The 72,089-nt window shown below is 39.9% G+C and overlaps 2 protein-coding genes and 1 pseudogene across 2 annotated transcripts; all 3 read right to left on the reverse strand.

Annotated features, from left to right (window-relative positions):
- Nucleotides 1-10,460: 10,460 nt before the first annotated feature.
- On the reverse strand, nt 10,461-47,986 carry LOC149821707 (phosphatidate cytidylyltransferase 5, chloroplastic-like). The gene is made up of 8 exons (XM_089981412.1): nt 47,905-47,986; nt 33,857-34,353; nt 33,040-33,368; nt 30,608-30,798; nt 19,028-19,152; nt 17,935-18,068; nt 13,947-14,062; nt 10,461-10,687 (listed from the first exon to the last, which is right to left on the reverse strand). Exons 1-8 carry the CDS (start codon nt 47,984-47,986, stop codon nt 10,596-10,598), a joined length of 1,566 nt encoding a protein of 521 aa, XP_089837538.1. The 3' UTR covers nt 10,461-10,595.
- Nucleotides 47,987-58,654: 10,668 nt separating this feature from the next.
- On the reverse strand, nt 58,655-59,886 carry LOC149821708 (uncharacterized; annotated as a pseudogene).
- A 2,412-nt stretch (nt 59,887-62,298) lies between these two features.
- LOC149821709 (14 kDa proline-rich protein DC2.15-like) lies at nt 62,299-63,042 on the reverse strand. The gene has a single exon (XM_089980494.1). The coding sequence runs from the start codon at nt 62,995-62,997 to the stop codon at nt 62,584-62,586; it is 414 nt and encodes a 137-aa protein (XP_089836620.1). The 5' UTR covers nt 62,998-63,042; the 3' UTR covers nt 62,299-62,583.
- Between the last annotated feature and the right edge of the window lie 9,047 nt (nt 63,043-72,089).

Below are 72,089 nucleotides of genomic sequence, written 5' to 3' on the forward strand. Positions count from 1 at the left end.
TGGATAATATCCGTCGCTAATCCGTCGTTAAATTTAAAAATAAAAAATAAAAAAAATTGCTTGCTGCCGGTGCGTTTTCCGACAGGAAGCAAAATTTTTTGTACAGAACCGGTGTCGGGACGCTCTTCTGCAGCGAGCCAGTCACGGCTGGAGACGGGATCCGACGAGGGAGACGGGATCCGGCGAGGGAGACGGGATCCGGCGAGGGTCGTAGTGGAGACGGGATCCGGCGAGCGGAGAGGCGGAACAGGCGGTGGAGACTGCCGAGGGGCACCGCCGGGAGGAGCGGTCAAGGCAGGCGGCGTAGCTAGGGTTCACGGGGGAGAACTTGCAGGAGGCATCGGGCTGGACGACGACGCGGAGGATGGAGGTGCCATTGGTGCCCGAGTAGTCTCCACCGAGAAGTGCCTGAGAATGGAGGTGCCGTCGGGCTGGACGACGAGACGGAGACAAAGGGATCGCTGCAGAGCGGCTGTAGAAGTTGTGCGTGGTGCGAGAGGTGCCGTCGGGCTGGACGATGAGACTGGGACGGAGGGATCGCTGCAGAAGCTGCGCGTGGTGTGAGAGGTGCCTGAGAAGGTCGACCTCCGTGGTGTGAGAGGTTGTTGCGCATCGTCAGAGGAAGGTGGGGATGGTTTAAATCGAACGAGAGGAGGGAAAAACAGAGGGAAGAAAATTTTCGAACGGGGGGAGGGAAAATTTTGCGCCTCAGGCGAGACGGGTTCAAATCGAAAATTAGCGACGGAATTAGCGAGGGAATTTTTCCATCGCTAATTAGCGACGGATTAGGGACAGAAAAATTCCCTCGCTAATTCCGTCGCTAATTTTTATTTTTTTATAGTGTTTTGGCGACAAAAAAACGTTGTTGCTAATCCGTCGCTAATTAGCGAAGGATTTAGCGACGGATATATTTCCGTCGTTAATTTTGCAAAAAAATCAAATGTTAGCGACAAATAGTTTCCGCTCGCTGATCCGTCGCAACTTTGCGACGAAAAAAATCCGTCGTAAATTTCCGTCGCTAATTAGCATTTTTCTTGTAGTGGTCAGTTACCTAGTCCGAGGTTTACACATTTGGCAAGATCCTACCTGATGCAAGCTTTTCCTTGAGGGGCGTTTGTTATACTCTCACCTAAGGGAAACCTCTTTCTTTTGAAAGGGTCATTTTAAAGGGAAAGTGTTTCCCCATAAAGGGAGGTATGAACGGATCGAAGCAGATCAGGTCATGCTGAACATGAGCGTTTTTGCTCATGCCGACATCGTCGCCATTCGATTTGCATTTTAAAAAGCGCAAAAGTCAACAAATTAAACCACGTGGCATTCATCCAAAATGCAAACAGACGGCCGGCGATGTTGGCATGAGCAAAAACGGCATGACCTGATCTGCTTCCGGTATGAACCCCTTCTACAGAAAAAGCTGTTTTTTTTTTTTTTTTTTGCATTTGTTATGTGGGTCTTATGACATATTTCTCATGGACATGTTTGTCTCATATCCCTTATTGGAAAGAGGCATATTTTCTATGAAAGCGGGTTTCGCGTAGCAAAGGGCATGAAATAAACAACCTCTTAGGGTTTGATATTTTGAAACCCTTCGAACTTAGATCCTCGGATATGATCTGGCATGCATGCGGCTCACTGATGTGGTATACGACCACTCCAAGATCAAGTGGTTTCAAATAATCCACAGAAAAATCCTCTTATCACCCACTGCATTAGCTGGCCTCTGATTGATAAAACCTTGAGGTCCCCTTTAGCTACATAATGGTGAGTACACCTGCCTTTTGACCCTGCATCATTTGGTTTTGAACTTGTGATGTCCAATCAACTTAGTGACATTGACAAGTTCCCCCACTAGATGAGCTGAGCCTTTGTGGGCAGGGACTTGTAATACCCGACAAAGAGAATGTAGGGTGATTCTCTTAATCATTTGGAAAAATAGATTATGCCTGAAACTGATTTTAAGGGCACGTTTGAAAGTGAGAAAGATGTAGAAAAAGTTATACTAGGTAGAAAAACCATACAATTCTTTTCCATTCTAAACAAGAGAGACTTTTTCTCCAAGAGAGTTTTTTTAAAAAATACATTTTTTTATAAAAAAACATTCCTAAAAAAAAAGGTGAAGGAGGGTGAAAAAATATTGCTTACCAAGAAAAAATGAAGATTTACACTCCTCACTACCACCACCACCACCATCCATCTCACCACTACCACCACCACCACCACCATTATCATCATCTATCTCACCAACACCCACCATCATACACCTCTTGGAAAACGGAGAAGCTCCACCACCATCACCCCCTCCACTCTCATTCTTTTAAGATTTTTTATTTTATTTTGAAAGTTTTTCATTTTAGAAAATTTATCATATCAAAACTTCTCATAGGCAATTTTTTTTTTCTTTAAAAGTTTTTCTTGCTTTCAAACGTGTAAATTTGAGGATTTGAGATCCACTATCCAAGTGAGGGCCTGGTTGAGGTGTGGGCCTCATACTTTGATCGGCATGTTGTCAGATCTCCTCAGAAGCACCATTATTGAATTGGTGTAAGAAAATTGTAAGCTGTATGTACTACGCCACAAACTATCAACACATAATATTTGGATATTGTTTCATACTTGCAAGTCTGACATACCAATTTTCAATTATTTGAAAATTTACAAAGAACACAACTTTTATTCAAGATTATATCACTGTTAATTCGTACAACAGCCTGATATTAATTGTTGTATTTTTGTATTGATTTTTTATTGTGGGAGCCAATGTCTTAATCATATGGCTGTTCATCCAATCCCCAAATCTCTTAAGCATCAATTATTTGCCCTACCTACATACCTTCTATTGCAAGCAAATTATGATGCAGTCTCTATCAATGTAAGCCATTTGGCCCATAATTTACACTAGCATGACAATAACGTGCATTGCATGAATGCTATTACCAAGTATTTGATAGTATATATCCATGAATGAATCTGATTTCTATTATCAATTAATACAGTTAGTCGTTACCTCTTTTTAATAGGGCTATTGTGCTACTGAATTACAGTATCTAGTCAATGGGGGCGCACTCTTGGTTTGCAGACAAACCCTCACATCAGGTTTTGGGGTAAGCCCTCGGAGTTTTATGCCGATATGGACAGAGACCGTAACCAAGTGCGGCAGGCCGAGCCAGCGCGGCCAGGTCTCTGCACCTGGGGCGGTTTCTCCTAGTAAAACTCAAAAAAATAGAAAAGGTTTTGCATGTTTTATTTAGCATATGTTTTGAGCTTTAAAGATTATATCCAACATAATGATTCGAGCTATTCCCAAGCCATGCTTATTTTCAAGATACAGAAGTTGTTGGTTTTTCACTTTCCTTGGAAAATGAAAGCTACCTCTTGCTGAGGAAGACTAAACCTACTAGGATAAGTAAAATTATGCCAAACACATAAAAAGGTTATACCTGGGTTTCATATGTTCCCATGTCCTAGAATGTTTTTACCAAACACATCAAGATGTTAGACCAAGCTTCATATGGTTGAATGATATATATATATATATATGGTCAATATTGGCTACTAACGTAGGTAATTAGTAAAAATCATTTTTTTCTTCAAAAAAATTATATTTTTTTAGATCAAATGTTACCGATGTGATCTACATGATTTGTTTAGTAGGAAGCTTGTTTTGAATCATGTGATTATGACAAAGTAATTGGTTTTTAAAAGGGTCCAAAAATCAATGGCCTGCAATGTACCAAATTTTCAGAACACAAAAAACCATATTTTTACATCAGAAAGGCATGATCCAAGGCTTGAGCCTTAGCAAACAAACCATGCTGAACACATCTATGTGGTTAGATTGAGTCGATACAACTAGAACCTATGATTTTTAGCTCATTAGTTAATTGCCTTCATGAGTAGCAAATATCTTCCCATATATGTGTGTGTTACATCTTTAATTATCAGTAACCTCTATCATGATATTCTACAAGTAAACCAGGAGTTCCATGACTTACTCCTATCGTCTAAAAACCAAATATTAAGAAACTAAAAATCATATTTAACCATCTAATCTCAGATTTTCTTTGGATGAATCCATACAAAGGTTGACTACCATGAAGAAAATTTCCCTTTCATTTATATCATATATAAACAAAGTAATTAGTGGCAATAGTAATTATGACCACAAGATACTGCTTGTCATAGTATCTCTAATTAAGTTTTCCTATTTTCCATTAATGGATCAACGAAATGATCTCTTCACTAACTTCAAATATAATATGATCGTATATGCGTCATAGAAAATGATTGGTAGTTTACATTAATAATTTAGAAAGGGTCATAGTGGTTGTCAAACAAAGGCACTCTGCTCATCCGGTAGAGGCGATTTGTGAACTTGGCCAAGTTGTTGAGACGTCACAAGTCCAAAACCCATGGGAGATCTTTTTTTTTTTAAAGGCAAGACCCCCACCAGTTATTATTCAATACTACCACTGGGGTTTTGAACCTGCAACGTCCCACCACAGGGAAACGTTCACTGACAGCTCCTACCAACCACGCGGTATCAGGTGCAATGTTGCACATTTTTGGTGTGATACTGCACCTGATCGCCTTCCATTTTTCTGATATAGCCTGCAACGTCCCATCACAAGGAGACGACGTGCACTGTCAGCATAAAAAGATCAGGTGCAATATGATTGCATAAATATTTGTGCATTAAGTACTTGATCACCCTTCATCTTGATGACAGGACTGTCAGTTGTGGGGCCCAAGGCCTGATGGAGGGTGATCAGGTGCTTAATGCACAAATTTTGTGCCATGTGATTGCACCCATCCAGACTTCATTGTAGGGCCCAAACAATGATGGAGGGTGATCAGATGCAGCAGCAGACTAAAAGTGTGCAATCCCATTGCACCTGATCCTCCCCTTATTTTGCACGTCCTTAATTTGCACAGATGCACGAAATTTATGTGAAATGATGCGCACTGGTTGTCTTCATTGTTATATTTGTCGATGTGTCAAAATAAATTGCATTTATCATAAATAAATATACATTTCTTTCTTTGAATGCTTTGTTCCAATGACATAACCAGAATCTAGCGACATAGGATTTTCACATTTATTTGTTTTCATTTTGCAAAAAGATTGAAAAAAAAGGAAGAAGAAGAATATAAAAAAGAAGTGGAGAATCCTTTATATTGATAACTTAAAGAAGGGGAAAAATCCAAAGAAATAGGAACTGATCGCCTTCCTCCATAAAAAATATTGAGTAAATTACAAAAAGCTGCCCAGTTTATCAGCTATTTACAAAGGGCTGTCCCACTTCTGGGTTATTGCATTGAAAGCCTTGTATTTTCATCTTTGTTTCAAGGACATGTTGGTACTCTGGCCTAGGGGTGGGCAACCGACTCAGCCCGTCATGAACCGGGTTTGGGCCATTATTTTAGGCCCGAGCCCATTAGGTACTAGGCCAAAATCTGGCCCGTTATATACGTAGGCCGGGCTCAGGCCGGCCCAATGGCCTGAGTTATTTATTAATTTTTTAATAATATAACATTTTTAAAAAATTAACTATTACATAATAACTTGGATAACTATTATTATTTACCTAATTAGTTGCATAGGAACTTGCTATTTGTTAATTATTATTATTTACCTAATTACTTAAATAAAAACTTGTTATTCTCTCATTAACTCATAATTTCAGTCAAGCATTTATGCATTTTAAGATTGGGTCAGGTCGGGCCAGGTTATGGGCTTCTCTTCAAACCTGAGTCTGTTAAGAACCGGGCCAAAACCGAACCCAAGTGTCCTTTGCACAACACAAAAAAGTATACCCTAGGATTATGGGTGTCGAAATTGGGCCAACCCGGGCCGGGTCATGGGCTTCTCTTCAAACCTGATCCCTTTAAGAATGGGACCAAAACCCAACCCAAGTGTCCTTTGTACAACAAAAAAAAATACCCTGGGTTTACCAGGATCTGACTCGTACCAAACCCTATAGGGTTCGGGTATGGTGATAAATAAGAAGGCTCGTTAAGATCTAAGTCCGGATCTGAAGGTCCAATGAATATATGGATCCAGGTATAGTTTGTGAAATTTTATACCAGCCTTAGGCCCTACTTGAGTTCCCATTAAGACCTGTAATCTAAAAATGATAAAAAATATTATTTTACTAGGTATGGGCCGAGACTGATTCATGTATTTTTATTGGGTCCGGGTGTAACTTCTCTTATCATGGATCCGATTAGACCTGAGTCAAGACTCAATACCATACTTGAAAATCAGGGCCAAGTCTGATTCTATCGGAGTCCAAACCCGACCCGACCCGACCCGTTGACACCCCTATTTGGGATCATGGCAAGGGATAGCATCCATCGGTTTTGGTTTTGAACTCGTGACATCACTTCAACATACTGACATTCATAGGTTGGCCATATCAAAAGGAAACCCTCATGGTCAGTCCTAAGATCACTTAAATGACCCTGCTGGCTCATGGGTGTGTCCATAGCTTTTTGAGGTGGGCCACGTAAGGTAGGGTGGTCGTGGGGCCCCACCCGAGGTCATGACAAAAAAAAAAAGATCACTTAAATATCCCTTGTTCGAACGAGTAATTGTATTATTTTACCAATAAAGGAGAGAAAGGTAATTTTATATCATAAACAATTATTTGAATTGCATTAAGGAAAAATTAAAAAACAGGCGATTGAAGGTTAAAAACAATGGGGCTGTTTTTATGAGTAGTTGATAAGTTGACTGGCTTTTGTAGTTTACTCCACATAATTTTACCCTGAAAACAAGAAGGGAAAGAAAAGCCACTCAAAGTTGCCTCCCACATGTGCCACATGCACGAGTCACCAAGTCTATATGATTGACATTTTCTATGGTTGGACAGGCAAATGTTAGGTTGTGAAATCAAGTCAGCTAGCAGAATACCATTAAAGAGTAAGGTTGGTTGATGCATCAAATATCAAGGTACCCTTGGGATCAATCTGTTTCATCTCAAACTTTTAACATAAAAGCAGTAATTTATTGGAAAGCCAACAAAGTATTACAAGATACACTTGAACAACACAACAAAACATGCCCAAGTACATGAATTTTAAATTGTGTGCTAGTAATCGAAACAATAACAATAGCATTCATGAAATTTGTTAAGCTTTCATCAATTCATGTGAATGATAGAGTTTTACCATAAGGTTCCAAAGAAGCCTAATTTGCCACATGATATCTCAGAGGCAAGTAGACAACAGCAAAATAGAGGCATGATGTAATGCTGTTGGACGGGCAGTCCTTTTCTTTCTTTCTTTTTTATTTCTTATGACCAGTTGTCATGTTCGTAGTCTGCTAGCACAGACTTTCTTCCTTTCTGTACTGGGTCCTGACCATAGGTAGAGAGGGCCTTGTAACCATGTACAATTGAAAAGGGAAAAAGGAAATGAAGAAAAGAATTAAAGTGATATGATAGTGATGTCCTTTCAACTACAGAAGTGACGTTTACATAAATGAGAGAGAGAGAGTTCTATAAAACCAAAGAAAATTAAAGGAATAAGACAATAATCTTGTAAATGATGCATCAACAATTCAAAGAGGAAAAGATAGCAGGGACCATACATTTCACATTACAAGGACAGTATGAAAACCATCGCTATAGAAACCTTCATGCTTTAATCCACTTTGTCGTCTTTCATGAGTGGAGAAAATTCATGCCGTTGACGTCAAAAAAAAAAAATGTGCATAGAACGTTGGAATAAGCAACCATGAAAGATCACAAAAGACCATGAAAATTACGGGTTGACTCATAGGTAACAATAATAAGAAAATTGAAAGTTGAGAGAAGAAAAGATTTTCTTACAAGCATAAGCAGGTGCCCTACACCAAGCCATGCAAGAAAAGTTGATGGGACCAAAATTCCGCTTATAGTACAAGCAACAAACCCCCAAGAAAACAAGACGTGGAAATGAGTCCCTTTTGTGGGAAAAAGGGAAAGCCAGGTGATAGACCAGCCTGAGTCATCCAAGCCACTCATGTTGAAGAGATCAGGTGATAGTGTATACAACCGATTCTTTGGTTATATCCAGTCCTCACAGCGAATCTCACTTGATGGAGATGCACGTGAACCTTACTCTCATAGTTCCAACTCCAAGTGAGACGTGCGGTGGAGATTGACTATAACCACTGATCAGTTACATACAATATGACCTTATCTGCTCTCATGACTTACGTTTTATGCAGAATGGCTATCGAAAAAGATCATATCCTATGGCATATAATGCAGTGCATCAGATGTTGATACTAGCCATCCAATCAAATGCAACTGGAAAGCTAAGGACATGTACAAAGGCGTGAGAATGTGGACGACCAAGATGCATTGGATTGGATGGCTAAAATTGACGTATGATTGGCAGCAGCATATGTCATAGAATAGAATCCTTTTTTCGGAAGCCGAAGAGGCAATCAGGGTGGGGCTAGTCACTAGGCCAAAGGTGTGTGGCCCTACCTCATAGTCATAGCTTTTGTTTGTGCTTGCTATGTTTGGTGTCTAATTGGTACCTTGGTTTAGGGACCAGTCAGCCCTGGCTAATCCAGAAAAAGGAGAGAAACTCATGTACTCTTATGAGTTGGCAGGATCATGGCCTTAACATTAGTGGAAGTATAATGTGTGAGAAGTAACACACGCGTTGTTTCCATGACCACATAGGCAATTGAAAAAACATCCAGCAAAGGCAAAAGTTTTAACTTTTCATGTTAAGCTCTCTCTTCATTGGCCACAAATCTCCTCAACATGGTAGTTGATGATGACCCCAAAGACACTATATGAAGTTGGCAATATTCTCTTCTAAGATTTTTTTTTTATTATACTTGAGATATACATGAAACAAAGAAGAATATAAGCATTGGAAAGCAAATTAGTGCCATTATTGAATATTGGCCACAAAGAAAGGAAAGTTGGTGCCAATGTAGCTTGACTAAAAGCGTGTCTTGTAGGTGGTGCAATTGGGCAATTGAGTGTTGGAATCTTAGGCACTCTCAGTCCTAGGGAGCTTAACCGTGACAAAAGCGTCATGGCCTTCATGTATTGCACACTTTTAAGCTATGAATGATAAATGAGTTGGAAGTTTACACTTGCCAAGCTTTCTGGACTCTTTATGGAATCTATTCCATGACGGTTAAAACACACACACTCTCTCTCTCTCATTATGTTTAAATTAAACGAGCACATAATGAGAAGGTGCGGGAAAAATATTCGACAAAGAGAACATTTCTTTTTCCACAGAGAAAGCTGGGGTTAGGCAGACCCCTACCAGTTATACACCATACCATTGGGGGATTCCAACTTGCAACGTCCCAACACAAGACAAAGAACATTTTTTATGCAGCTGTACAGCATGCTTAGCTTGCAGCTCCACTACCGCTGGCCATTCATCTTGGCATTTCTCGAGATGGGCACCGCACCCATCTTGAGAAATGCCAAGGTGGATGGCTGTCAGGCAGGTCACCACATGCCCGCCATACAACGACGCTGCATACAATGTGAAGTCTTTTGATGAAGTGGAGTAAGTACTAATCTTGGTCCTTTAATATAACACGGTCTTAAGCTAGTTAGGCAACATGCAGTCTTGACAACCAAAACTGTTCAGAAAGATTGTGGTAAATAGCTGAAGGTTGTTGAAAATATCACATAACCACCTCCACCATTGGAATGCTATTCAGAGTATTTTTTGCTACTATTACATTTGAATTAAAACGGACCTTGGCACATGTCAAATGGAGGATGAGAGGTTGCAACCTTGTAAGGATCCCAGTAACTAGTGTTTCAGAAGCCATGCAATCTTTTATGTCTGGTCTTACTTTTCATCCAAACCAATTAAATGTTGAATCATACTGGTTCACAGAAGCCAACGTTTTAGATGTTCATAACCAGAATAACCTTATTCTTTTCCTTGCGTAAAGCACATTGAGTTACCTGAAACTTTTAAACCCTCCGAATGCGATCCCTATGTAAAAACGTCAGTTACCAGAAGCTTCTAAAAACCTCAGAACCTTGCTTATCAGGAAGCTCACTTCTTTCATGCTTTTATATCTTTGATAGAAAACTTCCCTTAATATTAAACTAAACTTCCGACGATATTGGAAACGCCCTTTTAATCAGAAGTTTTTTTTATCATTTTGTATTATAAAACCTACGTATGATGATTATTTTCGGGCAAGAGGCTAAAAGATGCACTTAACCAAAAAAAAATTACATCATATTCATTCCATTGTTGCTTCCTCTTAAGCTTCGTAAAACTCTCGGATGTTTCACGCATTAAGGCATTTTTAACAAAACCCACTTCTCACTTCATGCTTCACTCATCACTTCCTGCTTTGGTGACCATGACCCAGACAATGAAACATCAAATAACATGGAAGGTACAGATTCACATGTTCAATTTGATGGGATTGTTGCTTCCATAATGATTGATGAATAATATCTACCTCATTTGACCCACTAAAAATTAAACTGAATATCATAAACCAAGAAAGAATTCAAACAGTGACCACAAATTGAGCAAAAGAAAAGATTCTTACATTTGTACATTTTTGGTACGAACATGTACATAGAAGTACTCTGAAGTCAAACGCCAAACAGAGGCAACCCCATTCTGACAAAGGAGTAGGCAAGTGCGCCAGTGAAAATATAGCTATCCACTCTGTCGAGCAAGCCTCCTGTACATCCATCCACAGATATTTACTAAAATGACTAGATAATTTTGTGCATGAGGTAAATACATGAAAAACAGAAGACAAATCTCTTGCAAGTTCGGAACCATGTTTCCACATATTAATTTTGTTTTCCGTGCACCACAACACGAAAAGGATAAGCATCACTCTATACCAGAGAAATGAGAAGTATCAATGCATATTTTATTGCTTCATGTCCTCATAATTTCGACAAAAAAATTTGTAATATTCTACGATTTGAAGGGAAGGGAAAATAGCTGAAAGTTCTCATTTTTAAAGAACATGAGTTTAATCTCATAAGAGTATGGTTCAGAAATAGGTTTGGATTAATATCATCATTACAAAACTAAAAAAGAACAATGTCCATGCAACACAATCCACTTTGAATGAAATTAATAGATGAGAAAATATGAAAAGAACATTGACGTCCAGTCTCCACCATGTTAATTATGAACTTGTTACAAGGTAAATTGTAAGAAGAATTCTAACTGAATGATTAGGATAATCACAAATGTTAGATATATACCTTGTATATTACCACATTACTTATATAAATAAGAAAAAATACAAATACAAAGTATATAATGTCAAACATAGGGTAAAATGCTGACAATGACGCTGAAAGGTCAAAAAAGTGATTTTTTTTAGGGAATAAGACTTTGAAAAGAAACAAACCTGAGAATTTCAGGAAAATACTATAACAAACTGGTATATTTTCATTGGAAATTAGAAATTTTGGACTTGGTGATTTGAAGGAAGCCTACCTCAAAGTATGAGATACACACCTTAATACATTTCACAAATTCAGGGGCACCCATAAAGGTCAAAAAGCTGATATACATATGTAAAGCATGAATGTGCATATGACATCAATGAGTAGAATCACATCGGCTGACGAAGTATCAAGATGGGGTTCATGGGACTGTATGGTAGAGTTTATCATGGTTCATTTAGTACCAAATATTTCTTACATGTAATGATTTTTTGTCAACATTTTCGCCAACAGTTTCATTTTCGTGAATCTTGATGATCTTTTTTTCTTCTTTTTCCAAAATATTTTAATATTCAAGGAACCAAAACAATTCATCCATACAATCTGATCTACACAGCAAGAGTAGGTAAGATTCTACTCACTGATACCAAATATGTGAAGTGCACATCTGCAACAATGACCACAGTTACTGGAAGCTTCTTAATATCTAGGAAACTAGATTCAGAAGTGTGAAACAGCATGTTTCTTTCACGCCAAAACTTTATAGAAACTCGCTTCAGAAAAATGGAAGTTTGCTTCCCCCAATACAAAAGAACAACTTTGAGATTGTAAATGTCTTTCTCACATTAAAATAACAGTATGTTTCTAATGCTTATATTTCTATTACAAAATATACACAATAAATATTGTTGATGAAAATACTTAAAATTCATTTTTTTGTGAATAAAACAAGTTTTAACTATATTTAAAATTTTAAATGTTATTTTCAGCTTGTTTCTATTGTTGTTTCTTACTCACGCCGTCTTACACTTCATAAATAATTCATGCTTCATGCACCCAAACATTTCTCAAACACTCACTTTGTGTTACATGCATAGATTCTCATGCTCTCTGGTAGCAAAGCCAGAGACCATTATGTGTTTGAGTGTGTGTGTGTGTGTGTGTGTGTGTGCGCGCGCGGGCGCGGGCGCGGGCGGTCATGTATGTGTGCTTCTCTCCATATACAGTCATCTGATTGATAAATCTAGCAACATCACCAAAAGATAAATTATAATATAAACACATAACAATATTGGAAAATGATGCTTCCCTTACTAATTACTAAACCATCGATGGCCCTGAATGCATAATATGTAAATGTTTCGTAAGCATAAAACAGAGTACAAGTAAGGACTGGGGTGCCCTCTGGCAGGTAGCATCCAGACTTGCAAGCTGAGAACTGCAATCCAGTATTAGCACAAACAAGATCCACCAGACCATACTGTTTGAGTATGAAGAGTTCACCAACAAAACTAATCAATAGACCCATCAAATTGACCTCACTCAATTGAAACGGATGATTTTGGCTAAGTTGTTAATTGAATTAATGATAGCATGACTAAAGCATCAAAATATCATGAAAGAATTGTAACCTAAGGTGGCCAAGTGGAGTCAGCGATGAGGTTGGATCAAATTGGGGTGAATAACATCAAAATGATAGAACAGAGTGAAATTGAACAGGCATACATTAACCTTTCATTTAGCCATGAAATAGTAAACAGAAAACATGTTATCCTTCTTTTATCTTGTAGAGTTCATCATTTACTATGCACATTAGACAGAACCAGAGTTACCGAAAGCTTCTTAGGTCGGAAGCAAGCTTTCCAGAAACTCGCTTCGGAAGCATGATACTCCTCACTTCTGAAACTTCATGGGAATCTCGATCCCCTCACGTTTCTCTAAGCTTACCACATGTATTGCCCATGCTTCCCTACATGCTCTACTCATGTTTCTTTTCATGTGTTTCCTCTCACGCTTCCACTCACTTCTGATGTGTTTTCTCTATATTGGTAACCCTCATTGTTAGATTTTAAAAAATAATAAAAAACATGAAATATACAGATAATCAATTTTATTTTAGTTTTTATTTGCTTTTTGTTTGGTTTATATTCAGTTCTCATATTGCTTACTTTTTTATTCTTATTTGGCTTTCAAAATGATACGTCACTTCTCGCTTTCTATAAATTTTAAAATGACTCACTTCTTGCTTCCGCTTCTCGTATCGTTTCCTGCTTCCGCTTCCTAGTCTGGCAACCTTGGACAGAACACATATCTCATCGATGAGAGAAGAATTCCCGAGAAGGAACCAGTGATGAATTTTGAACCAATACATACTCGTTGCCTAAATCTTGGTTCATCATATAGTCAGCCACTCTTTTTCGGTTTTGACTCATCAAAACCACATACTTTTACAATCTAAATCGAATGTGAAGTTGCATTATCTAACTTTGCAGAAATAGATTAAAAAAAGAACCGTAAGAGTAAGTCTGATGGCAGGCCTAGACAGTTAAGCCTTCAAATAAAACTAAAAGGCAATCAAATAAAGCTCTAGTATTGCATGAAGAACTGGAAAGCACTATTCACTTTTAATGCCATTAAGTACCTGGCTAAGTACTTTGCTATAATAAAAACACTACTATATCAATTAAATGTAAACATCTTGCATAGGTATCAGCCCACAAGTAATAAGGTTAATATGGAGAGTTTGAATACCATGCCCAGGAATGAGGGAGCCTGAATCTTTGACACCAGCATCACGTTTGATCATTGACTCAACGAGGTCCCCAAATAGAGATCCCATGAAATTCAAGACTCCATAAGCTAATGCACTGATAAATATGTCACAAAATTAAGAAGTAAATGAAAGTCCCCAAGGAAAACAATGACAATTCATTCAATAAGTGTATATAGAATAAAAATATAAAAGATGGAAGCTGTGTAAGAGCATAGATTACACTAACAAATGCATAAACCATGTGCATGCAAAGCTAACATATAAACATCAATAACCATCTCCCACAACGAAATAACCAAAAAATACCAAACAAGAAGAAATCATCTGATCAGCTCCACAAGAACAGCAATAAGGTGAATACAGACAGAAACTAATGCAAACCATTGAATAAATGTGGGAACACCTATAAAATCAGTTATTTTTGAAGAATAAGAATAGAAAAAGGTCAGGGAAACACATAATTGTCGGTGTGTTTTCATGTATAATCATGAACCAATTTTCCATTCTAAAAAAGAATTAGAGGTCTCTATACAGACATTACGTATTCTTGTAGCATCACATTATAGCATCACATGACAGATTGGTACAGATGAAATATAGATCATGAACTTTTCAAGAGAAATAACTGCATGATTGCTCCCCCATGTTCAAAACCTATGTCACTGGGACACAGCATAAGAGACCACGTACCCGTGTCGACAGGGCCCAACATGTGTATGGTACCAGGCGCGGCACGGGTACGTGGGCCTGTGGGTTGGGTCAGGTCCAACTAAGACCCAAACCCACAGTCTCTCTTTATTTTTCTTTTTTTCTGTCTAAACCCTCGGCCCTTCCCACCCTCGGCAGTAGGAGAAGAAGAAAAAGGAGAGAGAGAGAGAGGTACCTTATTCTCTTACTCGCAGGGAGAGAGAAGGTGGTGGGGTTACAAAGGTGGAGAGAGAGAGGCGGTGTGGGTGGGGGTTACAAAGAGAGAGGGGGGGGGGAGGGGGAGAGAGGCGGTGAGGTGAGGGTTACGAAGAGAGAGAGAGAGAGAGAGAGAGAGAGAGAGGTGGGGGTTATGAAGAGAGGGAGAGGGAGAGGGAGAAGGAGGGGGAGGCAGTGGGGTGGGGTTAATAAGAAAGAGAAAAGGGGAGTTTGGGTCTGGATCTAGACCCAAACTCTCTCTCTCTCTCTCTCTCTCTCTCTCTCTCTCTATATATATATATATATATATATATATATATATATATATATATATATATATATATATATATATATATATATATATGCTGTGTCCCTGTGCCCTTATTTTTTAAAATTGCCATGTCGTACCCTCCATACCTGTACCCGCACCCGTGCCCGTGCTCGTGCCCAGGTGAGAGTTAAAAATGAACCCAACAATGGTACGCTGCCAAGTGCAAAGGTAAGGTATTCCCATGTGCCCCTTGTCTTTTTTGTTCCAAAATATTGCAATTTTTTCACAGACCGCATGAGAGCTTTGGCTTGAATTTTATATTGTATCAGCAGACACCTTATGCATAAAATCTGTCATATGAAATTAAGCATTAAACACCAAACAAATGCACTTTGGATTTTTACATATGCATGAATATTTATGGAAATAGCATATGCATTTTGAACTCTGTCAATCAGATGATTATAATTTCTGAGACAGAGGGTATCATCATTTGAGATAGACAAATTTAATCATGTGTGAAACTACAAGACATACATGGACGCCTTAAAAACAATAGGACTATTGGCAACCAACACCAATGAAAAGGTACGACCCATGATATACCATGAGATTACAGGGTGCAAACCACACCATTCAGGTGGGGTTAACTGGATAAACCCTGGCAGCAAACATATAATGGAGGTCCCCAAAAAAGAAGTAAGACTTATCACTTGAACCCTAAAATCCCATCTGAAAATTGAACTGCACACATCTCAGGTATATCATGCAGATCTTCAGTCTGTAAAATACTAAATTTCAACCCATAGCATCAGTTAGGGGCTAGACAAATGGAGGTAGAAAAGGTAGTTGCCCCATGGTTGCCAAATTTTCTTGGAAGCACATCTAAACCTCCAAGAATAGATTTCCAAATCCTACCTCATCCTCTTCCTTCTCTAAATCCTATTATGTAGATGCACAATTCAAAACATCAAACGAAATCTTGAGGTGCCTTGACGCACACTTTATTAGACCATACGAACCTTGAGGCCCTACCTTCTTAATATGCCTAAAATTTGTAGGCTGTCAAGAGGTCCAAATTTGAGGTGCCGGTACCAGGTCCAGGTCTGGTCCTACTGGACCTGGCTTAGGCAAGACCAGATGTGGGACTGAATTCAAATAGAAAAATCCAGGATATATATATATATAGAGAGAGAGAGAGATGTACGTCACATTAAAAAATAATGCAATTCCAGTTGGATTGATCTTGTTTGAAAATTTATAAGGCAGATCCAGGTCCATATACTAGTCAGACCTGTAGGTCCAACCCAATTAGCTAATCAAACATATTGCATTAAGCCTGAATCAGGTCATGCCCGACATGTTGACAGCCTTAGCTGCACGCTGTATGTGATGAGGTTAGGTTGATAATGATGCAATGAAAACATGGTAGCTCAAGCCTAGGCCTCTTTCTTGCAACTCAAACCCCCATATTCGCCCTGCCTATTTGGATAGCTTGGTACAAGATTTATGAATACTCATCGCTTTTGTTTATCCTGGTTAGAATAACCTTGCAAATTACAAGCAAGGTAGTGGATTATAGCATTGATGGCTGATCCTTGCTTCATGAAGAAACGGGAGATAAGTAACAATATGATGCCTCTCAATGATGATTTTGCAACTATTATCAGAAGAACCAAGACTGGATCTTTCTTTTGGGACTCAGTCTCAAGGTCCACGGACCCCATACAATTTATAATAAAGAATTATAGTGCCATCAAACAAATTGCTTCTTTACGTGTAAGAGTCAATGACCAACCTTCATTTTTTCCCCTTTTAAGGTTTATAGGATATCATACTCCCTTGTGCTTCAAAAGAAAAATAGAAGAGCCCTTTAGAAAAAAACAACAAACAATGACAGAAGATAACACTATAACAGGATTCAGGAAAAGGTTACACTGGACGGGCAACCTTCTTTTGTCCTCTGGATGCATCAAAGACTTGTTTAGTAGTACAACACCACAACAGATACTGGTGTTTTTAACAGCTGATGTTAAAATGACATGCTTGTTACAAAAGTTTCTTGTTTCATATACATGGATTAAGATCATAAGACAATAAAACAAAGGGAAAAAAATAGTGGAGCACATAAAGAAAAGTTCCAACAAGGCAAGATTTTTGAAAGAAAAGAAAAGAAGGATCAAATTAGGCAATATTTTGAAGCAACATGCTTACACAGAATGACACAAAATCAATTTGAGAAGAGTAATGAGAAGGAGAAAGAGGAGAGTCTTGCATTGTGGTAACAAAGACAATCCTCAGACAACTTATGATTTCTTAGCCCCAACATTATTATGATAATACTGTCCAAGTGTCCATCTGTCACTATCATAAAACCATTACACACTTCATGGTACAGTGAGTTACAAAATTGGGCAAAATTATTTTTAACATCTTATACAAGCCTTCTTTATGAAGGAATAGAAATACTGTGATTTAAATAACTTGCAGAATAAAATACTCTCCTTGGATCATTTTGATTGGCAAATAAGATGCTTACAAGTTAAAGATACTCAATAGAAACTATGCTAATTACTCATTCTCATATGAAATAAAAAAATATAAAAAGATAAATGCTTCACCCACTGAAAAGTAATTCAAATGCTCAAATTATCCATAAACACCACAAGACACAAACTTCTGAAGGAGACTTCCAGCGTGATATTTCCATGAAAAAAATGAGTCATTTAGCCCCAAGAACTAGTGATGAATAGTTGCGAATAAAACCTAATCATGGGAAAATGAAAAGTTACCTTGTCAACGAGGTTGGCCACTGAAGGATCTTTGACAGTAAGACCGTTGTCATTACACATCCAGTTAAGCCAGCAAAAGCTCCTTCCAATGTCTTTTTAGGGCTGATGTTTGTAAGTGGTATCCGGCCAATCGCCTGAAAGCAAAAATACAAAAGCTCATAGCTTAATCATTCATTGCCATTTATACAAACAAATCCACAGCACATGGGCATGCATGAATAACCGGTACTATAGCATACCATCCACTAGATTCTTAAGCTATATTTATATATTTGTCCTGTTATCTACATATAGGATTTAATTATTCAAGTGAAAGTATATCACTGCCTTTTTGCCTACAGGAAAAGCCAACATCATCTATCTCAGCTAATGAACAGAGGGTACAGAAAGAGGCTAAAACAACAGAATTTTACATTTTTCATGCAAGAGTAAATATTTTAGTGCATCAGAGATATTTGATACAGAGGAACGTTAAACCATATAAGGGAATCTACAATCAAAATGGCATTCAAGATGATATTCATAATTCAGACCAAGAACACAACAAATTGCATTATCAAAAAAACATACATGAGGAACTGTAATGGAATAGCAAGGAAAATGTGCAGAAGCCTACATATGAATTCAGAATTTTGGGCATGCTTTTTAGAGTTTGTTACTTAGAATCTCCAAAATAAGATCTTTTAGAATCTCCAAACTTAAGATCTTTTGGTGCTTCAAACAACAGCTCCCTTAAATGCCCACCTTCTTGAAAGCATTCACATTTTTGTATGTTCGCAAGATCATCATATTATAAATATAGTGAAATTTCTGCCTCATTTCATCCATGAGAGTATCCGGTACTCTCTAAATGTGGAAGATCATGTTGCCATAAAAGAGAAGGCGGGTATTCGAAAGGAGAGGGTGGTCGCTTTTAGCATACAGGAAGCAATCTTGCTACTAAAAGGAATCAACCCTGACATTTTGAAATGACAGATATGTCATATATTTGAGAAACTAGCCACCACAGATAGAGTTTGATAATCTATATAACATGGCAATATAGATAATACAAAGTATTCATTGACCACAATCCCGATAAGAAAAGTGATACCTTCCCAACTAGAAATGCAGAAGTGTCTGCTGCAATTATACTGCTGATAGAAATTAATGTTGCAACAAGGCCAACAGTCCAGTGGGCTTGACCCCCAAGAATGAATGGCCAACTAGCTCCAATTTCTGCCAATCATAAACTGGTTAAAAACCAAATTTTAGTAGATCACACAATGAGTAAAGAACCAAATTTGGCAGGCAGAATACAAACTATGAAGTGCAATATGGAAAACATATCAACCAATAGACATAATGAAGGGGAGAAAAAAAATGCATGAATGCATCACATACATATGTCCATGCATTAGATTTGTTTTCTATCTCCATTACTTTCACACAAATTTACAAGAAATTCTCAACTCAATGCCCTTAATTGACATTTTAAAACATCTATTTGTTTGCAGCAAACTGTAACATATATGTCAAGCAACTTTACTCATATTACCACCAAAAATATAAGCCCTTGAAAAGAAACAAGCCTGAGAATTTCAGGAAAAATACTATAACAAACTGGTACATTTTCATTGAAAATTAGAAATTTTGGACTTACTGAATTGAAAGAAGCCTACCTCAAAGCACAAGACACACACCGTAAGGCATTTATGGAGGAACAACTTAATCGAGCCTAACACCTCTCACAAATTCAGGGGGCACCTTATAAAGGCATGTGCCTCAACACAAGGCAATACCCATTAACAGGCTTGCTTCCCTTTTTTTATTTTGGGCTTCATTGGTTCCTTTATTTGTCAGATTGTCTCCAAAATCAAAGGTAAGGTTATTAAAGCTTGAGTTTCAGGTTATGTGAACCCCCCCAGTAGATTAAGACAGTATTTCAGGGAGAAAAGCTCCACCTTCCTCAAATTTCGATAGTTTTCATCATCCAGTTGTCTATTAGCTTCATGTATGTGAACAAGTGGCATAAGTGCAACGAGAATTTAAATATTTTATGTACATTCCATACCTCTTTGGAGAATATTATATAATATTAAATCCTTCCTGTTATACACTGTTACATATTCACTTTGATAATGTAAAATGATTTACAATCACAAAGATGGTACTGTTATTGTAGGTACATTCACAAGACCAGTATTGTGATTGTAGGTGCCAATGTTTTTGTTACATGAACACAGTTAAACCGGTTTCCCCAGTGAAAGGATTATTGTTAAGAAACAAAACTGTAACAGGCAGGTCACTTTCTCATATTGAATTGAAGGCAATTCCAGCCTTGGCAATGTGAAGGAATTGATCTGTCTTCCCTTAATTGATGTATTTTGAGCAAAATGAAAATCTAGACTCATATTCAACATTTGTGGTGCATTACAGATGGTGAAAATTGACTGCAGTCAGTTTGAACTGTTAGCCTGGCCGAACAGAGTGATATATATATATATATATATATGAACATTATGGCTCCGAATTGGTTGGAAATGATCCTTTTCTAGTATCTTTCAATTGAATTTTGGCCTGCTGTGGTCTCCAAGCTCATGCTCAAAATGAAGCCGTAAACCATTCACAGTATCGGGCAAAGAACGACTTGATCCAATTTTTGGGGTTTCAACCAGTAGTTAAAGTGAGGAACCAGACTACTTAACGAGAGTCACGTACACCAAGGATAACCCATTGGGAAGCAATGATCTGTCACAGCAAGCATTAGCTGTTTAAGTTGATATCGGTTTAAAAACCTTTCTACTGAGTTTTAGTAGTCTTTCAATTTTCTTTGACAGTGATTTTTGTTACAACGTTTCATCTAACCATAAAACATACCAACTATAACAGAAAATTCTCCTCCTCATTCTCCACTCTGGATCCTCAAGAACAAAAGAGGCATCTCAAGCCGGTTCTCCTTTCCCACTCGAGTGGTAAATCAAGTGTGTCCTCATATGATTCTGCCTCAAGCACCTCTATTAGTCTCAAAGTTGTTAGTCGAGGAAGCATGAGCGGGAAGCAGGAAGAGAGGCACTTCTAAAACTTTAGGAAACCGGAAGCACAAAACGACTTAGAAGCGAACCAGGAATCATCTCGGAAGCAAAAAGAAAAGCGAACCAGAAGCAAACTAGGAATCGAACGGAAAGCGAACCAAGATTCGAAAGAAAAACGAAGAGGAAAGCGACCTAAGATTTCAGTGGGAAGCGAATAGGAATCAAACAAGAAGCAAAAATGTAATTATATTTCAGTGTTCCACTATGAAGCGAAAAAACAAGAAGCCAAAACTAAATTACTATATCACAAAACAAAATTTCGCGCAATTTTATATCTAAAAATGGCAAAATATAAAAAAAGAAAACCTCAAAGTAAATTAAAAAAGGCTAGAACCAAATGCTTAAACTGCAACAGTCTAAAGTCCTGGTGTAAAATGAAGAAACACAATTAAGATTTGCAGTATCTAAAAAAAGCCTAGAACCAAACACTTAATTGCAACAGTCTAAAGTTCATTAAGATGCTGGTGGATGAAACTATATAACATGAACACGACAAGATGGTAAATGCACACAAAGCAAGACAAAATAGTAGCAAAATAGAGAGACAATCAAAGCGAGAGAGAGAGAGAGAGTATATGAGGACACTCATGGTCATGGGAGGTCGTCGAAGAACGAGTGTCGTGTGAAAATCTCTATAAAAAAGGATTTTGTGTATAAACACAATACTAGAAACACAAAGTGTGCACAAAGGCATAAAAGGAGAACTCTCACAAGTGCACAAAGGCACGGATACAAATGCACAAAGGCATAAAAGGAGAACTCTCACAAGTGCACAAAGGCACGGATACAAATGCACAAACGTAAAAAAATATCAACTTCAATATGTTGGGTCCCAAAAGAGGGCTTTACAAAAGTGTAAGTTACAAGGGGGTAACACCCCATATTTATAATACAAGGGAGAGAGGGAATGAGGGAGTGTTGGGCTCCCAACGGCTCTAAATAGAGCTGTTGGGAGTCCAACAGCTCTCTCTACTTTATGCTTTTTGACTTTGGTCAAAAAAGCATAAAGCCAAATAAGTCCAAAAACTAAATTAAAAAAGAAAAAGAAACCTAACCTAGTTAAATAAACTAACCTAATCCTAACTAAACTTAAAAGTAAACTAAAACTATGAGATTACATATTGAATTATGTTACATTATTTAACACACACCCTCAAACTTAGGGTGACATAACCGAAAGTTTGCCAAGAAGGAAGTTAAATCTTGGAGAGCACAACGCTTTGGTGAAGAAGTCTGCTAGTTGGTATTCTGATGTAACATATGGAAGGTCTATAGTTCTTCTTAAGTATTCTTCACGAACATAGTGGCAGTCCATCTCAATGTGCTTCGTGCGCTCATGAAATGTGTGATTTTTGGCAATATAAATTGCACTTTTATTATCACAACATAGTTTTGTGGGCCCTTGAACTTGAATATTCATATCTTCCAGCAAGTTGTGAATCCAAACAATCTCCATGGTAGTAGATGCCATGGCTCTATATTCGGCTTCTGTGGATGAAAGTGAGACCTTATGTTGTTTCTTGCATCTCCAAGAAATTAAAGATTCCCTTAAAAAAATACAAAAACCAGTGGTGGAGTGACGGTTATTTGGGTCACCTCCCCAATCAAAGTCAGTATAAGCAATTAAATTCAATTCAGAAGAAGAAGATAGAAATACCCCATTGTTTACTGTACCCTTTATGTATCTGATGATGCGGAGAATGGCACTCATATGAACTGAAGTAGGTGCATGTTGAAACTGACTAGCAACATGTACAGCATGAGAAATATCAGGCCTCGTAATGCTGAGATACGTTAAAGATCCAAACAGTTGCCGGTAAGGTGTGGGATCTTTTAGGAGAATCCCATCATCAATCTTCATCTTTGAACCTACTATTTCAGGAGTTTCACAGACCTTGTCATTTGTGATTCCTGATCTGTCAAGAATGTCACAAGCAAGTTTAGTTTGAGACAAAAAATAGCCTCTGTGAGAATAGGCAACCTCAATTCCCAAAAAATATGTCAGAAATCCTAAGTCTGACATTTCAAATCTTGAAGTCAGGATAGATTTAATGCTCTTGATTCCTTTGACATCATCACCTGTTATTAACATATCATCAACATATAACAGTAATATAACAATCCCTGCATCAGATTTCTTAACAAACAATGCAGTGTCAGTATAGCATTAAGTAAAACCATTTTCAGTCATTACATTGTTAAACCTATCGTGCCAAGCCTTGGGAGCTTGTTTCAAGCCATAAAGAGCTTTACGAAGACGAAGAACTTTATTTTTAGGAATTTCCATACCAGGTGGAGCATCCATGTAGACTTCTTCATTAAGATCACCATTTAGAAAGGCATTTTTGACATCCATTTGGTAAATATTCCATTTTCTAATAGAAGCAATGGTGACGAGACATCTAACAGTAACCATACGAGCTACTGGAGCAAATGTCTCTTCATAGTCAATCCCGTATTCTTGACTATACCCTTTAGCTACAAGACGAGCTTTATACCTCTCAAGAGATCCATCACTCTTTGTTTTGACTTTGAACACCCATCGGCATCCTATAGTTTTCTTTCCACTGGGAAGCGTTTGAAATTCCCAAGTGTTGGCTTTCCTAAGCGCTTTGAGTTCATTCTCCATGGCTTCTCTCCATTCAATACATCGTTTGGCATCTTCAAAATTTTTTGGTTCAAAATATGAGTGAATGGCACTTAAGCAAGCCCAATATTTAGGAGAGAAAGAATCAAAAGATACGAATCTAGAGGGAGTTCTTCTAGTTCTCTCGGTTCTTCTAGGGTTTGAATCATGTGAGGGGATAGATTCGCTAGGTTCACTATATTGCTCAATAGCACTTCTAAAGGGGAGTCTATCTCTATGAGTATAGGTGATAGGGTCTCTAGTTATATTTTCTTCTTGAGAGGTAGTAGGGTTAGAGTTATTGTTGATTTCAACCACTTCATTGTCACTGTTATATGTTGATTCATCATCACTAGAGATATCATCTTTAGATAAAAGATCAAAGAGAAAGGAATAGTCAGCAATTTCTAAATGAGATTCATTCTTTTCAAAACCACTATCATTTTCTAAAAATGTTACATTCCTTGAGACATATAACTTATCATTTTTAGTATCATAACATCGAAACCCTTTTTGGGTTTCGGAGTAGCCAAGAAAAGCACAAGGAATGGCTTTAGGTGAGAGTTTATCATTCTTATCTGTAAGGACAAAGCACTTACAACCAAAAACTCTCAATCTATTATAATCGGGTTCTTTTTCATATAGAGTTTCGAAAGGAGAGATTTTATCTAAATTTTTGGATGGAAGACGATTAATAAGATAAACTGAAGCAAGAGCCGCTTCGGCCCAAAAATTTTTTGGATACTTTGGGAAATAAGAAGGGTTCTAGTGGTTTCAATGATATGCCTATGCTTCCTTTCGGCTAACCCATTTTGTTGTGGGGTCTTAGGACACGATCTTTGATGGACAATACCATAGTCTTCAAGATATTTCTTAAATTCATTGGAAAGATATTCGCCTCCAAAATCGGTCCTAAAAATCTTTAAATTACTATTAAATTGATTATTAATTATCATATGATATGATTTAAAACATGAAAACACTTCGTGCTTATGTTTAAGGAAATATATCCAACAATATCGAGAAAAATCATCTACAAAAATCACATAATAGGCAAAGCCTCCCTTGGATATGACGGATGCCGGTCCCCAAACATCCGAATGAACAATTTCAAAAGGTTTTGTGGTAAACATAGATCTTTGTTCAAAAGGCATACTTCTCATTTTTCCAAGAATACAATCATTACAAGAGAAAGTATTTTTACAAAGATTTTTAATAAAATGCAAATAGGATAACTTGGTGATGTTGGGATGACCAAGTCTTTTGTGCCAAACATTTATGTCTTTATGTTGGGCCACATTACAAAAAGGGGTTTTAGGGATTTGGAGAGAATCCACATAGTACAAGTCTCCCTTCCTAGAGCCTTCCCCAATCAACTTCCCGGACCGGTGATCCTGTATTAAACACTTATTAGATGAAAATTGAATGTCACATCCAAGGTCCGAGAGTTGAGAGACGAAAAGTAAGTTCAAATTCAATTTAGGTATAAATCTAATTTTGGGAATAAAAAAATTTTGAGTTTCAAAGTTTCCAATCCCCTTAATTTCAAGAGAAGTGCCATCCGCAGTTGAAACAAAAGATGGTGATAAACTTTTAGAATATTCAGAAAGAGAAGAGATGTTTGGAGACATAGGAAAAGATGCACCCGAATCTAAAAGCCAAGAAGTTTTACCTGGAGGAGAAGGAGTGGATACGGCGGCACCGGAAATAGCTCCCTTAAGAAGAGGTTGAAGAGCTTCCATAATTTGATTTAGAGAGAGAGTTCCACTTGTAAATTCCTCTTTTTGTGATTGAGATGTGGTTGCCATTGCAAGTAGTTTCTTCCATTTAGGACAAACCGGTTTGATGTGACCGGGTTCCTTGTAAAAGTGGCACACAATTTTGCTATTGTCCCTTCTTCCGCCTTGACCACCATTGTATCCTTGATTTTGGTTTTTAAAGTGAGGAGGTGTATATGTCCTCAAGTTGTTGCCAGGCCTAGACACGGCATTAGCTCCATCACATTCATCTTGATTTGTGGGCATTGCAAGAACACTTGGATTTTGCTTGCTAATGCCCATACGAGTTTCCTCTCCACTTAACTTGGTAATAACATCTTCAATGGAAGGAGATGTGAAAGAAGATAGAAGAGAGGACCGAATTTATTCAAATTCGGGTCGAAGACCATTTAGGAAGTTAAAGAAGTGATCTTCCTCTAATTGCTTGTATCTAAGTTCAATAGCTTCGCCACTCCACTTGGGCTCAAGCATGGCAATCTCATCCCAAATAGAGGATAATTCAGCAAAGTACTCACGAATAGACATCTCATTTTGTTGTAGGGTCAAGGCCCTCTTTTGAAGATAGTACTTGTGAGATAAGTCTCGTGAAGTATACATCTTTTCAAGATAATGCCAAGCTTCGGAGGCTTTCTTGAATTTGATGATATTGGCATTGATCTTGGTTTCAACGGATGAGAAGATCCAAGATAGGATCTTGAAGTTTCTCATTTCCCAATCCTCATGTTTCTTTGAATATTCTTCAAGAGCTTTTTGTCTTTCTTCTCCTTCAAGAATTTTGATTTCTCCTCTTTCAACCATCGTAATTTTTGGTTCGGGTTCCGTTATGGAACCTTGAACATATCCCCAAAGCCCCTTTCCTTTAATATGAGCTTCCATATTTCCGGCCCATACATGATAATTGGAACCATTGAGCTTAAAGCCAAGAGAGAAATGAGAGTCTTTTTCACCCATTAGAGAGATAAGATGAAGGAGAAAAATACGTACCACAAAGAGATTTTAACTCTTGTTGTAGTAATCTTCCAAAATATTTGATGAAGAGAAGTCTTCATGCCAATCTCGAAAAAATTGAAGGCATGCTTTTCGAGGCACTCAATATTGTGAAGAATCACAAGACTTTCCTTCTCAAGCAACGTTGCTCTGATACCATGTGAAAATCTCTATAAAAAAGGATTTTGTGTATAAACACAATACTAGAAACACAAAGGCATAAAAGGAGAACTCTCACAAGTGCACAAAGGCACGGATACAAATGCACAAAGGCATAAAAGGAGAACTCTCACAAGTGCACAAAGGCACGGATACAAATGCACAAACGTAAAAAAATATCAACTTCAATATGTTGGGTCCCAAAAGAGGGCTTTACAAAAGTGTAAGTTACAAGGGGGTAACACCCCATATTTATAATACAAGGGAGAGAGGGAATGAGGGAGTGTTGGGCTCCCAACGGCTCTAAATAGAGCTGTTGGGAGTCCAACAGCTCTCTCTACTTTATGCTTTTTGACTTTGGTCAAAAAAGCATAAAGCCAAATAAGTCCAAAAACTAAATTAAAAAAGAAAAAGAAACCTAACCTAGTTAAATAAACTAACCTAATCTTAACTAAACTTAAAAGTAAACTAAAACTATGAGATTACATATTGAATTATGTTACATTATTTAACATGTCGGATGATCAATTTAAAAATCCTAAAACTTGTAAAACCCCTCCCCTACCTTTTAAGTTTTAACAATTTTTTTAAAAATGATCGTTTTTCCCTTTTAAAAACACAATGTTTCTTTATGTTTTTTTGGTAAAAAACAATTAAATAGAGGGCAAAACCAGAGTTACCGAAAGCGCCTAGGTAAGTGGGGAAGCGCGCTTCAAAAGTGTGAAACGTCGTGCTTCCGAAACGCACGGGGAAGCGCCACTTTTAAATGGGAAGCGCGCTTCCCATCACGCTTCCCCCTCGCTTCCCCCATTTTTCTCATTTTTTGTATTTTTTATTTTTATTTTTTTCGCTTCCCCCTCGCTTCCTAGGTCGCTTCCGATTCGCTTCCGAGATGATTCCTGATTCGCTCCTAAATGGTCCCACGCTTCCCGCTTCCTAAAATTTTGAAAGTGCCTCGCTTCCCGCTCCTGCTTCCCGTATCGCTTCCCGCTCCCGCTTCCTCAACTGGCAACCATGGGCAAAACTATCCAAGCCCCAAAATACAAGGAAACGTAATTCCCATAATTGGGAATTGTGTTTCCCTTAAAAGAGAAGTGAGCTTCCCTGATAGGGAAGCTCGCTTCCCATTTAAAAATGGTGCTTCCCCTAACGTTTCGGAAGCACCGCATTTCGGGGAAGCGTGCTTCCACATGTCTATGGGTGCTTTTGGTAACCCTGATTAGACTTCCCTTTCATCTGGTTCCTTTAAATTGTGCTGGATTATCATGTGTAGGAATGGCACTTTAAGTCTTCATAGGACATCCAAAGCTGAAACCATCTTAGTCAATATCCTAAAAATCCCAAGAAGATGCCTCCATTTTTCTCTTTACATTGCTCGCCTTGAATTTTCTCTTTATATATATATATATATATATATATATATATATATATATATATATATATATATATATATATATCAAAACATTGCCATTTTATCAAATATTTTCCACTCTCTAAATTCTGGAGATCAAAAACCACCATTATAAGTAATTCTTTCCAGAAAACTTTTGAACTTCAGTATTATGAATTTGCATAAATTCCTTCTTAGTTAGATGAGGCTAAGCCTGAACCTGAAAAGTAAAAATGCCTATATATGGAATCCAAGGGCTTCAGTAGTGGCACTTGGAGTATCATAATGCTAAGTCAATTCTTTAGGTTTCCTTATTATACAATAGGAGTAAGTCTGTTCAAATAGAGGTTCTGTATATATATATATATATATATAGAGAGAGAGAGAGAGAGAAAATATGTGCTAATATGTCTATATTTGTCTTCGCTACAGCTGGTGACATCCTATTCTCCCTTTTCAAGCAACTTGCATTCTAAGAGAGAAAGATTTGGCCATGACTGTGTCAAGACTTGTTGGGCAGTACACAGATAGTGAACATGTCCCCGAAAAACCTCTAAAGGTGTAAATTTTGCTTCTATATTTTCCTTCTCATTAATCAAACTAATGATACAATATTTGCTGTTGGTTATTTTACCACCATTGCATTTTTTCCCATTTCTTGTATTCAAAGGAAGTTCTTAACAAGTCATGACCATTTGGGGAAACCATTCAACAACTCAGGTAGATGAATTCAGTTGTTATAGTTACTATACACTATTGAAGATAGAATTAGGTTGCAGCAGGAAATAAAGTGGGTCGCCGTCATAGCACGCCTTATATCTTGGCTCACAGTGGAATTCATGTGCTGGATTTTTGTTCTTTTGCTTAAACATGTTCTTTTTTTGTCCAAACCTCACCAAAATTAGCAGAAACTATGTAATGTGTTGGGCTTTTGTGCTCTTTTGCTTAAACATTTTTTTTCTTGTACAATCTTCACCAAATTTAGCAGAAACTATGTAAGGTGCAGGGTTTTTGTGCTCTATTACAAATTCATTTGAGACTGTCTTATCATTTTTATAGAGAATGCAAAACCCAATTGAATGGATTAAAAATTAATTTTCGAGCTTGTACACGAGCCAAGCCCGAGCTAGCTCAGCCCGTTTCACTCAGGACGAGCTAAACGAGCCCAGCTCAGCTCGAAACTCGACACGAGCCTAAACACCATAGTTCAGGCTCGGACCAAGATCGAGCCGAGCCTAAACACCATAGTTCAGGCTCAGACCAAGAAAGAGCCGAGCCTGAACACCAGGTTAAGTGAGCCAGCCGAGCCTGAACATGCCAAGCTCGGCTCGAGTTCGGCTCATGTGCATCCCTATCCGCAAGCAAGAGCAGATTGGGGAGAAAAATAAAGACGAAGTCCACTTTGCTAGCACAAAGCAAAGCATTGAAATAGTTCTTCTTTCATTTCGTGTTCGTGAAACGTTTTAAAGACAATGCAAGCGATGAAAAAGATTTGAAACCTTTGCAAACTTTTTTCGAGCCTTGATTTTCACCCTTGGACGGTGCTGGAAATTAAAGGGGGGCCTCCGATCATTGAATGATTAATCTTGAATTGTAGCTATTGCAGAATTTGGCATCAGCATGGCTTGAGCCTCAGCAAAACTTTAACAAATAAGTGATCCAAGTGATTTCTTAATGTTTCCATAGGGTTCCTAGGAATTCCAGATGCCTCCTGCCCCCCTTTCCCCTCCTTTCCTTGACATTTTATGATTTTTCTTCACCAAACTCATGGTACCATCCTTACCAAATAATGTTTCTTGGATTGCCACTCAGTTCCTATACTACCCTGGCAATTACAAGACGTAATTTGATAGTAAATGTTGAACATTAAGATACATTAAAATATTCTGCAACATTTTAGCACAATGTATGTCCAAGATTACCAAATAATGTTTCTTGGATTGCCACTCAGTTCCTATACTACCCTGGCAATTACAAGACGTAATTTGATAGTAAATGTTGAACATTAAGATACATTAAAATATTCTGCAACATTTTAGCACAATGTATGTCCAAGACTCCAAATACAAGGCTGGATAAGAATGCCTCAAAAAGACCATGAATGAGATTCATGTTTGGCACAATTTTTCCCCAAAGTATTTCAGGTGCAAAGACCTATAGTTCACCAATGCTTCACACTTCCCCGCATCATCATAATCATAAATTCTCCTACAACATATAAGAACATCAGAAAAGTGAAGTCATCTAATGTGTATATACCACTAACAAGGAGGGACAGAAAATTGAGTTCACTGTCCTTTTACTAACATAAAAGGAGGTGGGACAAGGTATTTTGTTACTTTGGCTTTCATAACATAAACTAGGGAAATGGTGTCACATCTACATGGTCAAAGAATCAGTTTAGTGATGTTTTCACTGAAAAAAAAAACAAATTAACTGGAATTCTTTAGGGAAACGACAATCCAATCACATATATTATATGATATGTGCATTCATCATCCATTAATGCATGTCCCTTAACAACAAAATGTATAGAATGAAATGATGCCAACATGAAACAGAAACAAGTATACTACAAGATATCTTAGAATAAGACAAGCATTTATTATCTCAAAGATCTTGCACTAAATTTAACCAGCAAGGAAGCAAAAAAACGTACTAGTGTTTAAGGCAGGAGCTGCCAGACCACATCGAAGCTTGACCCAGAAGCAAGGAAGGTAACCACAGTAAAACAGCCCAAAAATTGCACTACTCAGCTGTGCAAAGCGTGGATTACCTCGCTGCAAAATCAATGTCATTGCTACAATGAAGGCAGACGATGTCACAGAAATGTCCATGTGACCAAAATACCTAGTCATTTAAGAAAAATATGTCAGCAGAAAAAATCATAATATACAAAAAGCAATATATGTGTGTGTATGAAAGCAAGAACACATGCATATTCATGGCCATTTGATTCTCACAATCTAATTATGCAGTAAGAGCCTGGAAGGCATGTACATAGAGAAGGATTTGGATGCAATATTATACACCTAGGACTTGGATCAGGAATCTCAATGTATCCTATTCGTTAATGGCTTCCAATTAATAAATAAAGTCAATGTACAAACTAATCCTTGAGATATTAAGACAACTAAGCCAGGAAACCCCATGTATCTTGCCCATTAATGCTTTTTTATTGATCAACAAAAGTCAATATATAGTATATGCTGTTAGTTATTAGACAACTGGTCCCATATCTTAGTTACTAAAACATCATCTTTCATGCACAGAACGGAACTAAGACATAGCTTAGGGCGAACAAGGTCGCATACTAAAACTGAAAAATATCAGTTAAGAAACAAAGCAGGCTCTGCACGAGACAATGTCTTTTGACAAATCATTTCCTTTCTGACTTGTCGAAATGCATAGTCTTGACAAGAACTATCATTAATAACCTAAAATATCCGCACATAAGTGAACAATCTTAGAAGAGAAAAACCACATCAACCATGCAAAAAGTTGACTTAGACTCAAGTCCACCCATCTAAATCTATGTCACATGGGTGCGGGTGCGGGTGCGGGTGTGGGTGCGGGGGTGCGGCACTTTCAAAAAACTTGGGTGCGGGGGTGCAGGGGTGCGGTATATATATATAAAGTCCAAAAGTTGGACATAAATGACCTTGGGTGCATTGACCGCACCTAGGGTCAGGTTGACCGCACTGGGTGCCGCACCCGCATCGCGTCGCATCGACGCAGGTGCGGCACCCAGTTGGCCAAGTCCCTGTGACATAGATCTAAATCCATGAAAATTATGTCCTCGATCCTATATAGTAGTAAGTCGGATTAGTTTAACCTGAGTTCACTATGTACAAATGTCTCTCTGACTGTACAAGTCAGACAATTCACTTGAAAGGTTAATTGGAGTTCAGCCACTTGATGTGGACCACCAGTTTGTTTTGTCACCTACCAAATTTGCATGAACTTTGAACTCATTTGGGCCGCAGCTCAGCCTTAGTTCCATGATCTAAAAGTTGGACACCATGGGTTAGCTCACACACACACACACACACACACACACACACACACACACACACACACACACACACATATATATAGTACATGCAAGCTTACACAAAAATATGCATAAATAGGGTGCAGCCTGAGCACTTACTCCATGGTTTCAGCTGTTAGATTATTCAGGTCCGACAGTTTCGAACAATATTGAAACTGGCTGATAAAAGGAGGAATAAGGTGGTGTGTTTTTAGGATTCCTTTTGTTTTTCGGTTTTTGTATAGATTAAAGAAAACCAAAACAGTTACCCTGTTAAATCAGCTAATAGTACAAAGAAAATTTTAAAAAAAAAATTATATATATATATATATATATATATATATATTCCAGGTTGTTCTCAAAGCAGCTTTCTAAATTTCAAGGTAATTCCTAAAGTGGTGCCATTTACCAAGATTTTGGAAAACTTTATTATTCCATAACCATTGGATCTAAATAAACCCAGCAGTTCAAAATACAATAATAGGATAGACCTTTTATATAGGCCTCACTCCCATCTTGTGGTCATAGGAGAAAAAGGAAATGCATGGAGAGAACCACCATACATGCATGTATGCGTGTGCTTATCTGTCTATATCTGTATCTTCAACGGCATCCAAGTTACATATAGGGCCTGTTTGGGATCGGCAGCTGGGATGGGAGTTTATGCATTTGAGGAAGTGGCAGCTGCCAAATCCATCCTTAAGTGTAAATACAAAGGAGAAAGGGCCTCACTTCCCATCCCAAATGCATAAACGTCCATCCTAGCGCCGAGAATCCAAACGGGGCCACCATGGGCGTTTGACCAAGATTTTGCCTCGGGAACACCAAATGAATAAACGCTCATCCCAGCGCCGAGATTCCAAACAGGCCCATAAGTTTGTTAAATGGGAAAACCGACATGCTACTATTAAATGTCTACTCAACAAAATTACTCGATTGCTTGAAAACAAACATGCAAATAACCTAGAGAAGGAAAAAGAAGAGATGTATCACGAAAACCACATTGGTTTTAAATCACTACAGAAGTAAATTGATAACCGCGTTGCAAGCCAACTTACAGCGTCATTAAGGGCATGACAGCACATATAACAGAACAAACTCTTGAAACATATCTCGGAGGTGGTGTCATCCCAGCAGCTATACCACGACTTCGAACCAGCTCAAAGTACTCCCGCGCACCGGCAAATACAGCCGCAGTAACCATCACCGTGAAGAACCACCCCCCAGCCAAGACTATACCACCAACACCAATACCGATTCCAAGTCCAGATACAATGCGCTTCTTCAATTGGCTCCCTTGATGTTTTTGCGGTTGGTTAGCCACAGATCTATCTTCCCTCTCTTCCGAAATCTCCATTGTTTCAGACTGGCCATCAATATTGATGTTCTACTTGAAAAACGTAAAAACTACATCATAAATTTAGATCCTGCATTTATAACTAGCGTTGAACAGGTTGAAGGCTTAATCTATCTCAAAGATGCAACCAAGAAATTTCAAATAATTACCGATTATTTATCTCAAAACACCATTAAACAACTGTACACACTACAGTTTAAACAGATAGAATACAAATCGAGAAAATTGAAGAAAGCAAAAGAATGTACTCATTGTGAATGGCATATCACGATGCTTCTTGTATTGAATTAAACATATCCGATCGAGATTTCTCATAAATTATTCACAGTAACTAATCCAAAAAAGAAAAATCTCCACCCAGAATTGTGTTAGTACGTTTCCTTTTTGGATTGAGTGAAACATATCTGATAGAGATTTTTCCATCCTCCATGCATTGTTCAGCCAAAAAGCCTCAAATGAAAAAGGAAGCCACGGCCTAATTCTCAGACCCCCAAAAAAAGCAATAAATCGAAGAATACCTGCTTCTCCTCTTCCTCTGGCTTCGCGCTAGCGGCGACGTAAGCGAAAACCCGGCAAACGCCTGGCGAGACCGACGGTCTCCGAAACGCAAACTCGCCGGCGAAATTGAACGATCCAGACAGAAGAACCAATCGGAATTTCGGCTTCTCTGGCCGCGGAAAGACCGTGGGTCTGGAGAGGGGGCGAGGGTGGCGGGAGCAGATGGAGGAGAGGAGGGGATGGACGGCCCTGAACTGAACAGAGTCGAGATGAATGGCCATGACGGAAGAAGTTTCCAGAATCAGAGTGATTGCAGAGATCTCATGGAGAGGGTGAGCATCGTCGTCGTCTTCTCCTCTCCGTCGGGAGGAGGGAAACGGAAACCCTAGTTCCCGCAGAGTAATGGTGCTGGAGCACGTCGATTGCTTCTCTTGGGCGTGCCTTGCGCGTGCACTAGAAGCAAAACGTGCACGAGCGAGACGGGCAGCCGTATTTCGGATTCCTCTCGACCGCCTCACTGCTTCGGGACTGTACACGATCAAGCACCGTGCTGCATTCTTTGTCCCGCTCTGCTCGGCCTAGGGCTGCAAAAGGATCGGATATGGTTCGGATATCCGATCCGAATCCGACATGTTATTTCCGGATATAGATCCTTTAAGTAAAATCCGAATATGCATTTGGATCGGATTCGGATTCAAGTCATATTCGAATCAGTATTTTAAGTTGGATCTAAAATCAATTCGAACCAAATTGCATTTTTTTTACATGTAAATGACTTGTTTTTGGGTCCAATATTATCACATGCATTTCAGATTCGGATCCAACCTTACCTCCTCGGATCTTATTCTGATCCGGATCTGGATTCGGATCTACTGTTTACATTTCATATTTAGATTTGGATCTTATAAGTTTTGGACTGAATCCGACCCTTTTTTTCCACTTTCTTGCCTTTGAGAAGGACCAGAATCCAGATGTAAACGGGTCAGAGTTACAAACCAGATCAGATTCGTGTTGCCTGATCTGGATGGTATATATCCAACCCGTGTCGGTAGGACCCGGTATCAGCATCAGGAAAAGAGATATATTCAGACCTGATAAAATTTGGGACTAACCCGATACCTTTTGCTTTCTCATTTGAAAAGCTATATATTGTACTTGGTTTCAGTGGATCCGGTACCATATGGCCTCATACCCTAACCTGATCTGGAAGTATAACATGAGGTATCTGCTGTCTGGAATCAGATGGGCACTACTCAAAATTCAGATCCGGTTCAAGAACAAGGTTGACCCGATCCATTTTCATTCCTAGTAGGAGTCAGATATGTGAGGGTCATACATGGCGCGATACTGTGTCCAACACTCCAACTTTTAGAAAATGAACCTGGATATGGATCATGATCCAGTATTTATCTCATTCCGGAGTCCCAGATCCGTTTATGATTGAGAGTCACTGTGGCTTTGGATATGCAGAAAACCGAAAAAATCTGTTGATTTTCATGTGGAAATGAAAAAACGGGTCAGGTTAAGCTCTATTGTGACCTGAATCAAGACATATTTGCTTAGCCAAATCCAACTTGTATTTGGATATATGCTGTATAGATCTGATAGTATGGATTTGGATATGTGCAGAACCCAGACAGTCCTTACCATAAATGAATATTCGAACGTGCTAGGGAGTTATTTTTTGATATTTACATGGGGGAACCAAGACCTAGTCGTGCTGGTTGTGCCTGCAGTACTTACGGCCGTTGTTTAGGGATGGCAGTGGACCAAGGCGGGGGCGGGGGGACAAGGTCTCCACCCTGCCCCGTTTCCAAATCTGAACCTTCATCCCCGCCTCCATCCCCGCACAGAGATGAATTTTAACCTCCACCCCCGCCTCCATCCCCGTTTCATGCCCTTCATCCCCGGTCCAAACAAGGCGAGACGGGGCGGGGCCACGTTGTCCCCTGGTCCACTGCCATCCCTACAGTTGTTCTAGCAGCTTAAAACTTGTGGGTTTACCCCTTACCCACAGGGAGTCATCACTCTTAGGCTTGCGCAAGAGTTGATGCCCATGAGATTTGAACATAGACCGCAAGAAGCCTAGGCCCTATCCCACTATGCCAAACCCCTTTGTTGCTAGGGAGTTTTATTTAATTTGATTGCTGTCATATTTTTTGTTGGAACTGGATCTTAAGAGATTTGCAAACCCGACTTGGTACTTTGGTTCGTAAATGGTTCAAACCCAATTTGTTTGGACTTCGTTACTGGATTCATCAAGGGATTTCAATTATGGCCCACTCTGGAAGATCCGTGAACAGACCCAGATCTGCTGAACTAATTTGAATCCCATATAGGATCTCAACTAACCGGATTCAAATCATGCATCATGAATTGGGCAAGTTTCCTGGGTATTTGTTTAAATAATGCAATGGATTTGAAAACTATGTCCGGACCCAACTCTTTATGTAATAAAACCTGCAAGCGGACCTACCAAAACTACGGAACTGGATTATATGATCGGACTTTCATATGTCAGGAATCAACTTTGGGTATATTTTCCTGTCGCCATTGTATTTGGATCAGCTTGAATCCATCCTGTTTGCAAATTTTACATGTAAAATTCTCTCATTCAGCCATTTCTTCACCAGACCCAATCCTACCATATAAATTTCAGATTCTAATTCAACTGTACTGCATCAGAAACTTGAATCAAACCTGGTGTTAAAAATTTGAATTCGGAGTTGGATATGTCACGATGTGGATTGATATATCAAAAAATAAAGTAATGCCTTAAATGCTTAAACTGGTATTCGCATATAGGGGTGGGGCTAGCCCGTCATGGCCTAGGCCCATTTGGAGCTCGGTCCATCGGGTTTTGAGCATGACCCGGCCCAAAAATGGCCCAGCTCATTTATTAACGGGTTGGGTTTCGGTCCAGTTCTTAACGGGCTCAGGTTTGAAATGCAACCTATGGTCTGGCCCAATGTGCCAATGTTTAATGGGTTGTCTGGCCTGTTTGTAAGTTTTTCTGAATATTAAGTTAGCAAGTTATGTCAAGAAGAACAACGGGTGATAGAATGGGAATTCAGGATCCAATTGAATCCATAGTTAGTATTTTGTTTTTGAAGTTTATTTTTTTTGTATTTGAATCTTATTTAAGATCCACTTAGAATTAAGGTTTTGTCAGAAATTTGGTCATAAAGCAACCGTTGGGAAGAGTCACCTTCAACGGTTATATGTCTCCCGTGAGATGCAACATTTGAGTTGAAGAGACAATTATCCATTGGACATGTCCCAATCCTTGCCCCTTTCAAGATTACAAGAAGAGTCCTAATCACAGGTTTTAGACCACTAACATAAAAAAAAAAAAAATTACACCACCTATCTTATAGGCGAAATGAAAGTCATTCTCATCTATTGTTGCTTTCAAGCTTTTTTTAACCAGAGTCCTCACCTAAAATACTACTGATTTCATGAATTCTTCTTAACATATTAAGCATGGAAGAGAATAATTATTTAAGTATTAATACCAATCATTTCACTATACCACAAATATATTATGTTGATACTTTCTGTGTGCACTTATAGTATGCATCAAAATATCTATCAGAAAGAGCATATGTCCTTATCCAAATTCACTATTTAACCTGAAGAAACATAACAAACTCATTTTGGAAGCTAGTGACAACAGAAGGAAAAATTAATGTGATAATGTTTTGTAAACCGGGATGACTCGATTTAAGAGAAATTTACTAACTATGAATAATTCTACTGTAGGAAAAAGCTGAAAAAAACATAAAAATAACTGAAAACTTAACAAAAAAGTATTTGGAATTCTCAAATCGATTCTCAACTGTTAATTCTACATAGAACTCGAACTCTCATCCTTTTATAAATGAAGTCTCACAAATCTTAATTCAAGTAAATTACTTAATTTGATAAACTCTTAATAAAATAAAACTTATCTTAATTAAGATATGGATCAAGCATAGAGATCCAATATCTATTACAAAATGTCTTAATTAAACACGAAAAATTATCTAAATGATAAAAATATCAAAATGGATTCAAACGGATCCTTATAGACCTAGGTCTTTTGCTTTGCTCTTGCATTCATTGATGTAAATCAGGATGACCCAATTTATGATAAAATCTATTAACTACGAATACCTCTACTGCACATATAAGAGAAGCTGAAAAAAGTAAAAAATACCTGAAATTAATGAAATAACTAAAAACTTGATAAAAAAGTAATTGAGATTCTCGTATCAATTCTCAACAATAAATTCTACTTTGAGCTCTCATCCTTTTATAGATGAAGTCTTCCAAATCCTAATTCAAGTAAACTACCTAATTTAATAAACTCTTAAAAAGATAAAACTTATCTTAGTTAAGATATGAATCAATCATGCAGATTCAATATCCATTACAAAATATCTTATACACGAAAAATGATCTAAATGATAAAAATATCTAAAAACATGATCCTTATAGACCAAGGTCTTCTGCTCCGCTCCTGCATCATAATAATAATAGATAACCACCAACAGCAATTGATCATCAAACTTGATTTTTTTGTGAAACTACAAATCAAAAATCACTTCATACTCAAATTCATTGGCCCATGAATTTCCAAAGAAAGAATTAAGTTCACCGGCTGAAATTTGGTTTCCATGTCCATAATAAAACAACTCCAAGAATTTCAGAAAATATAAACCTTCTTAACTGTCAGACTAGTATAGCTGATAAAGTGAATTCTAAGAAGCAGAAATCATTAAAACAAACTGAAAGATAGCACTTTGAGATTAAGATCAAGCATATCTTAAGTATTGTGGCAAGCACCTTACACCATCATAACTCGACAAATTAGAAGAGGCTGGTTATAATCCAAGCTCAAATGAAGGGGCATAGATACATGAGACTTGTTAAACATGTCAGAAATTACAATGCTTGAAATTCTAAAAATTAGAAAATCAATGAAGAAACCTTGTCTAATATATATGTAGAAGGATATTTTTCACCAGCAGTGAATGCAAACCATGATATGAACCTCTGCTCCAAGCTCTTCTAAGCGAGAAATAGCACATTGAACTGAGGATACAACATCTATTGGTTTAGATTCCAAAGTATTCTACAGGAGGAAGCTCATATACATAACGGGGGACGTCCTGAAATAGACACATATATTAAAAAAAATGTGTTGCTATTGAAGCATAATCCGTTCACTGGAATATATTTGACCACAAGTGGACATGACCTTGAAATGGACAATGCAAAGGTCGACGAAGGTGTTAAAGAGTAGGGGATAGGGATGGCAGTGGACCGGGGCGGGGGACAAGGTATCCACCCCCACCCTGTCTCAAAATCCGGACCTCCATCCCTGCCTCCATACCCGCACCGGTTTGGATTTTAACCTCCATCCTCGCCCCCATCCCCGGTCCAAACAGGGCGAGGTAGGGTGGGGCCCGTTTTCCCTCGGGTTTTGATTTTAACCTTCATCCCCACCTCCATCCCCGGTCCAAACGGGGCAAGGCTTGGCGGGGCCAGTTTCCCTTAGGTAAACTTTTTTTATGAACAAGAGATCAGTGGAAGGAAAAAGGAGAGTTGGAAAAATACTCTCACAGGTTCGTGACGGGGGTAATCACTTTTAAAATGAAAAAGATGAGAACGATTTAAGAAATGACGTGCAGTCCCTTATAAATAGGGTGTCATTTATAATTTCTTACAAAGGTGTGATATTTTGGTCCATTGCTGCCCCCTCTTTCTTCCTTTATAATAGTGGCATGGAATTAGATGGGTTGTTTTCTTGTAATCCACCATTTTTAAATCGGCATCGATAATTCATCCTTTAAATTTTGGTAGGCCTGAAACGAAAGGCCGAGAACCATTGTTTCTGCCCTGCACTCCAAAGGTTCACATTTTCTTCAAATAACAGCAGAGATAATCTTATGTCTGTTCTGCATGAGCAAGTTATACATAAGCTATGCAGTTTCCTTTTCTCTTGTAGTCTGAGTCCATGAGGTTCATCAAATGTAAAAACCTGTGCACTATTACCTTTGATCCTCATAGCTTCTTATTTTATATTTGTTTGGACTCTCTGTTTCTCTAGGGGGGTGCCTGGAATTGTTATCAAGAAGTGAAATCCCTATAAAAAACAAGCGAGCAGTTGTTGGCAGTAGTAAAAATGGTTAGGTTCCCAGTGGTATTGATGCTTCCCAAAGCTAATGCAACAGTGACACTGATGCACTCCCATACTTATTGTCATAGCTGCTGCAGGGCAGGCAAATGATGGTATGGTATGCATTCAATTGACACTGCTTTCAGCACAAATCCTTGCTTTTTTTAGAGGAAATATAATTAAATATATTAAGAGATGAGAAGAGGAACGGCGGTTCCCATACAAAAAAATCAATGCAAGTCAGGACGGCAAAAAAGCAAAAGATACGATTAGACAAAGGATCAGCGTGTGTCATTCACAAATCCATGTTGATCAATGCTTTCATCTGGGGATGTATCATATGATTACCTATGAGGTACCATATCAGCAGCTTTTCAGGGTTCCCACTTATGACACAAATGCTTTGATTTTAACTCAAAATTCATGATCCCTCATTTCATTGAGACCTCAGCACCCAACAAAATCAATAAAGGTTTCTCATTGAATCTAAACAGCAGCCCTTGGTGAAGAAAACCTGAAAAGAAACATTACCCATGTTTCCAAAGAAATATATATTTTCTTCTTTTTCAAGTTTTGAGGTGCCTTTCTTGGACACATAAGTTCGTAGTCCTGGATTGTTTGTTTGTTTGAGTTTTTCAAGATTGGCAATGTCTGGTGCTTTTTTCACATGATTTAGCACATGCATGCACCCGCAGCGTGCGCGCGCACACACACACAAACACATACTATTAAAAGAAGTCTGTTAGAAGAAGATTTTATCACTGGTTCGTAAATGCTATTGGTCTGTTGATACTTGCAGGAATATTGTTGTTCCACTTCTTTCTCCTCGTGATTCTCCTCGTGATAGTTATGCCGTACGAATTGGAGATCATTCAAACACCACAAATTTTGTTTGAGAGAAAAAGGCAATCGTCAAGTTTTATTCAGATTTGTTCTGCTGTGTACATTATACAGAAAACAGACAAGAGGCAACAGACATGTTACAGTAGAAAATACACGAGACAGAGAGAGACGGTATCCTCTCCCATGCCCACAACCGCAAGCACTAGGCAATAGCCACGGTGATGCTAAACCTCAACTCCCGACATGGTCACCTCTCTTATTTCCCTCATGATTCTGATCTGAATAACCAGCATACTCGAGACAGCACCTCAAAAATAACCTCATTCTGATGCAGCCAGATCTGCCTCCAGCTAACCAGTAGCCAGCGTCTATAATGGAGGTCGCGCCCCCTGCTATGTCAACCAGAGAAAAACAATTCACGTGGCCAATAAAACTGGCTTGAAAGAGCCCGTTTCCATATGCACTCGACAAAGAGATGTTCAGTCTTTCAATACTCTTCTCGCATATGTAGGCGATATCCCTGTGAAAACAAATAGACAGAGAGCGTACCTTGATTCGCCATTGATCATGTAGGTGATTCGGCGTTCTCCTCAGCCGGTCGACGCCCACAATGAGCCCAGGCCTTATGTCGACGGTGAGCAGGACCCTTTCCGCAGCGTCTGAATGCGGAGCAGAATTTGGGCAGGGAAACAGCTACAAGTCACTCATCATCCCAGTAGCCCCTAACCCCTTATTTGTAATGGGAGATTAGGCAGTTACGTGAATGTAGTCTCTCCACATTCACGTAACTCCCACCCACTATCTCCATTACTTGGCCAGTTACATGACCCACTAATGGCTGTGTCAAACCGGGTCAGACTGCGGGTTGGACCCGTAAAACCCAAAATGTCCAACATTCTCCCACTTGACCCATTGACACCAAAAGTGTACTAAATCGAGGTGTATACCGTTATCTCGATTTAATTCTTCATGTGGGTTCACATGCCACCCTTTATCACAAGGATAAATCGTATGAGTCAAGGATATGAACACCCCTTTATGAAATGTCATATTTTCTTGTACTACACTACAATTCACCTTCAGTGCTTAGGCATGTAAAGTAATTACCTTTATGAATAGGTTGGTCTCTCACCTATTCTATTGGTCCTTTAATATTGTTATTCTGCTATTCTCTCTAACCCATATGAGAGATTCTTTATGCAAAATCAACAATAACACAAAACTTTAGAGAATCAAAACATAAACACAAATGTGATTACATAATGTATTGTCATACATCAGAAGGAATCAAAAAGACCCATCCCCTTTACATGTTGGGAATACAATCCCGGTGCTAACCCTTTAGTAAGGGGATCCGCAGTCATTTCCTTCGTCCCAATTGTATCAATACATACCAGATGATTCTCAGTCCTTTCTTTAACAACAAAATATTTTAACTCCATGTGCCGACACGATGTTGAGCTCTTGTTGTTATTTGAAAAAGGCACGGCTGCTTCATTATCACAAAAGATCTTTAGTGGTCTCTCAATAGAGTCCACTATACCAAGACCCATAATGAAGTTTCTTATCCAAATGGTTTGTGACGAAGTCTCGTATAGAGCAATAAATTCCGCCTCCATGGTATGAGCAGCAGTGGTAGACTGTTTTCCGCTTCTCCATGAGACAACACCACCTGCTAGAAGGAAAATGTATCCAGTAGTGGATTTTCTACTGTCAATACACCCTCCTAAGTCCGCATCAGAGTATCCAACGACCTCTAGGTGGTCAGCTTTCCTGTAGATCAACATATAGTCTTTCGTTCCTTGTAAATAGCGCATGACCTTCTTCGCTGCCTTCCAGTGCGCAATGCCTGGATTTGACTGATATCTACCAAGCATTCCCACAGCAAATGCTATATCAGGTCCAGTGCAGGTCTGCGCGTACTGTAAACTCCCAACTGCTGAAGCATATGAGACAGCATCCATCTGAGCCTTCACAATATCATCCTGAGGACAATCCTTCAAACTCAATTTATCCCCTTTCACTATAGGTGCCAAACTAGGAGAACAATTCTCCATCCCATATCTTTTAAGAACCTTAAGGATATAGGATTTCTGAGATAAGCCAAGGACACCTTTAGTTCTATTACGACGGATCTCAATTCCAAGGACATAAGTAGCCTCACCCATGTCTTTCATATCGAAATGAGAGGAAAGAAAATCTTTTGTTTCATGTAAAAGACTCAAATCATCAGTTGCAAGAAGAATATCGTCAACATATAAAACCAAAATTATGAACTTACTCCCACTAGTCTTAATGTAAATACACTGATCAACAATGTTTTCAGTGAATCCAAAGTTCATTATAACCTGATTGAACTTCTTATACCACTGGCGGGAGGCTTGTTTAAGTCCATAAATTGACTTATTCAATTTGCAAACTAAGTTATTTGAGTCATCTATACTGAAACCAGGAGGTTGTTGCATGTATACCTCCTCATCCAGATCCCCATTTAGGAAGACGGTTTTCACATCCATCTGATGCAGCTCTAAATCAAAATGAGCTACAAGGGCCATGATTATTCTTAATGAATCTTTAGTTGAGACAGGAGAAAAAGTCTCATTATAATCAATGCCCTCTATCTGTGTGAAACCTTTTGCAACAAGCCTAGCCTTGTACCTCTCCACATGACCTTTAGAGTCTGTTTTGGTTTTGTAAACCCATTTACAACCAACAGGTCTAACTCCATCAGGTCGAGGTACAAGATCCCACACTTGGTTCTTTGCCATAGAGTCAAGCTCTTCTTTCATGGCATTAATCCAATGTGTTGATCTTTCACTTTCAATGGCTTCTGCAAATGTGAAGGGATCTTCATCAATGTCTATGAAATCATTTGACTCTTGTAAATACACCACATAGTCCGGATGGATAGCAGATTTCCTAATTCTGGTGGACCTCCATACAGGTGCTACAGGTGGATCAAAATGAACCTCTGTATCCTGTTGTTGTTGTATATCCTCATCAACAACCGGATCTAGTTGGGATTGATGTTCATTGACTGTACTTTCTCTTACATTACTCGAAGGAACAATGATAGAGAAAGTCGGGTCATTATCCTTAGCAGGTGAGAAACCTGAATCCTGCATTTCCTCAAAATTAATATTTTGAGATGCATCTATCCCAACAGAACCATTTTCAAGAAATCTTGCTTTATCTGTTTCCACTATCTGTGGTGTATGAGATGGACAATAAAACCTAAAGCCTTTTGATCTTTCTGGATAACCAATGAAGAAACCACTAGTTGTCCTAGGATCAAAAGCTTTTATATGTGGGTTATACAATTTAGCTTCTGCTGGACATCCCCATATGTGCATATATGACAAAGAAGGTTTTCTACCTGTCCATAACTCATAAGGAGTCTTTTGAACAGCTTTCGTAGGAACCTTATTCAAAATATGCACTGCAGTCCTAAGAGCTTCACCCCACAAGGTTAAAGGAAGGTTTGAGTGATTCAACATCGCTCGAACCATTTCTTTAAGCGTACGGTTTCTTCTCTCAGCTACACCATTCTGATAAGCACTACCAGGCATGGTATACTGAGGTACAATGCCTTCCTCTTTTAGAAACCGTGCTAATGGACCTTCCTTTTGTCCCATCTCAGTGAAACGACCATAATATTCGCCACCTCTATCTGACCTGACAACCTTAATAACTTCACCGGTTTGTTTCTCTACTTCTTTCTTGAAGTCCTTAAAAACCTGAAAGACTTCTGATTTTTCAGATAATAAGTAGAGATACATATACTGTGAGTAATCGTCTATAAAGGTGACAAAATACTTTTCACCCGTATAACACGGTGAAAAAGGGCCGCAGACATCCGTATGCACTATTTCTAACTTTCTATTGCTGCGTTTGGCATCTTTCTTATATGTGTTAGACTGCTTAGCCTTTATGCAGTCAACACATGGCTCTATATTCGTAAAATCAAGGGATCCAAGGATTCCCTCTTTTACGAGTCTTTGGACTCTCTCTTTCGAGATATGTCCTAACCTCCGATGCCAAAGAAAATAGGATTGATCATCCTTTAGACCACGTTTATTGCCAATCATTGTGTTCTCAATGGAGTGAGATTCCTGAATTTGCAGTTTGGTTCTTAATCGATACAAACCATCACACATATATGCAGAACCTATATTCATTGAATTTTTCATAATAATAAGTTCAGATTTTTCAAATTTAAATATAAAATCAAACTTATCAAGTTTTGAAATTGAAATTAGGCTCCGACTATAAGATGGAACATAAAATGTATCGACCAAATCCAACATGAATCCCGACTCCAACACAATTTTGCAAGTCCCAACGCTCTTGACATGTGAACGCATCTTATTTCCTGAGAAGATGCTTCTTTCATGCTCCGTTGGTTGCCTTTTGTTCAGAAATGCCTGCAAAGAGTTGGCAATGTGCACCGTGGCACCAGAATCAATCCACCAACTATGCAATGGAACATGAATTAAATTGCACTCATGAGAAACGAATGACTTATTACCTTTATTTTCGAGCCACTTCTTGAACTTCAAACAGTCCACCTTCTTATGCCCTTTCTTTTTGCAGAAGAAACACTTTATAGAAGGGCCACCAAACTGGGATTTAGCTTTCGCCTGAGAGTTTGAACTCTCCCCAGTGGCTCTCTTCTGATTCTTCTTTTTGAAAGAGCTTTTCTTTGGCCTCGACCTCTGTTTATCCTTATGAGAGGCCATATGTGCACTTGGCACCCTCTCACCCTTCAACCTCTCCTCTTCCTCAACACACTTACTCAAGAGGTCATTAAAAGACCACTCATCATTATGTGTATTGTAGGAGATTTTAAAGGGTCCATACTCAGTAGGTAACGAGGTTAAGATCAAATGGACTAAAAATGAGTCAGAGATGGCGAACTTCATGTCATTCAGTTGAGTCGCAATATTCCTCATTTCCAAAATGTGCTGTCGGATGTGACTGTCACCAGCATATTTCATAGACACTAATTTGGACATAAGGGTACTGGCCCTTGCCTTATTAGAAGTGACGAATTGAGCCTCAATGGCTCCCAGAAATTCCTTCACAGTCCTACAATGAGGAATTGCACCTCGAATGTTCTTAGCCACCCGAGATTGCAAAAGCAACAGGCTAAGTCTGTTCGAGCGCTCTCACTTTTCAGAGGCAGCTTTCTGATCAGCTGTACTCTGCTCTGTAAGAGTGGGAGGTTCGTCAATTCTAAGGGCCAGATCTAAATCCATATAGCCCAAAGTGAACAACACAATTTCTTTCCAATCAGAAAAATTCGATCCGTCTAAGATAGGGATACTACTAGAACCGTCGATATGGAAGGAACCTGATAAAAGGAACGAAAAATGGAAAGATGTTACTATTATTGCTCAAACGAGACTCGTGTTGAAAAGGTAAAAGTGAGACCCTTTATTTTTACCTTTTCTGAGACAAGCATAGTTGAGTCATTATCGTTTCACTTTGGTGAAAACGATAATACTCATGATTGCTCCGTCTCTTCAATTCCCAAGGAATTGACTTCAGTTGGTGAAACTAGTAGATCATGAATCCAGAGGCAATTCAGTACTGTACCTTTGGGTACGAACATGCTTCATGGGCTGGAATTCATATCTACTATCACACCCTGTGTAAATTTGGAACACAACGACCTACCTTTGGGTAGAATCGATGTTTCATAAATTCACACATAATCATAATTTCGAATCTTAATACGGTTCAAAGAATCCTCAATTAACACGACTCAGATCACTTTGGTGATTGATGAATCGGTTAATCAAAATCTTTTACCGAAAAATTTATTCGTATTATGGAGCACACCCATGCACACATTTTAATGCATGTATATTCATGACCTAATATCAGTTTATACTACAACAAAAATACATAAACTAATTGTCATAAATTTAGTCATAATTCATGCTTAAAATCATCATGCATAACTTAACCAACGCTAAATACATGAATTAACATGCATAAGTCATGCATTATTCAAAATAAATACTTTATAAAGCATGAAAAATAACAAAAGCATGCTCATATGGGTAAAACCCAGAGTCATCATGTAGGAACCGGTCTTAAAACACTCTGAACCGGTCTGAAACCGCCCTGAACCGGTCATCTAAGGGTCCGAACCGGTTCTGAACCTTATAAACCGATACATAATATGAACAAAAGTTCATAAAACCCTATAACTGTATGCCAAAATCCCTATATTTCTTTATATTTATGAAAACAGGGTCTCAGCATCCCGGAACCGGTGAAAAACTGGAAAGAATCGGTCAAAAATGGCTCCGAACCGGTTTCGGAAGGGGTCGGATCAGGTTCCTGATCCGATTCAGTCTCAATAGTGTTTGGATCCTGTTTTTTTTTTTTTTTATGGATCCAACCTAGTTTCAAATGGGATCCGGGTCTGACCCAACCCATACTTAATACGGGTCGGACCCGACCCGAACCAAAACCCAGGTTAGACCCGGTCCGAAACAGGCCCGGGTCGGACCCGATCCAAAACAGATACCGGGTTAGACCCGGTCTAAAATGGATACCGGGTTCGACCCGGTTCAGAACGGATACCGGGTTCGACCCGGTTCAGACCGGATACCGGGTTCGACCCGGTCCATCATGGACCCGGGTACGACCCGGTTCAGACCGGATACCGGGTTCGACCCGATCCAACATGGACCCGGGTACGACCCGGTTCAAACCGAATACCGGGTTCGACCCGGTCCAATATAGACCCGGGTATGACCCGGTTCTTAATGGGTCCGGATCGGACCCGATCTAAAATGGGTCCGGATTGGACCCGATCCTTTTCGGATCAGACCCAGACCCGGTACCTTTATGGGTCTGGGTCAGATCCAAAAGAAAAAGCAGACCCCGATCCACCCAAAAGGGTTTGGATCGGGTCTGTCATCGGGTTTCCTCTCTGGACCCGATCCGGTCCAAATTTAAAACCTAAACAGAAACCCGATGGTTTCTGTTTCAGTTTTTAGGGAAACCGAAAAGGGGGTTATCGGTTTCCCCCTTTTTCGGTTTCACGGCGACCCACGTCGCCGTCACGGCGACCGGCGCAGCTGCCGGCGACCTGCGTCACTCCACAGTGACGCCGGTCCGGCGTCATCCACCCCGACAAAAGACGTCGTCCCACGGCGACGATTTGCGGCGGTGCCGACCGATGGCTGAAGGGCACGGCCGGAAATACAGTGCCGGCAAGATCGCCGGCGAACGGCGGAAGATTCAGCCGGCATATCGCCCTACGGCGATGGTCCAATCCGGCGACAGCCCCGGCGAAAACCCACCCCCTCCCCGGCGACAGGTAAGGGTTTAAATATTTTTTTTTTTATTGTCGCCGGTTTACAAGTAACTCCGGCGATGAGGTGGGAAAACCAGGGCGCCGGCAAGACTGCAGTGGCAGTTCTGCTGTTTTCCGGCAAAAGCCCCTGACGCCGGCCGTCCGGCGTTCAACCCCGGCAATATCTCCGGCAAATGAAACCTGGCGATGGCAAACCCTCTCTGCAGCCCAACGACCACATGTATAAAACGATTTTTTTTTTGTTTGCCTGAACCGGGAATATTAAGTCGCCTTTTTCCGGTGACACTTGCCGGTGATGACTGTCGCCTCATAGCGACAGTCTTTGGCTAATCGGTGGTTGTCGCTCCACGGCGACTCCACCGACGCCAAAACGCCGTTTCAGCCTACACGGCCACGCGCAGCGGGAATGCGTGGTACCGTGGGCCCATAACCTATTGTAGGCGATATCCCTGTGAAAACAAATAGACAGAGAGCGTACCTTGATTCGCCATTGATCATGTAGGTGATTCGGCGTTCTCCTCAGCCGGTCGACGCCCACAATGAGCCCAGGCCTTATGTCGACGGTGAGCAGGACCCTTTCCGCAGCGTCTGAATGCGGAGCAGAATTTGGGCAGGGAAACAACTACAAGTCACTCATCATCCCAGTAGCCCCTAACCCCTTATTTGTAATGGGAGATTAGGCAGTTACGTGAATGTGGTCTCTCCACATTCACGTAACTCCCACCCACTATCTCCATTACTTGGCCAGTTACATGACCCACTAATGGCTGTGTCAAACCGGGTCAGACTGCGGGTTGGACCCGTAAAACCCAAAATGTCCAACAGCATAATCTGCACTTGCTCGCTAGACTGAACCCTAAGTTTTGTAGTTGGCTCTCGGTTTTTACTTTCCCGTGAAGCACCAACCATGCATCAGAAAAGTGATGATCTTGAGGTTAATCGTCCCCCCCCATATATAGACTATTCGTAAGCAGCCAAGTTTTCATACTTCATAGTTTTTCTTATATTCTGTTCTATATAATCTTAATTTACCATTTAAGCATTAGTAAGTGCCTCCAGTTGATATCTAGTGTATCATCATTCCTGGTGCCATAACTTACTGGCCCTTCCTTTCACCCCTTCCACATTCATGGTGCACAATAAAATATTTCCTTATTGGTAAACAAAACAAATCATAGTTCCATGTCTTAATTCCCAATCTTTTGATGGACCTGTTTGATTTTAACATTGAGGGAAGCCTGTGATGCAAGTGATTGATGTGCCCTAATTGGAGGTTTGATGCTACCAAGAAAAAAAAAATCTTTCAGCTCTGCTGTCTTTCAACGCATAACACTGAAAATTGCTTAGAGATAGTGCTGGTTTTGCATATAATTTTTCGTTTTCTTTTCCTTTAAATTCCCTGGTTTACATACAGAGTTGCAATTACTGGCTTGTTTGTGTGTGATTGGGAATGGTTCTCCCACACATCATAAATTTTTGTGGGGGAACATTAGTGACCTCCTTCAGTATCTCATGAAATTCAATTGATGGGTAGACTTACTGTTGAGCTAGATTTAATGTTACTTGTACTGTTTCTGCTGTCATTGTGAAGCCATACCAACGATTTTCTTATTCTATAGCTTTTTAGATCAAAGCGGATTGGCTCAAACCTGGAACAAGCGCTGTTGACGGTCCAAGTAAGAAGTTGGTGATTTTGATGAAGCAACCAAGACTTGATGATGGATCATTACACTTGTAAATCATCATATTTTTAGACCTTTGTTCACTAGCAATGTCCATTCCTTTGTTATATACAAGTTATGTTGTAAGGCTGAGAAACAAAGCCCAACTGGTTCAGTGTTTTAGACTAGACTTGGGGTCAAACTAGTTGATACTGTTATCAGGAGAAATCTACTGATAATAAAACTTGTGAAATTGTATGCAACCCAAGTTCATTGGAGATGTTGGATTATATACATTTCAAGGTTGGCATGCTGATGTTCTGGGCTTTAGGCTATGTTTGGGAGGCTTGCATTGAGATGGAAATACCATTTTCATGTGTTGCCAAAATGTAGTGTCAAGGATGGAGTTGCGGAAAACATCCTCTTGTGATTTGTGAATGGTGTTCAAATGCAGTTATGGGGCAGTCAATTCCATTCCCAATGCAGTGTTTTGGCAACACCAGTGCTCCCCAATCAACGGGGCTCACACCATCTGGTAGCAGCAGTTCGAGCAAGTCACCATGTCATGGGATGTTGCACGTTCAAACCCCACTGGTATATCGGTGGTTGAATAACTGCATGGTAGTATCAACAGGCCTCTGGCGCTTTTGTGTTAGCTAAAGCCTGTTTGTAAAAGGGAGGGGGCTCTAATTCCCCTAGCTCTGTTATGGAAAAATATATATATAACAGATCCCAAACAACAGAGAGCATGAAAACCCCAATATGCCTCAGATTCATGGCTTCCAAACAGAGCATTATTGTTGTTATTGGATTGCGGACGTGTAGCCATAAGATGACTGTTGGAAGGTTAACCTAACATTCACTCTCTCCAAATGGTTGAAACTTTTAATCATATATCAATTAAAGTATAAAATTAATCAAACTAAGTTACAAAATAATAATATATATTAAGATGTGAACGCATGTATTGCAAAGAGACGTATCTCTTGGAGCTGAAGGAATTTCTCTCATGTTATAAATGCAGTGAATGAGTATGTGAAAAGAAGATAAAATTCTTTAGCAATTAAATTCTTCGAGTTTGAGAGAATTACTTTAGTGTAAGAGGGTTGAGAAGTTCATACTCTCTGTGATTCCAAGAGTAACAGCACATGCTTCAGCTCGCATGAACTGCGCTTCCGCATTTGTAATTTCCGACACAACTATGATTCTGAATTGCTTTTTGCTGGAGGCTTTTGTGTGTATGAACCCACATGGAGTTGGAGATCTGCCATGATAAGTTCATTAGAAATGTTCTACTTCTTGACTATGGCACCTTGAAGTTGCAAACTCCTTCCCCTGGACCCTTTGTTATTCTTAACTATGGTGAAGACTTGCAAAGAGCACCAAAAGTTTTCTAGACCAAACCTGGGGACCAACTTTGGCGGACATCAATGTGGTTTCAATTATAACCATTTCTTACAGAGGCCCATTATCCACGAAAAAGAAGAAGAAACCGATTCTCCATGATACACCAAAGAGGGATCCTTAGAAGTGGTCCTATTCGGGTTAAAACTGGATCATCAACCATCGGAGTCATATGCACCAGAGTTTTTTGGGATTTATCAGATTTGCTAGCCAAATCCAGATCCAATAAGAAATTGGATTTGGGTTAGGTATTGAGTTTCTCATTGAAACACAATTCGAATCTGACTAAAACCCAAAACCTATTAAGTGTAAATATTTGATTTTAAGCTATAGTCAGACCCGGATTCGGTTTTAACTTTTTCCATCTCTAATCCGATTAGGTTGGACCCTATTAGGTTTTATCTTTTTCCATCCAAATCCAATCCAATCCATTGACATCCTTATATGGGACACCCTTTGAAGGAGGATGGTGTGGGATGTGGCAGTCAGTGATTGGGCTAAATACCATTGCAAAGTACATGGCCAATCATTAAATCTGCTCCCATGAAACAAGTCATAGCCTATGTCATAGGGATACTCCGTTTTACTCCCATATACTATTCTTAATATTTTTTTTCAATAGAGAATGTTAGGCATAGTGACAAATATCACGAGATTTATGAAAATCTCGTGATAATATAGCGACCTGAAAGTTTAAGATGGCAATTTCTCATAAGATTTATGAAAAAATGTAAATACCACAATTTAAACACGATATTTATGTTTTAAACGGCTATTTATCATAAAAAACCATGTATTTTTATTTTTAAATAATTTTTATTAATATTTTCTTATAACAAATAATTATTATATTTTTTAATTAATTATTATAATTTTTAATTTTTTTTTTATTGTTGAGATTTTGCCAAAAAATGCGAGATTTATGAAAAAGTTTTAAATTCTTGTGAGTTTTTTGAAAAACAAGATTTTGCCGTTTTTAACGTTTGCCACTATGATGGTAGGATATTACGTGTTTGATACCTCGGGTGTGCATCCTTTGACATAAGATTGAAGCCAGTAGGGCTCCGCTAGCTAGTGCACGTCACCTTTTGTTGGGCCGCTCCAAGTTCAAATCCCACTGGTACCATTGTATAACTGGTAGGGGGCTGCCTAACCCCAGCCGGTCTTTATAAAAAAAACAAGATTGAAGCCAATAGAAAACTATCTCTGTTGGGCAGGAAGAAGTACTCATGGAGTTTTTTACACAACGGATACCAAAATAAGGCCGTGATCAAGTGGGCTTAGGCTGGCGAGGGCAGATCAGGTCATATTGAATATAAACGATTCATCCCCACCGCACATCTCACTTGATCGAGATGTGAGTGGGTCCCACTCTCACGGTCCCGAGTGGGATGTCCAGTGGGGAGGGATTTCAGCAATTTTTTTTTTGAAAGGCAAGCTGGGGTTAGGCAGGCCCCCCAACCATTTACACTATACCCTTGGGTTTTGAACCTGCAACGTCCCAACAAATTGTGACGTGCAGTCGCTGCTCCTACCAGACAAGCGGAGCCCCCATTGGTGGGGATTTCATCCATGTATGTATGGTAAACATAAATTTTATGTATGCTGATTCATTGAATGATTATGTCTCGGAAGATTGGGATTGAATATATAATCAATTGATTGAACGATTTAAACGTTTAGAATCCTTATACATGCATCTTTAGCTAAAACTAAAAGCATGATACATGCGACAGTGAAATGTAATTGATGCCGTTCAATTTTAGATTAGGACATGTCATGATGTTGACCGTTTGGGTAGGTATGTCAATGGGTCGGAATCGTGGGATGTAACCTGACATCCGGCCTGAATCCAAAAATCTGATTAGTCGGATTTGGTAGCCAAATCCAGATCCGATTAGAAATTGGAATCAGGTTCTATATTAGGGTTTTCTTTGAAACCCAATCCTAATCCGACTAAAACCCGAACCTGATTAATCAGTATAAATATCGGGTGTTAAGCTAGTCGAATCCAGATTCGGTTTTAACTTTTTCCATTTGACTCCAAATCGGATTTGGTTTTATCTTTTTTATCTGAATCCGACACATTTGGGCCTTTGCTTTTGCTTCTTCTTCTTTTTTTTGACTTATCCATGTGCATGTGTGAACAACGTTAAGAGGTCTTCCGAATGTGGATTGGACCCTAGTCTTTTTTGGTTCAAAGACAGACCGAATGTTTCCTTTTCTTAACATGACAGCGAGTAATGGTGGTCCAACCCAAAATGGATTATGATGGATGCGATCCTTCCTAATTTGATTCCTTATCTTGTAAACCAGCAGTCTACCTTCAAGCTTTCGCTTAAACAAAAATCATACGTAGTTGCCATATTTGGAGCTCGGTATTGGATCAGCAGCCACACTTTATGACTCAGGCGATTCATAGTTTTTTATTTAAGTTATTTAATAAAACCATTATGCTTAAAAGAATAGACAAGACTGGGTTGACTCGCATTGCTGAGTTTTGTCCCTAACCAAGTCAAGCTGATTTATTGACTCATGTAGGCGCCGATGCAAAGCAAACTCAATTGAGTAACAAGTTGACTCTCCTAGTTCGCCAACTATGAAAAAAAAATGTGTATCTTTTAACATGTTTGGATTTAGAGAATCAAAAGGAATATCAAATGCGATAAGCATCAACGCATATGCTAGATTTTAAGTAGTTAAGTGGTCAAATTGGATTCAGGGAATTCACGCGAATCTCAAACCAATTTGATTGTATTCTCTATTAGATTTTGGATCGGATCATATTCAACCTGGATGTGAGCCATGTTGACATGAGCACATTAAGGACATACATGAGAGATGTTTTTGGATTTTGGGAGTTAAATAACAGTTATAAGATCTTGTAAGTGTTCATTTATGCCCGTTAAGGACCTCCAGTAGTGCTCATTATGGAAACATTATGGACCCATTATGGGCCTCTCCCATATCTTTCTGTAAATAGGAGAGATCCGTGGTAATTTGATGAGGACTACCATGAGTGTAAGTCTCGCACTTTAAAAAAAAAAATTATTGTTTCGGAACACAGCTACCCCTACCTATGCTATTGAAATTCCCCCCCGAGGGGGGCAAGGTTTCTTTTTAATGCAACCCCCCCCTCCACCCTTCTCTCTGCTAAACCCTGATCCCCGTCGGGATCCCTCTCCCCCTCCCTCCTCGTCTTCTTCCCCCTCTCATCGGGCTACCCTCGTCGGGGCCCCTCCTCACGCCGGCGGAAACTGACCTGATCCCCCCTCTCATTCGTTGGAGCTTCACTGAAGATGTTGCCTCCCTCAGGTACGCGTCGCCCCTCCTCATCTTTTCTCTTGTCTCCCTATTAATACCAGGCAGGGCGCCTCCCCTCCTGCCATCTCTCTTGTCTCCCTGTTTGCATATGGCAGGAGGGTGCCACCCCTCCTGCCCTCTCTCGTCCCCTTATTTTCCCTCGTGCCAGCTGCAGCATCCTGTTGCAGCTAAGGCACAATACTAAGCTGGGCACGGTTTAAACCGAGCCCAGCCCAGTTCTCTCAACTGGAGGACCGAGCCTAGGCTCGGTCCCATCCGGGTTAGGGGCTAGTCCTGGCTCAACTACCAGGTTGAGCCCTCTGATCCGTCTCTCATCTCTACATTTTTTCGGCAACCCGAAAGTAGGTTGGACAAGCTCGGCCTAACCGCTGAGCCCACCCCCTTTGTTTCCCCTCTTGCTCGGGAACCAAGCTAGGCTCGGCTATGGCCTGCCCAGTGATGCTGGGTAGGCCCGACTGAGTTGAGCTCGGTCATTATCGAGCCCAGCTCGGTCCCCCCTTTCTGCTAGTCAGGCGCAAAAGAGCTGAACCCAAATGGCACCAAGCCCAACTCTGTTAACCCTTGACATGAGCTCGGCTCAGTCTTCTTAAACTAAGCCCAACTCGGTCAAGGGGCAATATTGGGCAGCCTCTTACTTGGCTCAACTGAGTTGAGTTTAGCTCAATCCATCTTTTTGATACCGAGCTTGGCTCGGTCCAGACGACTCAAACTAGGTTCGGGTTCAACCCCTACGATGCAATCATTGCTTACTCATTAAATTAGAAAGGTTACATCATTTCTTTCGTATTGTAATAAAATATCTTTTAGCGCACCCCATCGGTACAATGGACGTGGCACATGCACCAAGGAACGAGCCCTTGAAAGCCTACACTCAAAATCGTCAGCAAGTCTGACCGTCTCTAAGGTAGGAGAAAGTTGCATACGAAGACAAACGACAAAATACTTCCAACTTATACGTATACATATATACATATGTTTATATATATGCTTTTAACTCAAGGGCACAATTTTGCGTATTCTTGTTTGTTTAAAATTTATATCATTTAATTTGTTGTTACGCTGTTATATACACAGGCTACTGCTTACGCAATTCATTTAGCTGATGTATGATTTCGTACATCGTGCATCACTTACACAGTTTATTTAGCTTGATGTGTGGTTTCACATATCGAGTGTAGCTTTATGTCATTTACTTTACTGTCGCATTGTTACATGCACAGGCTACTGCTTACGCAATTTATTTAACCAATGTAAGGTTTCATACATCATGCACTACTTACGCTATTTATTTAACCGATGTACGGTTTCGTATATCGTGTATCACTTATGCAGTTGATTTAGCTTAAAGTATAGATTCACACATCGAGTCGTGTTTTATGTCATTTACATTACTGCAACGCTGTAATGTGCACATGCTTATGCTTTGATATATATATATATATATATAATATGTAATTTGGTTACTCCTGCCTACTTTGCATTATGATTGCATTTAAAAACGTGAATTTATGCATGCTCACCAAGTCTTTAAAGAAAAAAGAGATTTCACGTGCGAGATTTTAAAGCTCGTAATATTCGTTGTTTCGAAAAGCAAAAATGAATATTTAGCGTTTGCATATTCGCAACCAAGTCTTTTCCTCAACCCTGCATAATGAAAGAGCATCGACTACGTAGCCCTAGGTTTACATATGTTTGCTCCTTCATTTTGCTATCCAAAATTAATCAAATTTTCCCGACCTACAACACAAAACATTAAAATTTCTAAATGATGTTGAGGTTTTTTTCTGAGAAACCGACACCCCTCTCATCGTAACGGTACTATCAAACATGCATGACATGTTAGTACTACAATGATTGGATGAGAGATTTATGGTAATCTCATACGGTGCAAATGCACAATGATGAAAAGGAAATCACATAAATGGTGATAATTGCCTTCATAGGCAAGATGGTCGAGTTGGTTTAAAGACCAAAGCATGTAGAATGGGTCAAGTTAAAATAAAACCTGAGATACTCATTCATCTCTTTGGTTCCATCAAAAGAGAAGATGTGATGGTACAAAAACTCTGATAGACATGTTGTTAACAACTACGCTCCTCGAGTAGCAATTGACTCGGTATCTCCAGTCATTGGAGTTAGGAGACGGGGCTACCAAAAACTATCCTATGTGGTAGATCTCATGGACTTCTATAGAAGTTAGATGCATCACTTGTCACGAATGCCTCTGGAAAATTTTCTCTTGGTCACTGGCCGTCCACTTAGGAATTGACTCAGCTAGTTATCTGAGGTATCAAAATACATAGAATAACAAACTCTCAAGCAGTCTCAATTGTTTCTATGTTCTCTTCTATGCGTACCCTTAAGACAGTTAATATCAAAACAAGATTATCATGCTCATTTTGCTTATTCTGAATTACACGTCATGAAAAGAACAATGTATATTTTAGTTTTGTTCTTAATTTTGATCTCTATTCACTTACCAGATTTTTATAAGTCTGACATGTTTCATTGGTACAGGTAATAATTAGGTCGGTACGATAAGCGATGACACGATGACATGATGATATCAAGATGAAACCTTTTTTCCAAACGTTTCACTCCTGAGGACATTTTGTAATTTGGTATAAGGGTTTCTTTGAAACTCTACCTTTCGTGTAAACTTTAATTTTTAAAAACCTTGTTTTGAATCTATATGATTTTAATGATTGTACGGAGATACACATCCGTTGTATAAAGAAAAGTTCACCTGTAATGTGCCTAAGGTCCGTTCACTTATTATTTTAAACATCATTTTCCACTGAACTGCTATTTTAAACTCTGGAAAAAGAATGATTACAAAACTTTTAAAATTTTCCTAAAAAGTTATAAGTTCGGAACTTTGGGGCATTACAATGAGGGCATATATGGTTGTTGAGTGTCACATTCTAGTGTCACACGTGTGATTTCTCTTTCTGGGTTCAAGGCATTGTGACAAATATCATGAGATTTATGAAAATCTCACGATAATATCCTGAGAAATTGCTTGAAAGTTTAAAAACGTTAATTTTTTTGTGAGATTCTCAAGATATCATGAGATTTATGAAAAAAAACATAAATATTGCAATTTAAACGCGATATTTATGTTTTAAACAACTATTTATCATAAAAAAAACTATGTATTTTTATTTTTAAATATTTTTTATTAATATGCTCTTATAAATTTTATTTTTTATATTTTTAAATTTATTTTTTATTGTCAAGATTTTGCCAAAAAAATATGAGATTTTTGAAAAAAAATTAATTTCTCATAAGTTTTTGAAAAATGAGATTTTGCCAAAAAAATGTTTGTCACTGTGGTTTAAGGATCCTGGTCACTTTTGGACATTCTGTCCTGGGCTTATCCTGAGCGTTGATTGACTGAAGAGAACGCCGACCACCCACATTCACCAAAGTACCGTTAGGATCGTCCAAAGCTGCATCCAATAAGTGGTTCTTCCATAATTCATTTTATGATATATTAGGTTATGAGCCCACCACGCTTTTATTGAGGTTGGATTCAGGAACTAATCATATATAACCAATGATAACATGATTAAAGAAATATTAATTACAATAGAAAAGTTATATTTAAGGAAACTAGCTATCCCTTCAACTAATCAAATAGTAAAAGAGAACGATAATACGATGTTCACTACCAACCAAATGAAGATATTTATAGGGCATCTGGGACTGTGGAGGACTACCAGGGCATATAATCACGGAGTCAATGAAAATTCCTTAGCTTGTTATCAGTTTAGTTTCAATATCACCATTATATTTCTTAATACATTATATATATATATATATATAGACCACTCGAACACTTTCCTGGGAAACTTTGGCTCAACTTGAAAATATCTGCTGTAAGGTCTATTATAGAATCCGACTGTTGCGGTAATACATAAACCTGTAAAAGATACAGCATGGAACCTCACTTATTCTTAAGAAACCAAGCGGACAAACTAAAGGCCCACCTTTTCCTATACGACCCTACCCCCACATCCCAACCATAAAACCAAAAGACAAAAAGAGAGTAATACTCCAATGGAAGAAACCAAGAAACACCTACTCAAGGTAAAGGTGGGCAGACGAAACCAGGAGGAAGAGACTTCCCACACGTTATGAGGACCTGAAGAGCAAGAGGAATGTAGATGTTGAGGTTCAGAACCTTGAGCCTAATCGAGGTGCAGAGACAAACAGCAGCTTCTAGCAAGCTCCACAAGCCCTTGCAGCAATGGGCAGCAGGTGTTCTCCACGGGGTCACCAAGCCCAACATGCACCAACCCACCAAGCACATCAACACATGCACCCAACTTCAATGCATTGATGGGGCACGTTTCAGATGTAGTTGGTGGCGGCTTTACAGCAGGTGGCATATATCCGCTCCCACCACCACTACCACCACCACTGCCACCACCGCTGCCGCTACCACCACCATTCGGTGGGTAACTTGGATATCGACCACCACCACTACCACTTCCTCCACTACCACCACCACTGCCACCACCGCTACCACCACCATACGGTGGGTAACTTGGATATTGACCACCACCAGCACTAAATCCACCAGCAGCACCACTACCACCACCACCAACACCGCCATCACCACCACCACCACCACTGCCACTGCCACTGCCAAAGCCAATACCACTGCCTCCGCCACTTCCACTACCTCCACCCCCACCAAAGCCGCCGCCACCACTGCATGCCAGGCTGACATCTGCCCTCGCCAGCCTAAGCCCACTTGATCACGGCCTTATTTTGGTATCCGTTGTGTAAAAAACTCCATGAGTACTTCTTCCTGCCCAACAGAGATAGTTTTCTATTGGCTTCAATCTTGTTTTTTTTATAAAGACCGGCTGGGGTTAGGCAGCCCCCTACCAGTTATACAATGGTACCAGTGGGATTTGAACTTGGAGCGGCCCAACAAAAGGTGACGTGCACTAGCTAGCGGAGCCCTATTGGCTTCAATCTTATGTCAAAGGATGCACACCCGAGGTATCAAACATTCTTCTCACCTTGCTAGAGCTGATGCTCCATGGTGTATTTTGCAGGTAGCAGCATGGATGGAGTGCCAGGGGCTAGGCCCCTGACTGCCAAAAATCACAGCAGGCAGGGTCCTTGCCCCTACCAATTTAACCAAGCCGATGGCAGAGGCTTCGCCCTTGCCTGTTGGAACTCTGAAATGGCAGGGGCTTCGCCCTTGCCTGACGAAAACTTAAAATGAACGGACGGGGTTGGATGCCTGGCGAGGTTGTCGGAGAGGGAGGGTGGGGTTGTCGGCGAGCTGCAGGCCAACATGAGGGAAAGGGATGACAGAGGGAGGGTGGGGTTGCCCGGTGAGGCTGCCGGAGAGGGAGGGTGGGGTTGGCCGGAGAGGCTGCCGAAGAGGGAGGGTGGAGTTGCCGGTGAGCTGCAGGCCAACACGAGGATGGAGAAGAGAGACAAGAAGAAAGAATATGAAGAAGAAGACAACAAAGAGGGGGGAAGAGAACACCTAAAAGGGTCGAACGCGGAGTGGGGGTCGCCGACGTTGGGTGGCCAGAATACGGTGAGCGAGAGAGAGGGCTCACCCGAGGGAAAGGGGCGACAGAGGGGGAATGACTGAGGGAGGAGAACGGGAGGTGGCCGACGAGGTCCCCGGACGGAGCTGTCGGTGGGTCGTTGGAGAATGAGGGCGGAGATGGCGAGCAGTGCAGGGGCGGTCAACGAAAGAGGTGAGAGAGAGAGAGAGCAGAGTTAATTTTGTGCCCTAGATGGATTGTTTTACATCAAAAATTAGCAACGAACAAAAAAACTATATCAAAATTCATCGCTAATTAGCAACAAAATTTTTTTGTCGCTCATCCATCACGAAGTTGTGATGAAGTTTGAGATGAAACATTTATGTCGCTAATTAACGATGAATTTTGAGACAAAATTTTTTCGTCGCAAATTCCACAACTAATTTCAATTTTATGGACGACTAATTTTCTCTCGCTAATCTATCTCAAAATTGCGACGGATTATTTTTGTCGCAAGCTAATTAACGTTTTTCTTGTAGATATACATGTAAGACCAATGTCTTACCAATTTGAAGTTTTTGTATGATTATTCAGACAAACAGGGAAGCTTTTGCATGAATTATTATTATTTTTTTGGATAATAAATAAAAGCCACCATTATGGTTCAGAGATCCCGGCATGGGCACAAAAGTGGCTGGTTGACCATGGCTATATTTTAGTGTCAGCAGGTGAAACTCCACAAGTACTCCCCTCCCTCCATTGGGAACAGTTTTTGGTTGGTTTTCACCTTGCAGCAAGGGATACACCTCAAATATCGAGCCCGTGTCATTGTTCAACTTAAACGCCTTAATCAGATCTACCTAGCCAGGTATGTGAGGCCCTTGTGCGCTTTGCATAGCTTGCTTACATTGTTTAACATGAAAAGTTTCTAGTGATTTATAATCAAAACATGTCTTCATTGATGAGAAAAAAGATGTGATGTCCGACAACTCCAATGCAACATGTAAGTAACAAAAAAAATGCTATTGGCTTCCTTCTGCACAACAATACTTGCTATCATATATATATATATATATGTGTGTTTTTTTCTTAAATTTCACCTTAGGGATGTGATCTAGATGCTTGGTTTTGTAGAAACAGACTCTTGGATCATCTGATTACGATGCAGAAAAAAAATATTTTAAAGTTTAAAAATCAATGGCTCATAATTTTTGTAAATATTTAAGCACCCAAAAATCATATTTTTCATCAAAAATACAACGTCCAATAGTGTATTTAAAGCAAATTGACCATGCCGAATGCACCTGCAGGACAGGTTGACATATTTTCACTTGACATAATCTAGTGTATATATATAGAGAGAGAAAACTGAATAGGCCCCATTTGCCCCCATAGGTTTTAAGTATTTTATGATAGATCTGAACCGTTAGATGTTTTTAGCATTCTCGATTTAGTGGGAATCAACTCTTGCATCATTTTTTATTTTTGCGCTCAGGAGACTGCCGCTAAATCTCTGGGTGGAAAACGACAACAAAACTGCGCCAAATGTCGTTTTTCAGAAAAAAAAAAAAAAGAACGTTGAACGTGTTGGAAGGAAAACCCGTTAGAAGAACCATGTACTGTCATGTACGTTTTGTGTAGTTACACATTGCATGTAATCACAAAAAAAAAGGAAAAAAAATATACGAATGCCCAAAATGTACTTGATTATTTTATATTTTTGGTGCACTGTAGTAAATTGGTGGTGGTGCAGTTGCGCCCTTATTGCTGCTGGACAAGCTCTTGTAAAAACTCGTTTTACAATTGAGGTCATTTTTTTATGCTGTGGCGTTGCATGCGTAGCATGCAGCTCCACTGCTGACGACCATCCATCCTAACATTTCTCGAGATGGGCACCACACCCATCTGGAGGAATGCCAAGATGGGTGGCTGTCAGGCCGGTCACTGCTTGCATATAATGTGAAGTCTTACAATTTTGCTATAATTGTTGCTTTGCTTACTGATGTATTCCACCATGCATCTAGATTGTCATTACCAAGTTAAATTTCTTTTAAAGGAAGAAATTTTGCGTTATAATAATGTGATTCTAGGGACATTATGATAAGCATGCTTAACTTCAAGGGACTGAAGTCACTGAACAGATCCAGTCCAGTCTAACGGTGCCTTGTTGGTCACCCCATGTAATTGTACACTTGGACAAATAACCCAGTTTTGCAAACCTCAGTTTGACATTGCATTTCATTCAATACCAGAGATACAAAAGCTTGGAAACAGAACAACATATTGGAAGCAACATTGCTTGTACACTAGACACAAGAAGGCCACTTCCTATACATTTGGGAGAGTACTTTTGGTGTGACAAATAGCAGATACCTAAGGCTTAATTTGGACACCCACAAGCCAATCACAGAAACACAAACCAACCCCATTACAAGAAAAAGCAAACTAACTCAGAATTTGACATAGGAAAGGAAGAAGAAACAGAAAAACTAACTTAGGCACAATTGTAGCCTGCAGGGGGCACTCTACCACAAGCATTGAGCAGCAAGCTGAGTGAGAGAGGGACGTTAAGGTTGATCCCAAGAACGTTAGCCTTGATGACGGTGCAGAGGCAGACTGCTGCATCAAGGTCTGCAAGGCCCTGAAGGAGGCTACAGCACTGGCTGCTGCCCGGACCAACCACCAAGTTAACCAAACCGCCAAGCAGATCAGCACAAGCAGCCAACTTCAGAGTGTCCTTAGGGCACTTGGGGGATGGGCGGTAGGGTGGGATGTATGGAGGGTATTTTGGTGTAGGCTTTGGCTTGTATTTTGGTGGGCATGGGTCATACCCGCAGGAGAGACAGGTAAAGAAGAGAAGGTTTAGAGTGAGAAACATTACAGCTAGGGAGGGGGATGTTGAAGCCATTTCTTCTCAACTCTCTCTCTCTCTCTCTAACTCTAAGGTCTCTACTTGAGTGTGTGTTGGTGGGTATATGGGGCAAGGCTTTTATAGAAGCAGAATGGCATGAGAGAGAGGACAGTCAGTGAGGTATTTGGTTTTTCTGATAGACACATATGAACCCAGTGGCCGGTATTAGCTGTATGGTGGATGCTATTAGCTAAGGGGGTTTTGGATGTTTCTGTTGTGGTGATTGCATCTATTCACATTTCTATGCTTGGATATGTAGACCACTAATTTTTCTTTTTGCTATATCTTCTATGTATATTTCTTTGCACGTAATTGTGGATCACATGTTAGCCTTCTTTGCACGTAATTGTGGATCACATGTTAGCCTTCTTGCTTGTTCAAAGAACCCCCACTAACTTTTGGGCCGTGACGTGGTGCTGATCCTGGTGGATGCATGTTTCCATGTTGAATCCCCTAAGTCAAGCAGCGCCATTGGTAAAATTAAGTCTCAGTAAACTGAATTTCAAGCAAGACTACCACCGGGGCAGGGGTCCTAGCCTTGGAGTTTTAGGCTGGCGGCACGATGACTGTAGGTATGGCAGGCTGAGCCAGCGCGATCAGGTCTTCGGGTTATAAATTTACAAAAAAAGAGCAAGACTACCACCAACCAGTGAAAGGCCAACTTGTGCTCAAGGCCTTGCATGTGGCCCATAATAACAAATATTGATGATATTTTGAAAATACTATTATAGGGATATTTTCAGAACCCAATATAATCTTGGAAAAATCATGATGTTCTCAAAAGATCACCTACTCGGAAAATATTGTGATTTTATCATGTATTATTGTGTTTTCATTATATTTTCATATATTTTCTTATGTATTTTAAAATTTTAAATGTACCAATATTTTCTCAAGATTTTCCAGACAAAAAGAAAGATTTTTAAAACATAGATAGATTATACCTGCCACGGAAAGCCCCAAAACCGGGATTTGTGGCTATGGTCTTGCCTTCCTATATCTATACATTATAGGGTTTAGTGTTTAGACTTTATTGCAACGTGAAAATTACAGGCGTAAGATATGGAAAGTATACATGGTGACAATCTTGAGAAGCATGGTTCACTTGTTTGTCACTAATAGACACCAATAGTATGGGGCTTGCCTACTAACCTAGCCTTGGAGTCCCAATGCCCAAGAGATAAATTGGTTTTAGCCTTATGTGGGATTAAGTAGCTGGGCTCAATCATGGGCTATCAATAAGTTGTACCCATAAAACAAGCCTTCAAAAGTCTAATTAGGTCACATCCACAGGGGGCTCGATGGTGGAATTTGGACTTGGTTTGGATGTTTATCAATCAGACTTGAGTTAGACTAAAGATTCGTAAGGTTTATGCTTATAACAGTGACCAGTGGACTTGGTCTATTACTAAGGTAGGGGACTGGCGTATGGTCCCTACCCATGTGGACCTGGACCTGGATTTGCATAAATTAGGCCGAACTGGACCTGTTGCTCGAAGTTTTTCAGAGATAGGTCCAGGCCCATACAAGTTCCATCTAGAATGTGATAGGGTTATACGCCCTGGCATCAGTAATCCAGCATGGAAATACAACTCTGTACTGTATCATGCCTTTCTTCATGAAGGTTTCATTTGAGAGCCTCTGATTTCAGATTCAAGAACCTCGAGGTCCTCTGGATTTCAGATCCCAGGAACTTGTATCCAACCCGGGAGCAGACAACCGTTCATTTAGAGGATTTTGGTGACCACAAATCTGAAGATCTGAGATCCCCCATTTGCATCTGGATCTCTGGGGCATTCAAACGCCCCTAAGGGAAAGGAGTGTGCTCAAAATGCTCAGGGATGCGTGTTCTTTGAAACCAAGTTCAAAATTCTGTTAAAAATCAGATATGAAAAATTAAGGGTTATCACTTTGACGTGTGACCAGGAAAACTCTAGCTTGTTTCAAGTCTAATCTGGAGCCAAGGTCCAGACCACTGGACATGGACTTGACCCATGAGAAAGGCCAACAAAACCTTCAATTGCATGCTATTATACTCAATTTTCCTTTAATGGGTAATAAACTTCCATCTAGTCTCTGCACATTTATGGGTAATATACTCAATTTTTCTTTAGTCTGTAACAAACTTCCATCTAGGCTCGACCCTGCAGGTGTGCAGATGCCTTTCACTGATAGGCTCCATAAGGGCTCGAGTGGTGGTGACCCCACCCGGATCTCGATGAGGGTACCTGGACATCCAAAAAAAAATTCTCTGCCTATTCTCAAACACTAACAGATCAAGTGCTGATTACATGACATGACAAAGTGTAAACCAAGCCAATCAACCTTGAATACAGGCCTAGCCCAGTCCATGCTAGATATGAACTGAGGTATCTAAACTCACCATTGAGACATCAATACTTTCTCTTTGCCTTTGGCATCAAAATCATGTTCCTCATTGATTTTTCCTTAATTTTCATCTCTTTACGCCACTTTTGATTGACATCAATCACACACACGTTTTGCTATTATATGTAGTGATTGAAAATGAAGCAATTCTAGCCATGGATTTCAACTGGTTCCTGAACACCATCTTGGAGAACCCATGTATTTTGCCCTAAATTATGCGGCATTTTGTGCTTGACCCTTGTCGACATCATGTGACTTCCTTGCTTGAATCCTGGAATTATTTTTTTTTCTTTCTCCACTTTATATTTATTTACATATGAACCATTAAAATAAACCAAGAAATGAATCCTTCTAGAACGCGCAAATCACATCATGCATGAAGTTAGTCCACCTAGCTAGCAAGCAATAAGAAACATAGCACAAACACCCATTATCAGGGCCTTAGCAAATTTTTCTTGATATAAGAAAAAGGTTGAACCTCACCGTGTCAGTTTGCCTTGGATTCTTTTAGCATTCGACATATTAGGGCAACTTGAATTATGTTAAGGCAACTTTTTTTTTTGAGAATGAGAGAAAATGGTGGTTCAATTTGCACCACCTAACCCTCTAAGTAGAAAAATATTCAAATTGCACGATTTGAAGGTCAATAACTTGTAGAAAGTCGGAATTTCTATATTATACAAGCTAGTATTATAAATCTATGTTACAAACATCACCGATATTTTGAAATTAATGAGATTTTAATGCAATATTTCCAGTGGCTGATATTTTATTGAAAATACCATGATATTTTGGAACATGGCTATATTGAATTGTTTTCAACATTATAAGAACCGATTTTCCAATGTTTTTGTATTTTTGCTTATTTTTTTATATTTTATAGTTTTATGAATACTGATATTTTTCTGAATAATTTTCAAGAAAAACAGATTTTTGGCAATATCATGAGATTTTCCTGAGAACGAGATCTGTGTTAATGCTCTAACCCATGTATGGACAGTGGATTGACACATATGAACCAGTGGGTGAACCTGTTTGGTTCAATGAGTTTCTATGGTCCATAGCGAATAGAAATTTTTTCGTCAATCATGTTATCTGCGGGGAAATATTCTGTAAATTTGGTGCAGTTTCATATAAAGAAGAACTGATACCAATTCAAGATATGGTGTGGGCCTTCTCACTTTGATGCACATCAAAATCAATGTCTAAGTAGGCTAGAGATTGTGGGCACCACTGTGACATGCATGGACCCTTTGTTGGTCATATAAATGTGATGGCTGCCTATCATGCCTCATTTATAACGTAATTGGCAAGGATAAAAATAGAGGGAACCTCTCCCTTTCAAGTGTTTTATTGTCAATGGAATGTTCCCTCTGGACAACAACAAAGAATGAATTCATTTGTTTTGTTTTGTTTTACTGTCCAAGACAAAACCAACCCCAGCTCCCACTCACCAACCGCACATTGGCTGGCCTCCGGTTGGTAAAACCCTTGAGGTCCCCCTGCCCACCAGGGAGTACACCCAGCTTCAACCTTACGGCAAGGGATGTCACCCGTTGATTTCAAACTTGTGACGTCCTGTCAACTTGGTTACATTCACAAGTCATCCCTACCAGATGGGAAGCAGATCAGGTCATGCTGAATATGAGCGTTTTTGCTCATGCCGACATCGTGGCCATCCGATTTGCATTTTAAAAAGATAAAAAGTCAACAAAGCCATGTGGCATTCATCCAAAATGCAAACAGACGGCCATGATGTCGGCATGAGCAAAAACGCTCATGTTCAGCATGACCTGATCTGCTTCCTACCAGATGAGTGGAGTCCGGATCAGGTGCAATCACATGACAACAAAAGTTTTAATCAGGCCTTCGGTCTCACAACTGACAGCATGTCCCCAAGATGGAGGGTGATCAGGTGCTTAATGCACGAATATTTGTGCACCTCAAGAGCCCATGGGAGAAACAATGAATGAGTTTTTAGGACATGAAAATTTGTCTTCTTTTTCACACAGGCAAACATTTTTCCTTTTTTTTTTTAACTAGGGATTTTTTTTAAACATAAAACTGGTTTTCCCCAACAAGAATTCCTTGAAATTGAGAAATGCTTTTACCTTGTGCAACTATAGTACTGCACTAAATGTGTAAAACCCCCTCCGACAGAGTAGCCGGAGGGGATAAACATTAAGTTTTTTTTAAAAGAAAAAAAAAATTAGGAAACTGCGGTTTCCCCGCGTAACAGGAGGGGGTGAGGATAAGCCTCACCCCCCAAAATCCGCGGGGGTGAGCGTTATCCTCACCCTGCGTGAGGGTTATAAAAACCCTCACGCAGCCTCCGTCCACCGCATTGCATCGAGCGGCAGAGGGAGAGACAAAGAGTGAAGGGGAGCGAGAGAGAGGAAGACATACCGACGACGGCAGAGAGGTAAGCCACCCCTCCGTCTTCTTCTTTGTTCTACTTCCCTGTTAGGAGCTCAGAGGGCCGGCAACCATGGATGCCGGCGAGTTACAGTTAAAGAAAAAAAAATACAGAGAAAGAGAGAAAGGGGGGGGGGGGGGGGGGGTCGGCCGACCCTATGGCGGCCAGCTCCGACGGCCGGCCCCGACGACCGGCCCAGGCGTGTGGGTGCAGAGGGAGGGCCGGCAGGGGCCGACCGCCCCTGCACCTGAGATCGGAAGGGGTTCAGCCCCTTCCGCTGTTTTAATAAGGGGGGACCAGTTCGGTGCGACCCGGACCGAACCGGGTCGGTCTGGGTGCGACCCAGACCGAGCCCACCGGTCTGGGTCGAGCCCAGACCGAGTGTTTTAAAAAAAAAAAAGAGTCTGGTTCGGCCTGGGTGCGACCCAGACCGAACCGGGTCGGTCCTGGTCGCACCCAGACCAAACCGGGTCACGTGGATTGGGCGAACCGGTTCGGGTCGAACCAGTTCAATCCAAACCGGTTCAAGTCAAACCGGTTCAGGTCAAATCGGTTTAAGTCGAACTGGTTCAGGTCGAACCGGTTCAGGTCGAATCGGTTCAAGCCAAACCGATTCGGTTAATTGTGGGTTCAAGTAGAATCGGTTCAGACCGGATCGGGTCTGAACCGATCCGGTTGAACCAAAATCCAAACCGAACCATTCGGGTCTAGATCTAGGTTTTCCAGTTCAGACCCAGTTCAATCTGGACCTGTCTAAGATCGGATCTGGACCCAGTCGGATGATCCTGGATCCAGTCAGACAGATCTGGATCCAATCAGACTGTCCAAGATCCAGTCCAGCAGGCCCAGATCCAATCAATCTGTCCTGGATCCAGTCAGGCTATTCTGGATCCAGTCAGAATAGAATGGATCCAGTTCAGACCCAATAAGACTTTCTGGATCCAGTCAAGCAGTTTTGGATCCAGTTATGAAATGGATCTGAATCCAAACAGACAGGGTTTGGATCTAGATAAGAGTTGGATCATAAGATAGTCTCAGATGGCCCAAATCCGAAATGTACCAAGAAATCCATTTGGATACTTGAGATCCATTTCAGTAAAATGGACATATCTTCGCACTTCAAACTCGGAATTGAGTGAGATTTGGTGCATTGGATTTGTATTGAAGAGGGAAGTCCAATAGTCTATGAGATTCAGTCAAACTAGAAATACAAAAACCGTGGTTTCTTGAAAAAGATTCGGGATGGGTATTTTGGTAATTTAGTAAGAGGTTTGTGAACTGATTCAAGTATATTGCTTTAATGACCAGATCCTATTGTTAGAGCTTCATGAGCATCGATTTCGGAGAGAATACGTTGTTCGCACTTGAGGTAAGAGATATTATAAGTAACTTTAGAAGTAAATAAACTTGTTTCACGTTGTTTGTTATCATAGTGTTATAGAGGTTATGTGATTAGCATGATAGCTTTGAGTGAGACCATGACATGCATAAATTTCATGCTTGACATTATGAGTTCATTTAAATACATGTTTATTGTGAAATGCATGTTAGTTGTAATATGTCATGCAGGATAGAAAGCAATTGAATTTTCATGTCTAATTGATCATTAATATCATGCATTATGATGAGATTAAGTTTAGATTAGAGTCTCATTTAGTTCATTCATGTAGTATGAATTGATAATTAGAGTTCATTATGCAGTACCCCTTAAATCCCGAAAGTGGCGACCTGTGGCAAGGGCTACCTAGTTCGCGGCGAGAGTGCAGCCACCATGGAGAGTGGGCCGCTGGTGATTTAATGATGTAGAGACACTACATCATTGCGTGCTAAGTAAGAGCGGTGTGAGTCCTAACGTCAATATGAGATTAAGAATGAAAAGTGTTGTGATTAGTCATAGCACCACTCGTGAGGGAACGAGTGAACTTTGAATTTGAGAATATTGTTTAATGTGTGAACTTAGTTATGACTTAGGATTTCACTCACACTGGTTTGGGACTCTAGAGGATCATGGATGGTTGATAACCATCATGTTTAGGATGTAGCATGAACCATGCCGAGATTGAGAGCTTGACCTCCCGGCTAGCTACCGGTGGGGTCCCCGTGGTGGTACACTGCAGTGCCTAATGGTCCGGGGACCACTGAGAGTGTATGGTTCATTGTTTGGCCAACATGTAGAATTGAGGTGTTCTACAGGGTTGCTACACCCATAGATGGTTATTACCGGTATAGTCAGCCTAGAAATAGTTGTGTGAAAGAGAGTATTTGAGAATGATAATGAGAAAAATTAAAATATACAAACATGTGTGGTGTATCGAGAATTAAAATAAGACTAGGGGCTTAGAGCCCACTACAGTTGTAAATTGTTGTTTATTTACTTATGATTATTTCTTACTGGGTTGTAGACTCACCCCCATTTTTCTTTAATTACAACTGTAGGTTCCAGGCATTAGATCATTCACTTGTGAGCAACTTCTTCTTCTTCAGCAGAGCATTGGTATCTTTTACTTTCCTTGTCATTGAATAAGATGTATTTCCTTTATTTTATTATGAATGATGAACAATTATAGGGAAAAAGTTGATTATGGAAATAAAATAAATTTTTTTTTCAACCACGTTTTTCGCTGTGTAAGCTTTGCACTCTTCCCTCTGGGAAGTAATACCAACCGAACTCGGACTCCTGAGGTCCCAGATCGGGGCGTTACAAAGTAGTATCAAAGCCAGGTTTACACAAAAACTGTTCATCATTCGTAATAAGACTCAATGACAAGATGTAAGTCTCTGCTTGTATAATACACGTTAGTGATTAAATTATTATGTAATTAGGAATGACTAACGAACAAGGAAACAACGAGGTTCCACAGGCTCAAGACCCTGCCGAGCCTCCCTTGGTAGGAAGAGAGGAATTCTTTGCTGCAATGGCAATGGTTACGGGAGTCATCACGAGCATGACTCAAGTGGTCAGAGAGTTGACGCCACAGCCTCCTCCGATTTACATTATACTCGGAGATCGTGACTCTTACCATCGGAACTCCCCTTACCCTACCCAGGGGGGACATCCTCCACCTTACGGAAGGAGGAATCACCAATGCAACTGTCAGAGAGAAAGGTCGGCACGTGGGCGAATGGGAGGAAATCGGATGGCGGCTCGAGGAGGCATGGGGAGAAGAGCAACTCTGAACACAAACTTTGTGCCTCGGGGTGGGTCTCGTATGGCCAGAGCACGGGGACGACATATGTCCCAAGCTAGTTATATGGCGGCCATGAGTGGGAGAAACCAGAGGGTTCCACCTCCATTCCACGAGCTTCTGGCTGAAGAAGCTCGGAGAGCTGCAATTTAGGTAGTCGAAGCAGCTCGGCAGGCAGCGGGAGCCAACCAAGGTGACCCAGGGCTTGGACAGGGGCAAGAAATTTCAGAAAACTCGGAAGAGGGAGGCGAGGATGAAGACCCGAGTGATGATCCTGCCTCACCTACTTACACTCCTGACACACCTACCCACACATCTTCCTTACCATCATACACTCATGTTTCGCCTCAGTACGACTTGAACGCTCCTCCCGAGACTCAGACTCAATGGAGTACAAGGAACAGACTCTGCTTCGGATGGATCGAAGAATGATTAGGATTAGCTAGTCTGCTTAGTAGAGTAGCATTATTTTAATTGCATTGTTCTCTCTGTTCTGCTTATAATAATTCTCGTAGATGTATGAGATCCTTTTTGAATGAAATAAAGTGAATAATTTTATTGATATTGCGTGAGATGTGATAAAGTCTTGTGAGAATCCAATAAAACATGTAATGTTAAGTGAAAATTTTACTGCAGTCCAAATGGCTACTCGCAGAGGAACTTCTTACCTTTCCAAGGACACGGTAGCAGCTAGGCGAGAAAGGGAAACCATTGGTGGACCGTCGCGAAGGGCACCCTCATCATCCCTTACTACGGAAGGGGCACGAGTTTAGGGGAGCCACGCAGCAACCCACACATCGGAGAGATATACTCAACGTGAAGGTAGAGAAGAAAGTATGGAGATCTCCCCTGGATCCCCAATTAGTCAGAATACGAGGATACCGCCAGAGTATACCACCAACCGCATATTGTATGAACTGCTACAAACGACCCGTGCCCAACAAAGTCAGCCACATACGGTGATTTCTGGTATGGCGGAGAGGTTTAAGAATATGCAGCATCCGCTCTTCGATGGCACTCCTGACGGTGTCGTGGAAGAGAATTGGTCGATGCAAGTCGAGAAGGTATTGGATGCTATCCAATGCCCAGATGATCAGACA

Source organism: Nuphar pumila, chromosome 11 (assembly GCF_984573655.1).
Source record: "Nuphar pumila chromosome 11, dmNupPumi1.hap1.1, whole genome shotgun sequence".
In the NCBI taxonomy this organism is placed as follows: domain Eukaryota; kingdom Viridiplantae; phylum Streptophyta; class Magnoliopsida; order Nymphaeales; family Nymphaeaceae; genus Nuphar; species Nuphar pumila.

Coding starts and splice junctions, on each gene's coding strand:
- LOC149821707 (XM_089981412.1), bottom strand. CDS start 47,986: ATGACGCCGGACCGGCGTCACTGTGGAGTGACGCAGGTCGCCGGCAGC. Junction 30,799..33,039: donor GTCATGCCCTTAATGACGCT/GTAAGTTGGCTT, acceptor TTAAATGACTAG/GTATTTTGGTCACATGGACA. Junction 10,688..13,946: donor CTCCCTCATTCCTGGGCATG/GTATTCAAACTC, acceptor ATGGATGTACAG/GAGGCTTGCTCGACAGAGTG.
- LOC149821709 (XM_089980494.1), bottom strand. CDS start 62,997: ATGGCTTCAACATCCCCCTCCCTAGCTGTAATGTTTCTCACTCTAAAC.